Genomic DNA, 72089 nt, shown 5'->3' with positions numbered 1-72089 from the left:
GCCTTTTCCAGGGAGTCAGTTGTAAACAAACAACTTTAAACTGAATACTACATAGATTTCTTTTTCGTATCTTTTTACTATGGGTGATCAAGACTGTTAGCTCTGAAATTCCGCTTTAATGGTAATTATTCCTAGAAATGACTTTGGTCCTATGTACACTTACTTAAGAGTAAATCCATACAACACATAGAAACTTACTGCACAGTAACAATGCTTAGGATCAGGCTACATGGGATTTTAAAATTTTTGTTAGTGTTTTTATATGATGTAGGATTTAGGCAGGCGCAAGCTGTTAATGCCTGCATGTTATTCGCTGCATAAGAAAACCTGAAATCAATTTAAATGTTCATTTAATTTTGTGTATTTGAGCATTTTGACAATACTGCAGAGAAAGTATTCTGCATTTATGAAAACATTTGGGAACAGTTGTGCTTTAAATTGCTTTCTTTGTGACATTGTACAGGAAGATTGAACAGGGAGTTTCTGAAATATGTATTTGTTCGTTGTAATTGCTGCTTAAATTAAAAGAGGAGGGAGCCTGTGGCTCGAGAATGTTGGGGATTGCACAATACAAATAGTGCTTAGTCTTGTTCATATATGAAAATTCAGAGTTGCTTCCTAATCCGAGAGCATAAATTTCCCGATTTACCCTATGCTATAGATTTGAATGTGGGCTTTTTACTTTCTTGTGGTTTTTCTAAGCTATTATTTGGTGGAGTTGAGAAGAATTTTGTTGTGTTGGTTATTTTCTTCTGGAACAGGCTATAATCAATATGTCATGGGACATATAATTGATGTAACTACATTACTAATTTTGTTGTCAAAATAATTGCTCATTTAGAGTAAATTACATTTGGTGATTTTTTTTAAGGTTATTCTAGTGAAGTATAGTAAATTGCTCTTATAAATTTGACTCATTGCAACCCCAATATAAATGCTGGTGTGTGGTGGGCAGAGAGGGAGGGATGAAAATATTTGATATATGGGGGGGGCCACTAGGGGGCGCATCGGAAGATGGTTGACAATAACATCTCTCCGACCCACATGAGGTAATTTGGAGTCTATGATGGGAGTAATTATCCTCCCTACCCCCCCCCAGGATGGTGGGGGGACTGCCTTGCCTGCTGTGCCGTATACCACCCCCAAATTTGTGGGGATGGGGGCACTAGGCACAAAGCACTCCTGTGGGATTCCGGTGCTCCTGGACGCTGTCCCTGATCTGCGCCACTAGCTGCAAGAACTTCAAAAGAAACAATTTGGATGAAGAAATGCACATATTTCAAGGAAGGAGGGGGGATCTTGAAATATGGGTCCCCCCAACAAAATTTAAAATTCGGCTTTGTAATTTGGAATTTATGTGATGTGATTTAATTTGATTTGATTGGCCGGTTAATAAAAATTATTTTAATAAAAAAAAAGAAAATATTTGATATTAGTGAAAATAATAGTAGTAGTAGCAGTAGTAATAATAATAATAATAATAATAATAATAATAATAATAATAATAATAATAATAAACCATTCGTGTAAAAAGTATTGGGATGTAGCCTTGGTTGAAAGTTGGCACATACATTAAAATTGGCCAAGGATCTAGCTTTGGATCAGATACATTGATTTTGCAATGTGTGTGGATAAGAAAACAAAGGATATAATGCAGCTGTCTCAGTATGCTACTTTGTGGAAGTCATAGTTAATTTTTAGTAACATTAAGAATAATATTGACATTTGTTACCTTTCTGCTGTCTTTTTTGTAGAGAACAATTCTTGTGTGAGTCTTGCTCTGCATATTCGACTCTGTAACTGAGTTTTTTTAATGTTTTAAGATATGTTCAGAATGTTGTTTGTGTTTTAAGTTATGTTTCTACGGAATAAACACACAAATCAGTCAGGCCTGGATCCATAGCAGTAACCAGAAAGGGAATGACTGCTAGGAGGAGCTCAAAGAGAGGAAACACCATGGTGCACCTATTGAGATTATTGATTTTATGCATGTGGAAGCCACTAGATGTATTGAAATAAAAATTCTGTATTGAAATAAAAATTCTGTATTGAAATAAAAATTCTCCAGTCCAAAAACCTGGTTCAAAGGCTTTACTCACAGAACTTAACTTCAAACGACTTAGAAACAAATAAAGTTAAATTCACTTAGTTGCATTAATCTTAACACTGCTCCCAGCATAAGGCATAAAAATTTAGTTGATCACTGACACCAAACAACAACATCAATTCCCTGTCCATTCATCATGCAGAATATTACGCCAACCGTTTTCCTCAAGGCATCAGTAGATTTTGCCTCCTGCCCCCACCAGCACCACTAAAGGCCAAGTCTATAAATGAGGGTCATCTGGGTTTGTAAAATATAAACCTGGTTTTGATTAAAATAAGGCAAAGGCTAAATAGTAAGGCAGTTGCAGGTTGCAAGGTGCAGAACAGTTTTTCCAAAGCAGAAATGCTTGTAACAAATTCTTCTACTTTGAGAAACTTCAGGCACATCTCCTTGAATGGACTGTTTTTGTGTTTGCTTTATTTTCATTTTACAACCCTTGTCTCATTCAAGCTCAACATATCAAAGTCACACTTATGCCAGTAGATCCTGGCAAATCGGGAAAACCAAGAGAAAATTAGCTCCTGATCACACCATTGGCACAGTTTCATTGAACCACGAAAAGAAAATCTATGCAAATATATGGACATTTGATTATTATACGTGATGGATGCAATTCACAGAATTCAGCTTTTTTAGCACAGAATTTTGAATGCACAACCCTATGAGGCTTTCCTCTAAAAATAATTTTGTACGTACTCTTTTTTCCAACTGGAAATGAACTGGCTGTCAAACAATGCTACCTACAGTGCCAATGCTGCCGATTTTGTACAATCGTATATCAAATTTCATATCAGAAGACTGAGAGAAGAGGTCAAAAGTTGGCAGAGGTCTGTGGTAGAAGGTGTCAAACACTACATCCAGAATGGGTGTTTGTTTAATAGAGATAGAGAGAGATTTTGTTTCAAATTAGATTTGACAATTTCTGAACCTGAAGGTCATTTCCTCTGCTGTTGACAGCTTTGTGGCAGAAAAATATCCAGCAGATGCATTTATTTCTTCTCAGTGCATCACTGCAAGGGATGCAGGTACCGTTCACAACATCAAACGGCATGCAGCTATTGAAGTCACAAGCGTGAGTCAGGAATGGGCAATAGTGGTTTCAATATCCAACTGCAATGGATTCCTATGTACATTTTGAAAATGGTACAGACTTTGCATCAGCATCTATGTCAGGAATGAGCCAGCACTCAGCAAAGGTTTACAGCAGGCTTCTGAAAGCTACCAGGAGCAGAGAAGCCTAGAGGTGAAGCCAGCTGAACAGCAGCTCGCTCCATCCACCCCACCTCTAGGAATGCAGGTTGATAAGGGTTTGCCCGGGAGTGAACTGGCACACTGCCACAGTTCTCCTGAAGAGTGGGAAAGTACAGAGTGACAGCTTGTCAGGACAAGAGGAAGCTGAGGCTGAACCAATCAGCCCACAGTCTCTTAGAGAGGGAGGGTTATGAGACAGGAAGCACAGCAAGCGACGTAAACTACGTAAGTTCAATATCTTCTGTAGACACAGGAAGCAATCTTCAGAAGGGTCATCTTGATTGATGGTGTCTGAAGCTCCGTTAGAGCTTTCCGCAGTTATCTGTTGCTTTTGCAATAAATCCTCCTTTTTAATTACCTACACGTACTGTGCTACCAAGCTGAGAACCTGGACTCCTGACAATCTAAATGGAAACACTTTCTACATTCCGGATAGTTTTCTTACCAGACAAGGAATAACGCTTTTTGTGCTGTATTTATTTCACAAAAGAAGAGCTCGGTTGCATTAGACCAAAGGTCCATCCATCTAGCATCCTGTTCCCTAAAGTGGTCAATAGATACTCTAGGAAGTTCTCAAGAAGGGCAAGAAAGCAAAAGCCTTTACCCATCATCACTAATTTGCAGCTGGTATTCAGATGCAATGCTGCCCTCTGGTCCTGGAGGCAGCATATAGTCAATGACCACTGACCTCCTCCGTGAATTTGTCAAAACTCCCGTGAACTCATCTACATTTGTGGCCAGCTCCACATATTGAAGAAGCAAATTTCACAGTGTATATATGATGTATAAAGAAGTAATTATTTTGGCTGTCTTAAGTGTCCCATGATTCAGCTTCATGGGATGACTTCAGGTTCTAGTCTTCTGAAAGAGGACCTCCAACTAGATATCTTGAGAAGAGTTCACAAGCAGAATATGAAGGCAATAACCCTTGCCCATTCTTTCTCTCCTGCAACTGGTATTCAGTGGCATACTGTCTCCAGTACTGTACGTTCAACCTGTGCTTGGGCTTTACTACTTCCCAGATTTATTTTTATGCACGAAATAATGAACCATCATTACTATGTACAAGTATATTCATGATCATTTAATTATAATAATATTTCAATTGCAATCCCAATTATTTAATATGAAAATAGTAAATTTGTTTAATTAAACAAATGATCCATTATTTAATTATCTAATAAGTGTAGCATTGAATCGCATATGCTTATGTATTTTTGTTTGCCATCTTGCATTTCATTCATTTTACATTAATCAGCAATAGCAATAAAACTATAATGAATTGTGTGCATACAGAAATACTTTGTTCTTTTATTAAAACCATTTCAGTGGTAGGTCATTATTATTATTAGGTTTCCAGTATAGTGTCAGTGAAGGAACTTCTCTGACATGTGGATCTAAATGGAGAAAGTGCCCCACTTCTGCACTACCACCAAGAATGTATATTAAACACAATAACCAAGAGAGAATCACATAGGCACACTGTATTGCTACACCAGGGATAACCAAGTTCCATCAGCCACAACCAGCATTGCCAATGGTTAGGGATGCCAAGTCCAGCACCCTCTAGCCATGCTCTTCATGGTGGAATTTATTAGAGTCCGCTGAAAGAGTAGTAACTTATCAACTAGAGAAAAGCACTCCTCATTTTTTGCTAGACAGACCATGTGACATGGCACAATACATGCAAATGCCCACATTGTCGGGGCTAAAGTCAGACACAGGTCAGCAATAAAGGAAGCTGTGTAAAATAACTAAGCAAGTATTAGACATCACCCCAGAATTGGCCCTACTAAAAATCTTCCAAGACAACCCATTTACACCACAAAGCACTCATAACCCACCTACTTTTAGCAGCCAGAAACACCATAACCAGACACTGGAGAGACCTGTCAGGAGTAAGCATGGACCAATGGTACCAAATAGTATGGGAAACAGCCCGACTGGAAAAATTAACCAATAAACTGAAACTGACACGGGGACAAACAGAAGAAGACGCCTTTACCCCGGTATGGCTCCCCTTTATCACATACACAGCCCAACAAGACAATGACAAGAATCCACCAACAGCATACAAATCATTATGGCTAACCTGATCCAAAACACCCACCCACCCCACTCACACACGGAAACAAAGATCACCACAGCCAATCACAAGCAAACAACCACACCCTAGGCCAACCCCAACCTCTCTCATCACCAAAGGAACACAAATGAACAGCAGAGAACCTGCACGAGCAACGCTGACACCAAACCCTACATACATTAAGCAAAATGGAAACATAGCCACCCGACCCCCACCCACCCATCTTCCCCCTCCACCCCTTCCCCCTCCCCCAATGTCTCAACAAATGAAACTGATTTGTAAAAATGTTATATGGAAAAAATACGAGAGACATTACACATACTTCTGTAAAACAAGAAAATCTTTAATAAAAAAAGCAATAAAGGAAGCAGATATCTGTTGTCAGTGAAGTTAACTCTTTATTCAAGGAAACAAACATGCAACTTGGCCCAGTAGCGTAGCGTGGGTTGCCATCACTGGGGAAAGGTGGAGGGTGGGTGGGAGGGAGGGAGGGAAACAGACAGAGTACGCATGTGCATTCAACTGCCTAACGGCATCCACGTCACCCAGGAGATCTGAGCCACAGAGATAAGAAAAAAGGACTTGTTCCATTGACTGGAGAGGTCACTTCCTGGTTTGCATGGAGAAGCCATTTCAGTGGAGCCCAGTGACGGAAGTGCGCAGCTGTATTGAGGCAGCGCCAGGTGTTGAAATTTTGCACCCCTAATAATTTTGCTCCTGGGGCAACTACCCCTGTGGCCCCTTCCATGCTGCGCCACAGAGTCAACCTAGTGGTCTCAGCAACACTTCCCAGTAGGTCTTGCCCCTATGGAGTAGCATCTAGCACTTCCTCTCAATCTTCTCCCTCTGACCTCTCCTTGGTGTCCCACCATCCATCCCCTGGCTCTGAGCCTTCCTCCTCTAGGGTTTCCTTTGGAGGTTCCCTGGCTAGTGCCTCACACCAGTCCTCTTCATCCAGCCAGACAATGACACACATGCACTCTTGGTCCAGGCTTTCTGCATATTTGACAATGCAGTCGGACAACTTGTATTGCATCTATAAATAATACAGTAAATAATATGAATATGTAATGGGGTGTGATTCTTTGAGTATGATGCAACAGGCTTCAAACAGCATACGTACAGAATCAATAAAATTTTATTTATCGGTTTAAAGTATTTATAAGCCGCCTTTCAGGACAAAGCTCTTTCAAGGCAGCATACAAAAGGTTACTAGTGTCATATGCATTGAATGAATATCATGCTTAAAAATAATTGGTGCCCTCATTGATTTTCCCCATCCTCCTATGATCCATTGAGTGGTACCTCGGGTTACATACGCTTCAGGTTACATACGCTTCAGGTTACAGACTCCGCTAACCCAGAAATAGTGCTTCAGGTTAAGAACTTTGCTTCAGGATGAGAACAGAAATCGTGCTCTGGCGGCGCGGCGTCAGCGGGAGGCCCCATTTGCTAAAGTGGTGCTTCAGGTTAAGAACAGTTTCAGCTTAAGAACAGACCTCCGGAACGAATTAAGTACTTAACCTGAGGTACCACTGTATTGTCATTGATACCCCGTTCTGACTCCACCGCCTGCCTCAATCTGGGACACTTTTTTTTTTTGATGATGAAAATATTTTTTTAATCTGAATGGTACAAGGTACCATTCTTGACCTTCTGCTCTCCAAAGCCCTTCACATGCTTTGCAATCTAAAACCAAAGGAACAGATCACAATACATAACATTCCACTATCACAAGGTTAAGACAAATTTTATTGTGGTTGCAGCAACGGAATTACTTCTCTAGATCAACAAGATATTATTTACAGAGAAATCCACTGTTATGCTCTCTTGGGTCACTTTTGGGAAAGCTCATTAGTTAGTGGTTTCCTGTTTATTTTTCTCTTGTTCTTCATTACTTTTGCCCCTATGAGTAATGTTGTATGTTTATCAACAATAAATTTTATTTCCCTCATGTCAGCCTGGTTACAAAGCTGATACAAATCTCATAAAGCTTTCTTACCACTCAATGTACATTCATTACTCTTCCAATCTTTGTGTCACCAGCTCTCTGTTTAGCTAGTTTACAGTCAGTTCATGAAATTTATGTAAAATAGAAATAAAAAAGCAGACCAAAAACATGCAGGTATCCCAGCAGATTGATATGGCCCTTTTCTCGCTGAATAATGTTGCCTTTTAACACACCTGCTTGGAAATCCTGATGTAGGGTAGGTAAATCATCAGAATGAACCGTTTGAAAGGACCTTCATCACTTAGTGGTGTCCTTTGGGTGCTGATGGACAAACAAGCCTAGCAAACTCTGTGTTGGTCACAACAGTGAGAAGGAAACCTAATTTGCATGGAGTAGAAAGATCCAGAGAGAGAGGCAAGTTGAAGCATGGTCAAAATCTGGGCAAATAATGGATAAAGCAAAGAATCAACATTTCTGTTTTGAGACAAGGAGGAGGTTTGACCTGTACATTAGAAGTGAAGCACCTGTGGTCCTCTAGCTACTATTGAGCTACAGTTCCCATCATCCTTGAAAACTGACCAAGCTGGCTGGGGCTGATGGGAGTGGAGTCCAACAACATCTGGAAGGACATACCCATCCTATTCCAGCTGCACCTTCTGACAGAAATCAGAGCCTGTGACATTGCCCATTCTGGCCTATGAGATGTTCAGGCATCTCTTGCTGATTGGCCTTAAGTTAAAGAATTTAACTGTGTTCCTGATGATTCCAAATTGCACAGAAGTTTACACTTGGCAGAAAGAAGCAGAAAACTCAACTTGGTATTTAAAAAATTTTTTGAGAGAGAGATTATATTTAATGATCACTTATAAACAGTATCATTCAAAATAAACAAGAAAGAATTAAATCCTGAGGGAGAACTGTCTCTTAAGAGATGGTGTGACATGCTGAAAGGCATTGGGAGACGACAGCCCTATAACCATTGTTTAATGGGCTCATTTCTAATCCTATCAGCCTTTCAGTTTATTTTTGTTGATTCAGTGCATTGATAGTTCTTGTTTTCAGTAGATAATTACCTCTGGTTTATTTCTATCTCGCCCTCCCCTCTCTCTTATTGATATTTTTCACTCACAACTATTTCTGAAATACAAAGCTAGTTTTAATACTCCAAGAAAAGTACTAGCGGAGTCATAACTCACCCTTCATTAATAAACACATTATGGGCCTCTAACTCAGTTTTCTCTCCTCGTTATTAGTAATAGCTCAAGGGCAATGCAGTCAGAATGTAAGCAATCTATCTTCAGGTTCCCCCCTCCCACACCCACCGCCCTGCTTTGATGGTGATGATGAGGCACACAAAGTCCCTCGTCTCGTTTGCATGTGAAAGGAGGCTGTTGGCAGGTGGCTGGGTGAAGATCAGAAACCGCCTCTTCTCATGTCAGCAAGGGCAAACGCTTCTCGCCGACATGAATCGGCAATAAGAATCCTATTAAATGCAATTAAAGAACCCTTTAGTCTCTCTTTTCAATAACTTCCAGGACCCTCCTTTGTAAGTTACAACGTGGGCCTGATACTTCTCATTGTCTCAGTTTGTCAAACCCCATCTAGACTCTTGGCACCCTTCATTCCTTTCGGCACATCACAATGCGGGGTGGAAATCTTCAAGGAATCTTGGAGCGACACAGGCAAACACACATACTTTTGGATTTGGGCTTGTATTGATAGGGCTTGCACCTTCTTCTGTTTTGCAGAACGGAACAAAAGCATTTCAATTATGCATGGAAGCTTAAGAAAATGCCATTTGCTACAAAAGTGCTTTATATTATTAAAGCCTTGTAGAATTATTACCGTACATCGTTTTATTATGTAGCTCATTTTAAATGGGGCAGAATATTTTAATGGCCTAAGAAAAGTAATAGTTTCTAGCTTAAAACTGGAGATACATCTGTAATTTTTCCCCATTAAATATGCATGCATGATTTTCAGGCCCATTTAACTAATGTGTGTTGGAAAGTCTTTATAATAGTAAATGCAACAAACCTCAGTCAAGATAGAAATATATAAAGTGTGATTAATGGCAGCTCTGGGTTTTTTCTTTTTCTTTTCCTATTCCGCCGAAAATTTGAATTTTGAAGTATGAATCACTTTAGGTAGGTAGGCTCAATATTACCATGCAGTTTTAACAAAGCTGCATCCATTAGAGACTAGGTACAGAATTGAAAATTATGCTGGAGAATTAAACTGTCAAAACATCATAAACTGCTCACAATGTATTTACCAAAAGCGGAAAAAAGAAGAACATAACAGCTCTTTGAATTGCCTGGAAAAGCAATCAGAAATTGGATATCAGCTGCTATGAAGCTGCATTTTAATGTATGCCTTTCTCAAGTTGAAGGGATGGATTTGAGAAGCCATGTTCCCAAAAGGAAAAAGTTTTTGTCCTTTAAGAACCAGCAACACAAAATTCCTCAGGGTGCAGTCAAGCCCCATCTGCACTGTACATTCAAAGCAGTATCAAACCACTTTAAACAGGCATGGCTTCCCCCAATGAATCATGGGAACTGCAGTTTGTTCTTAGGAGACCTCTATTCCCCTCCCAGAGCCACAATTCTCAGTGTGGTTTAACAATCAATCCATTTTCCCAGGGAACTCTGAGAGCTACAGTTTTCCCTACCAAAACAGGTGTTCTGCTGTCACTACATAATCACTCCAAATGGTCCAGATGTGTTGCATATTTAGAAGCTGGGTTGCTTGAGACTCTTTTGAATTCTGCATATGATGAATCTGCATGTATATGCCACTCATTTTAGGCTATATGAAGTGGTCCGATTCTTTTCTTTCTTTCTTTCTTTCTTTCTTTCTTTCTTTCTTTCTTTCTTTCTTTCTTTCTTTCTTTCTTTCTTTCTTTAAAAAAAAACAAACCAGGTTGACATGAATCTGTTCACATTAGAAGAGCACAGTTTGTAGTAGAACAGGGATCCCTTTTGATTTTTGAATGGCTTGACAGCTTGCTATCACATTTAAAGAGTTGATATTTAAATTTTATTTCAGAAGTTCTGACATGTTGCCATCTTATTGTGCTGCTAGTAATCTGATCTTTATTTGTTGTTTATTTATTTGTTGTTTATTTTTTATTGTTTCTTCTGCCACACCACAAGAACTACGATGACTTTAGACTGGAAATAAATAATGAAATTAACGGGATAAACTCAGGACAGACCTTTTCTTACACTGTGGAAAATCATTTGTTTTATTTATGTTTTTCAAACTGGTAGTTCTTTGGAAATATTTGTTAGCTGAAATTTGTTAGGACAATCGTGAAAATAAAAAGGGCCATCACTTTGGCTGCAATCCTTAGAGGCACTTGCATTAAACCAGGAGTAGCCAACATGGAACCGTCCAAATGTTTCAGACTATAACTCCTTTCAGACCCAGCCAGCATGGCCAATGGCCTGGGATGATGGGAATTGTGGCGTACAAGTCCACCATCTTGACTACCCCTTCCTTAAACAGTCATTGTTATTTTATTACTAATGTCTCCAAGTTACGGTACTTAGGGCACAGATATTTGTTTTATTATTAATTTAGGAGTATTTTGTACCCCACCTATTAACCAAAGTTCTTGAGATGGCTTACCATGTGTTAAAAATGCAGCAAAACAAGCAACAATATTACCACAGGACAAAGGTTATATAGGTTTATCCCCAATTTATCCAGTGTCTTAGCAACAACTTTGCAGCTGAATCTTCCCACCTAGAACTGAAGTTGAAAAGGTATTAGTTTTGGGGTGGAGAGCTGGATCCAGCCATTTTATCTTGTCCTCCTCCACTACCATAGGCCATGTTTGACAGGTGGGCAATCACCTGACATCACACCTATGTCAGGTGATCAATTTCCAAAGACCAGCTACATCTTGCATACCCTGGTTCACACCAGATATGTCTTTATCTACCACACACCTGACATTATATATGACATCATAAATATGACATCTACATCACTATGTTAGTCCCTCACAGCCCAGGAATTCCTTACGTTCCTTAACATGATGGCAGCAAGTCCTGTTTTTCTGTGTAACTATAAGCTAGATGTTATATTAAAAATAATCTGTCTGACACAACATGGAGCCAAGTCACATAGCTTTGGGTAGCTACTTTTTCCTCCAAGAGAGATGACTGGAGAATTGATGGCCTCAAGAAGTACTAAGGTGTTGAGGAAGGATTCTATGCCTGAAATACATTGGGCTTTAGCAGCTTCTTTCAACAAACTGTCTCTTAGCACCTAATGAGGCAATCTCCTCTATCGTTTCCTCAACTCAGTAGCTCTGTGCCACATTTTTATTCTCACACCATTCAACAGCCTACAGTAGCTTCCTGTTTGTGGTGAATGGGTCGTCTGCCATGTTCGTCATACAGCTGCCTTCACCAATAGAGCATAGCAGCCATTATCAATCCAACACTCATCATCAATCCCAAAAGAAAGGATAGGGGTTGTTTTTGGCAGGGACACAGCAAATAACTACAATGGATCCCATTTTTTCAGCCAGCCAAGAATGGGTTAAAAAGAAGCAACTTTTCTAATGGCGGTTTCCAAATAATATTTGAGAGAATTGGGTTTTAAAAATAACAGTTCAGTTAAATTGTCATGGGAAAGTCGAGCCTCTGAAAAAGTACATTGATCAAATAATGCAACATTTCTTCCAGACAAACTTTATGACTTATTGCAATAGCAATAAATGTGTAGCAGAGTCTGTAGGAAGGATGGCTGAATAACATTGCAAGTTGGCATAGCTGGTTCTGGTGGAACAGCAAGTGTGCTGAAGAGGCCGGTTCAAAGACTGGCAGCAGTGTTATCACTGTCCGAAATGGCATTGTGACAAAGCACAGAACTGTTACCTTGCACAGAAATAGGCTGACAGGTGAAATGACAGGAAAGTGACAAGGTAAAAACAGGAAACAGCTCTCTTACACGTGCCATCATAAATGCCTTTTGGTTGCTAGACACATAGAGACAAGCCCTACATCAGGCTTCCTCAACCTCAGTCCTCCAGATGTTTTGAGACTACAATTCCCATCATCCCTGACCACTGGTCCCGATAGCTAAGGATCATGGGAATTGTATGCCAAAAAACATCTGGAGGGCAGAGTTTGAGGAAGCCTGCCCTACATGTCCAATTCACAGTATATTAAGATCCTAAAAGCAACAGACAGAAAATAAATACAGCATTGCTGGAGCTACATCAACACTCCAAACTCCTGGGCAGCCAAATGGACAGATTACTGGCCCAGCTAGTCCCTGGATTACAGTCAAAGCATGTCAGGGGGCAGACCCCTCTTCCTTTTTATTATCTGACTCAATGCTTCTCTTCCCTGGTGGGTACTTTCTGCACTGAGGCACCTCAAGCTTCAGAAACTGATTTCCTGGCACTGCCTGCATCAAAATTTGCAGCTGACATGCACAGGTCACCCTGTACAGTGCACCAGGTTGAGTTTGCTGTAAAGAAAAGCATTTCCAAATGTTAGACTCCTCTCAACTCCACTAACCAATGACTATCTTGAAAGCAGCCAAGGCACATATCCAATGGAGTCGTCCCCTTTCAAAAATGACTTCTACTTGCACAACAGAACTTCCCCTCCATCTCCATTCCCCTTGCTCCCCACTTCCTCCACAAATCTCTTTTGGAGGGTTGTGGGGAAATTCAGAATAGAATTGGAAGCAGACATCCTTGCACAGATGAGATGACTTTGTTGGATACAATACGTTTCTTGAAAATGAAGAACATGAGTTGCATTGTCGACAGTGGTACAGTTAGGTCATGTTAGAGTATGGATCTAATGGGCTTATGTGTGTGTGTCATAACTATGATTATTGCCCTTTGAAGGCATCTATTGGCCAGTTCAAATTCAAATTCTTGGTGGGCTATTTCCTCATGCACCACAGCTGGCTAGGTCCAAGGACAACAAGCAGCAGCATAGTATATGGGGGTCTGATCTTCCCTCGCGCTGGACCACAACCGTCACCCACCCAAAGAGTGTAAGCAATCTTTATGATGATACACTGACCAAAAGAGAGCCCAGAAAAAAAATATGCTGCTGGTGTTTTTGAGTCTACCAAGCACAATTTTCCTCTTTCTCTCTCTTCCTTAGATGCCTGGAACTAAAATAAATAGAGCATTTAAAATTCAAAAATAATATTTAAGTATCTGTTTTTATTGATAAATATTGAAATTAGGTTGGTGCTGGTAATTCAAAACTTGGCTCAATAGAGCTCAGAATAATTCATAACTCATGACTTAATAATTTGCAATTATGTCTTCATGGGGAAATCCCAGTGGCTTGAGCACAAAGCACAAAGGTTGGAGCGACACACCGCAAATCTGAGCTTTGAATATTCAGTTACTTTGACAATTCATGGTCCACTGTGGCTTTTCAAATAATCTGGCACAATAATTTGCACAATGTTCCACTTCCCCCAACAATTTGTAATGAATGTCAACATTTGGTACTCACCATTCTGCAATAATAACTGGGGGAGGGTGGGGGAGAATCGGATCCTCTTTGTATGGGCAAGTTCTGCTCAGTGAGATAGATGAAGTGGTGTAATGTTGAAGAAAGCCTACTTGATGTTCTTCTAATGTCAATTCCATTATGAAGCCATTTGAGGTGAGAGGCAAATGGGAAAGAGTCCTCATCAGCTAACACTGATAAAAGAAGAAGAAGAAGAAGCTGGCACAATTATTGAGCGGTATCAGTTCTGGAATACATGTCTACAAGTCTGTGTGGGACTCTGGTATATATTTCAGCTAGTTGTTGCAAGACCCCAGTGTTTTGGAACAAAAGGGAAGTAACAGATAGAGCTTTCTCCATTAATGAATCTCAACGCTCGGTAAGGTTGTTTGAAAGGCACCAGAATACTGGGAGACAGATGACAGCCATAATAATAATAATAATAATAATAATAATAATAATAATACACCATCCATCTGGCTGGGTTTCCCCAGCCATTCTGGGCAGCTTCCAGAACATATAAAAACATTATGAAATGTCAAACATAAAAAAAAACCTTCCCAACACAGGGCTGCCTTCAGATGTCTTCTAAAAGTTGTGTAGTTCTTTATCTCCTTGACATCGGATGGGAGGGCGCCCCACAGGAAGGGCTTACATAGGAACAGCAAAGGAAAAAATCTAGCAATGCACACATGGTTCTGCCCTAAGGACACATAAATCTTTGGATTGTGGCTTTTATCTGTTTGTGAATCCACAATTTCCTATTTTACAGCTGGGGAACAGAGACTGAAAAACAGTGTTGTAGGCCATGCTTTTTTTTCAGCAGGAACTCCCTGGAATTCAGTTGCGGCACCTCTCCGGTGGACACCATTGCCATTATAAGAGAACAAGAGAGGTGTTCCTGGTGAAAAAGCACCTCTTTTTCTAGCACTGGTTGTAGGCAGTAGTCTTCTGAATATCAGTTGCCCAAAACTACAGGAGAGAGGAGTGCTGTTCTGCTCAAATTCTGCTTGTAGGCTTCCTATTGGGATCTGGTTGGCCACTATGAAGAACAGGTGCTAAACTAGGATGGACCTATTGGTCTGTTCCAGCAGGCTCTTCCCATGTTCTTACACCCATCGTGTGAGGTGACACAAAATTTCCTTTTGCTTTCCAACAGATAATTCAGGCATTATTTTAGTCGTTTGTGCATGGCCACTGATCTAGTAACATATGGCAGTGAAGCCATGTGCGTATGTCTGCATTTAGCATGTTTTGTTTTTGTTTTAAAAATAATAGCCATAGGATGGAGAAAGGTGACCAGTACCAGGACTGTGATGCCCTAGGAAAGGTGGGTTAATTCTTTATGCCTGCTTTGCAGGGATTATTTTCACTGGAATCACAGCATAGGAGGAAAGTGTTCCTGTGTGCCATGGATAGTCCTAAACCTGATCATTCCCACTTCACAAACGTACACTTAACATACCAAACAGTATGAAGGAGCATCTCCACCCCCATTGTTCAGCCACGACACTGAGGTCCAGTTCCGAGGGCCTTCTGGCGGTTCCCTCACTGTGAGAAGTGAGGTTACAGGGAACCAGGCAGAGGGCCTTCTTAGTACAGTGGTACCTCGGGTTACATACGCTTCAGGTTACATACGCTTCAGGTTACAGACTCCGCTAACCCAGAAAAAGTGCTTCAGGTTAAGAACTTTGCTTCAGGATGAGAACAGAAATCGTGCTCCGGTGGTGCAGCAGCAGCAGGAGGCCCCATTAGCTAAAGTGGTGCTTCAGGTTAAGAACAGACCTCCAGAATGAATTAAGTATTTAGCCCGAGGTACCACTGTAGTGGCTCCCGCCCTGTGGAATGCCCTCCCCTCAGATGACAAGGAAATAAACAACTATCTGACTTTTAGAAGACATCTGAAGGCAGCCCTGTTTAGGGGGGAAAATAATGTTTGATGTTTTATCGTGTTTTTAATATTCTGTTGGGAGCTGCCCAGTGTGGCTTGGGAAATCCAGCCAGATGGGCAGGGTATAAATAAATGAGCCTGAGGAGTCTGGGGGTGGGGACTGGTTGAAACTATCTATCTGTCACAGGCATCCCCAAACTCAGCCCTCCATCTGTTTCAGCACTACAACTCCCATAATCTCTGACCACTGGTCCTGTTAGCTAGGAATGATGGGAGTTGTAGTCCCAAAACAGCTGGAGGGCCGAGTTTGGGGGTGCCTGCATTAAGGGTACTGAACATAACTGCAGAGCAATGGATTGAACCCACAGAAAAATGTTTCCCATGGTGCTACTGCAATTGAGGTGGTAATCCTATACACAATGATCTGGGGATAATGGTCCATGTACTCAAGGAAGCTTACTGCTGAGTAGACATCTATAGGATTGCACTGCACATCGCTACATATTTGAGAGATAAACCTGGGAAGGAACCCGAAAATATGAAGCCATCTCACATTTGCAATGCATGACAGGGCAAAATGCACCGTAATGGAAGTCAGGTGTTTAAACTAATTTCTAATTTAGCCGTAAAGGAAGCAAAGATAAATGTTAGTCTCCTGAGCAAGTTTTTGCATGTGACACTACAGGATCCGCCAGTATGAAAGGGTTTGCCATACTTTGCAGAAAAGGTTAACTTTTCAAACAGTGTTGTACCAAAATAAATGTTAATGAGTTTGTGTGTGGCAGCAGGTATGCAAGAGATGGCAAAAGGAAGCTATTGTGATAGGCAGATAATTACAATGGAAGTCATGTCTTGGGTAATGAGTAGGATTCACATCACATATCTTTCCAGTCACAGTACAATTTCTCCAGCTCTGTTTATGGTAATCTATGGGATTATTTGACAGCAAGGTGACATTTTGACTTTGGAACAAATTTCTTTCATAGACAGTGCAATTACTCACTGGTATTGTGACATTCAATTAGGCACAGAACTGCTATGCAATTTAGATATTATTATATATTTTTTTAAATGGGGAGAATATATAAATATTGGGTCTATTTTTCATTAACACACAGGGTCATTCACTTCTTAATATTCTGTCCTTCTTATGCAAAGTGCCATGATCTACCTAATGCAATCGTGCCAATATGCAAGAGAAATTAAAACCCTTGCAATTTTTTTTTAACCAACTGAACTATGGTCGGTAGTGCCCCCCAAAAGGTAAGAAAATAGTAGAGTGTGCTTCAAAGTCTTAGCCATGCTGAGAGTTAATTTCATAGTTCAGAAGTAGGATTTCTCTGTGCTTCTAAACTATGCTAAGGATTAATAAATTATGTACGACATTTCAGAGACCACACAAAGGGAACACACACGACCTGAAAATTGGCAGCCATGGCTGATGGCTCTGACCATAGTGGTATATTTTAGCTGGGGAGCTGACATATACATGCCTGAAAGGATTTGACCTGACAGGCACAAATCTTTTAAGTGGCACAGCAGGTCCGTGTCACTTGTTCTTCCTCTTTGCAAAAGTGAAAGAGGGGACTGCCAGGGGCATCTCTCGCGTGAGTGAGTGAGTGAGAGAGGCATTCCATTACAGGAGACCCTTAACAAGGCCAGTTCCTCTAGAGCAACGGTAAGTGCAATTTAGAGCAGCCTTTAGAGATGCAGCTCCATACATCACCCAGCTTACACTTTGCATAGGCTCTCTGCAGACAGCCAATTTTTGTCCCAAGATTTAGCAGACAAAATGAGTTGGTGCCATATTCCGAATGGAAATTGCTACCAGTCGCCACAGATGGCAGCGAAGAAAGATGCTGCCTCGATACCATTCCAACATCGGCACGCTGCCTCTCAACTCTGTTGGCATGATACGAACGATGGTGTCTGTCAGGAGCGAGCCGGCGCTAAATCACACCATTCAAGTTGGAGTCAGCTCTTAATTAGCAAGAGCACAATCTCCACCGACTTGGTGGAGTGTCGGCCCTAATGAGGACTGCAGCTCACCCCCAGGAGATCTTGCCCCATGGATCAGTTGCTGAGACTCAAAGTCCCCGCTTCCCCATAGCTGTCTAAATCTCCTCCTCTCCAGAACTTTTTCTAAGCAGTTGGAGACTGCGCCTGTGTGAAGCCAACCTCTCCTCTCCCCTTCTCAGGCCTCTTCTGGTTCTGGGAGACAAGGCGAGAGATGGGAGGAGAGACCCGTGCTTCTGCACCAGCCTGACTCATCTCTGCCTCTTCGTCCCACTCTCTGGCTTCAGCATCTGATTCTGGACTTCTCTCCACCACAGACTCTCCCAGCTCACTAAGCCCTGTCACCTCTTCAGCTTCCGACACCTCCTCTGCCACTATGCTGTTTTTTGCTTGTGGCAATGAAGCCTCTGACGTCAATTGGATGAGGGGCTACCATGGCACGGAACATTCCTACCTAACTGGAACAAAGTTGTGAGAAGTTTTGTTTGCATTTTCTGCAAGAGAAGCAAAAAGTGGCAGCTTAGAATGGTATCCAGAGACCCAAAAGACAATAGCAGCTGAATTGTAAGCCATGTGAGTAAAGGATCCTCCAATCTCTCCGGGGTTTAGGAAACCTGCCCAGCAGTTCCTGGCACTGGAAAGAATCGAGAAGTTTATGCTTATATCTAGCTCTCTAGATGGAGCTGCTGGCTCAAAGATTTTCAGTGCATCACTAAGCACAAGGCCGGCCAGCCCATGAGACTTGGGGTGGCAGTCGCTTTGGTTGATAAGTTGGGAACAGCTGGCAGGGGCAGCAGTTCCATGCACCCAAGGAGTGTGCCTCCTGAGCCTGGAGGAGCCTCTACCTCCTCCTCATCCTCCACTGCCTGCCAGCATGGTGTAGTGGTTAAGAGCTGTGGACTTGTAATCTGGTGAACCGGGTTCGCTTCCCCACTCCTCCACTTGCAGCTGCTGGGTGACCTTAGGCTAGTCACACTTCTCTGAAGTCTCTCAGCCCCACTCACCTCACAGAGTGATTGTTGTGGGGGAGGAAGGGAAAGGAGAATGTTAGCTGCTTTGAGACTCCTTAAAGGGAGTGAAAGGCGGGATATCAAGTCCAAACTCCTCCTCCTCCTCCTCTTCTTCTTTTTCTTCTTCTTCTTCTTCCTTTCCAGCCACAGTTTATTTCCCCCAACACCTTCATCATACTAAGGCTTCCCCAGGCCATGTCTAGTCACCTCAAGTGGTGTTGCCATTTTCTGTTTTGCCTCAGGCAGCAAAATGTCTTAGACAGGCTTATATTTATTCATATGTGAGCCCCACTTTACTGCTTAATAGGTTTTCTGAGGATTCCAGCGTTTGTCTTTTTCTCCCAGAGTGCAAAATTTGTGAGTAACTTCTTAAACTGTCTATCACTCATTGTAACAAATCCAATATCGGAATAAGTAAACAATTCTGTGGGATACAAATCACAGTGAAAATAAAATTACAGGGGTAGAAATAAAAGCCACACACTTATAAAAATAAATCCAGACTTATTACCTAATCATTGTATGTTTTTTTTTAAAAAAAATATCAGCAGGCATCCACCTGCAAAGATTTGTCCACAGAAATATGTCCAAAGTTCCAGATAATTACTTCTCCCTTAAAAATATTTATGTATGTGGTATATAATAAATAATCTGTATAAAAAAGATGGCAAAGCTTATTAATCATTTCCATATCATTCCTTCCATTGGCTCTTGATATAAATGACTAGACCGAAATCAGCTTTTGGAAAGTTGGCGTAGGTAACTTATTTATAGTCATGGTGTGGAAAAAGACAATTTTCTATCAGTATCCCATTATTTCCACTTCTGTTCAGTAATTTGTGACCTGAATGAATAAAGCCTAAGGCTTTAATAGGATGAGGATACTGAAAAGATTTATGAAGGCTGGTTGAGAATATCTCACGATTTTTCCTCCTGAGTACCAAGCTACAGTGATAATTATCTTACATTTATTTAGTAGCTTTCACACCAAGGGATCTCAAAATACTTTACAAATATAGCAAATCATATACAGAAATCTTTCCCTCCAGTGCTAGAGGTCTGCTACAACCTTTGTTGTGAAACAATATTTAACAATCCCATGCAAAACTGCGCACCTCTTCACAACTGGGAGTGAAAAACCATGACATTTTCCAAGGAGAAGGAAGCGAGAGCTCAGCTACAAAAAGCCCAGACGTTATTTCCTAAATAACATAACTCAAAGAGCACACAAAGCTTTCTTTTTTAGGGGGGCACTCTTATTTTTCATGAAATGAAGAAAATCGCTTGTGGAATAATTTTCTCTCAAATCATCTGGTACGGGTGGCTACTCCTTTAATGGCTGAAGGCTACATTCATTGTTGACCAACTCTGAGGGGGCTGCATGGGGGTTTATAGGGGGTGAATCCTATACAGTGTGGCATAAGGTGCTTGCCCTCTGCCTGTCTCAATGATAAGCTTATCCCTTATAGGATAGAACAACGACCCCAGGTTCCAACCTCCCTAGATGGTCCAAAAAGATCCCATGGTGGACAGGGGTGCCAACTTGAATAAAATATTGCCCCGCCCCCCACATAATCGACCACATGTCGCAGCACACACACACCATTCAAATGGGAATGCCCATCAACTGGGAGGAGGGCTCGAATATTTTATTGTGAGGGCCCCCGCAGCCCCTTGGAGTTGACTCCTATGATGGTGGATGGTATCAGAAGCTATTAGGAATTTATGCTCCAAATGAAGGAAAATCGGAATTCTATAAGAAGTTGCATGAGACCATGCTGGACTATCTGGACTACAACAACATCATTATGATGGGAGATATGAATGGAGTTGTATCAACCAATATGGATAAGTCACAGAGCCAAAAAATTTCCAAAGATGGGAGACTACCAAAGACCTTCTTTGAAATGACAGACAATATGGACTGGATTGACATTTGGAGAGTGAGAAACCCCTTGGGAAGGGAAGGAACATTTTTCTCTGAAGCCCAACTGACTTGGACAAGAATCGACCAGATATGGATAATTAGAGGTCTGGCACCTAAGATCAGAAAGGTGGAAATCTGCCCAAAGACATGCTCCGACCATAACGCACTGAGAATGGACATGACATTGATTCCAACCGGTTCCTTCAGATGGAAGATGAATGATGGCCTGTTTAGAGATCAGGAGATCACTAAGAAGGCCCAAAAAGCCCTAAAGGATTATTTTGAGATCAATATGAACACTACAGTGGAAAAAAGAAATATCTGGGACGCAAGTAAGGCCGTGATGAGGGGGTTCCTGATACAACAGAACACAGTAAAGAAAAGGAAACAAAACGAAAGGAAAGATAAAATTTTGGAAAAAATCAAGGAGTTGGAGAAGAAGTTAAGACTTAATCCGAAGTCCCAGCCGATTCTGAGAGAAATCAAACTTTACCAAGCACAGTATTGTAAACTGATAAATCAGGAAATAGAATGGAAAATCAAACTAATGAAACAAAAAACTTTTGAGTCGGCTAATAAATGTGGAAAACTGCTAGCTTGGCAGTTGAAGAGGAGACAAAAGTTAAACACAGTGACAAACTTAGAGATTGAAGGAAGATGTATCCAGAACCCCGGAGAGATTAGAAAGTGTTTCCAGAGATATTTCAAAAAATTATACACTCAAGGGCCACAAGATGAAGCAGCGATTAAACAATTTCTAAAGATAAATGGACTGGCAAAGTTGTCAGAAGAAAATAGATCAATTCTAAATGGCAAAATAACACGACAAGAGATTGAGCAGGCCATCCAAAATATGAAACAGGGCAAATCACCAGGACCAGATGGGCTGACCTCCAAGTATTATAAGACATTGAAAGACTATTTGATACAACCACTGATGGAGGTCAGCAATGAAATTTTAGAGGGGAAGAAGGCGCCAGAATCGTGGAAAGAAGCCTTCATCACATTGATACCAAAATCGGAAACTGAAAAGACACAGCTTAAGAACTACCGTCCCATCTCCCTTTTAAATGTGGATTATAAAATATTCGCAGACGTTTTGGCAAGTAGATTCAAGAGGGTTTTAAACAAAGTAATCCATAAAGACCAGGCAGGCTTTCTCCCAGGTAGACATATGTCTGCCAATACAAGGAACATTATAGATATATTGGAGCTTTTACAAACAGACATAAATACTAAAGCTGTTTTAATTTTTATAGACGCGGAGAAGGCCTTTGATAACATATCCTGGAAGTTTATGAAAGGGAATCTAAAAGAAATGGGAGTGGGCCGGGGGTTTGAGAATGGGATTGATGCAATATATTCAGAACAAAAGGCTAAACTGATAGTTAACAATGTGGTTACAGAAGAGTTTAAAATTGAAAAAGGAACACGACAAGGCTGTCCGATTTCCCCGTTACTATTTATCTCGGTCCTGGAGGTGCTCTTGAACACGATTAGAGGGGACAGGTTGGTGGAAGGGATACAGGTCGGAGCGAAACAATACAAACTTAAAGCGTTTGCAGATGACTTAGTTCTGACATTACAGGAGCCAGAATCTAGTACGAAAAGAGTACTACAACTAATCCAGGATTTTGGTCGGGTGGCGGGATTTAAACTAAATAAGCAAAAAACCAAGGTGTTGGGAAAAAACTTGACAGATATTGAGTCGGAACGGTTTCAGAGAGAGACAGAGTTAACTGTGGTTAAGAAAGTTAAATACCTAGGGGTAAACATAACAGCAAAGAATTTGAGTCTGTTTAAAGATAATTATGAAAAATGTTGGTCTGAAATTAAGAGAGACTTGGATAGCTGGTCAAAACTGAAACTTTCATTGTTAGGTCGAATAGCTGCTATTAAGATGAATGTATTGCCAAAAATGTTATTTTTGTTTCAGACATTGCAGATTGTAGATAAAACGGAGTGCTTCCGGAAGTGGCAGAAAGATATCTCTAAATTTGTCTGGCAGGGCAAAAAGCCCAGAATTAAGTTTAAGATATTAACGGACGCAAAAGAAAGAGGGGGCTTTGCCCTGCCAGACTTAAAGTTGTACTATGAAGCCGCAGCTTTCTGCTGGCTAAAAGACTGGCTACTTCTGGAGGACACGGATGTGTTGGATTTGGAAGGTTTTAACAATGCATTTGGATGGCATGCATATTTATGGTATGACAAGGTTAAGATCAACAAGGTCTTTAAGAACCATATTGTCAGAAAAGCAATATTTAATGTCTGGACAAGATACAAAGACTTATTAGAAAACAAAACACCGAGGTGGCTGTCACCTTTGGAGGCCAAGGCCCGAAAAAGACCCAATATGGAGGCCAATTGGCCAAAATATTGGGAAATACTAGAAAGGGATGGAGACAATTGGAAACTGCAGAGTTTAGAGAAAATGAAAGATAAAGTGCGAGACTGGTTACACTATGCTCAGATTAAGGAAGTGTTTAAGATTGATAAAAAGTTAGGATTCCAGGTGGAGAAATCGAAACTGGAGACAGAACTGCTAGAACCTAAGACTAAGGTACTTTCAAAAATGTATAACTTGCTGCTGAAATGGAACACACAAGACGAATTGGTTAAATCGGCTATGATAAAGTGGGCCCAGGATATTGGGCACAACATTATGTTTGAGGACTGGGAAAGGTTATGGACTACCGGGCTGAACTTCACAGCATGTAATGCTCTGAAGGAAAATGTAATGAAAATGATATATAGATGGTACATGACCCCAGTGAAATTGGCTAAAATATACCATTCGTCTGATAACAAATGTTGGAAATGTAAGGAAAATGAAGGAACATTCTTTCACCTCTGGTGGACCTGCCCTAAAGTGAAGGCCTTTTGGGAAATGATATATAATGAGTTAAAAAAGGTATTTAAGTATACCTTCACCAAGAAACCAGAGGCCTTCCTTCTGGGCATGGTCGGCCAGAACGTGTTAAAGAAGGATAGAACATTTTTTATGTACGCTACAACGGCGGCAAGGATACTTATTGCTAAGAGCTGGAAAACACAAGATCTACCAACACTGGAAGAATGGCAGATGCAGCTGATGGACTATATGCAACTGGCTGAGATGACTGGCAGAATCCGCGACCTGGGAGAGGAGAGGGTTGAAGAAGACTGGAAGAAATTTAAGATTTATTTACAAAAGTATTGTAATTTGGTTGAATCCTAACAAGGAAGCCAGAGCAGAAATAACTGTCTACCATTAAATTATAATTTTTTATTTGAGTTTAACCTAAACATTGCACTTAAGAGTATAAACAAGATGATAATTTGCTTGGAAAAATTCGTTTTTAATGATGAGAGTGGAAGCGGGAGACGTGAGGGAGTCCGCAATAGAATGAAAAGATGTTATGAAACCTATTTTGTTTGTTAAATATGTATCTGTAAAAAATCTTAATAAAAATTTTTATAAAAAAAAAAAGATGGTATCAGAAGCTGCTGAGATATCAGCAGAACCAGGAAACTGCTTTCACCTCTGTTTCTAGCCCGCCAGAGATCATCAGGCAGTTTGACCAAGGCAGTTTTGTGTCCCATGATAGGACACAGAAGAAATATGTGCGGAATTTGTCGCTGTTATCTCTGCCGACCTCATGGGCTGTCGCTTGTTTGTGTTATGTAATCTCCTTGTAGTTGCAGGACATTGTTTTCAGCCAGAACTCACCAGAACTCAGTTCTGGCACCTCTCAGGTGGGTGCCATTGTCATTATAGGAGAACAAGGGAGGTTTTCACGGTGAGTTCCGGCACCTTTTCTTCTAGGAAAAAAATAGCAAATTTTGGATAGTGTGAATTCATTTGCCATGGCCTCAAACACATGAAATGTATTGCAGGCATCACCAAAGTGTGAGAAAAGACCACCATACAATTCATGACAGTGCACAATTTAGTGCCAGCCTCCTATAGAGCTTTATTATCAAGTCTCTTGGAGTATTTTATTCCCATCAGCACCTGTCTTAGACTGACCAAGCTTTTAAATCTCTCTCTCTCAAAGTGGCTAGCAGTTCCCTCCACAAAGTATATTCTTATCTTCTCGCCTACCCACAACATATGGTGGAAACTGCAGCTTGGCAGACTCAAGCAGCAGAAGCAGTCTCCTGTATATATGTTAAATTATGGGAGTTATACAATTCACATATTTATAAATGTATTTTAAAAAGGTAAAGGTAAAGGACCAATGACTGTTAAGTTGTGGGTAAACATATCAGACGACACAGCAATTCTTCAAACAGCTCTTGTTTATTCTCAGGCCAGAACAGAACTGAACTGAAGGGTTCAGCCATCCTGCTTATATAGAGCTCCACTGCAATACAACAGTAATCACTTTCTGTAACTATCCAATCACTGAACGTCACTGTAAATCCCTTATTTGCATATGTGGACCTGAGTGAAAACTATCTACAGTATTCCCCCTGCTGGCCTAGGGTGAGAACATCAGTACATAACAATGACAATTAAGTCCAGTCGCAGACAACTCTGGGGCTGCGGCGCTCATCTTGCTTTACAGGCTGAGGAAACCAGCGTTTGTCTGCAGACAGTTTTTCTAGGGCATGTGGCCAGCATGACTAAGCAGCTTCTGGCAAAACCAGAGCAGCACATGGAAATGCCATTTACCTTCCCATCAGAGCGGTACCTATTTATTTACTTGCACTTTTGGCGTTCTTTCAAACTGCTTGGTTGGCAGGAGCAGGGACCGAGCAACAGGAGCTCATCCCATCGCGGAGATTCGAACCGCCGACCTTCTGATCGGCAAGCCCAAGAGGCTCAGTGATTTAGACCACAGCGCCACCCACGCCCAAATATATCTTAGGGGCCTACAATTTTCTGAGTGCCTGGAGTCTGCAAGGCTACCTGATTTATGTTCCAGTAGCCAAAAAAGAAAGAAAGATGTTGTACAGGTACCATATCAAAGCACATGCTTTTCTCAACATACAGCTGGAAACATGTAATGCACCACTACTTGGGTTGGAAAAAGTGGGCTGTGAAGTGACCACAATATATTCAGTATCTCCCATACCAATTCTATAAAAGAATGCCAAGATGCAAACCAGAAGAGATTAAGACCAGAGCACACTTTATATGGACTAAGTCCCATTGAATTCAGTAAATGTGTTTTGGATCATGTAGCATGCCCCACTGATTTAAGTTTCAAAACTTTGAACAGGTGCTTACATTGTCTTCAAGAGTATCCAGCTTGAAAGGTATTGTGTTTATTCTCTTCAGTCTGGTGGTCCTCACAGCAACCCCAGAATGCAGCCGCTATAAATTCCCCGTTTACAAATGGGGAACTGGGCTGGAGGATCACATCCAATATCAGGAGACCTATTTGATGCCAAAGTTTTCAGCCTGCATGACTTTCTCCATCACAGCAGGTTCCTAATCAAAACATCCTCACTGCAACTGCAACAGCAGCCAGCCAAATGTATTCCGCTTGCATTCTCCAGATCATTATTATGAGGAAGTAAATATTTCATTTTTGAACTCTCTGGGAGCTGAACAATGCAGTGGAAGTGTGTTTAATTTCTAATCTATTTTAACATTAGAGTTATGTAAATTTGATTAAAATGCAGATTTAAATAAAAATGGAAATGCATGCTGAAGTCGCTTCAGGCTTGCTTTGTTTTCGCCGCAGAGCTGTTTCCAATGGTGCCGCAGCTCCCTCTGCTGTACGGATGGCAGGAATTCAGGTTGTTCTTGGGCTTTTCACCTGTTAGCAATGGTGTGGGAGAGAAGCCGTTTAATGTTATGTGTTAAAATAATGCAATGACTCTATGAGCTGAGAAGCACTACAAGAAGTTGCTGGTTGCTGTCCTCTTGCCTTTTCAAGTTAAAGCAAAAAGGCCATCGGGACAATCAGGCTTCTTCTCTGTGACTGAAATAACAACAAGCCACTTGAAATACCAAAACATCATCATTTTTAGGGGATCTGGGTTCCTATGTGTTTTCAGGACTCCTGCCTTCCCTAGAGCTGACAGGTCTGCATGGCTACATTTCCCACTTTCAGCAAAGCCTGAGGAATTAAGAGCTTGTTGCCTTTTCTAAAGAAACTTCCTTGTATCCAAAGAACCTCTAGTGCAAGAATTGGGGACTTGTGGTTCTCCAAGCATTCCTGGACTACAACTCCCATCATCTCTGACCACTGGGCATTCTGATGGGAGTCATAGTCCATCAACAACTGGAGAGTCACAGGTTTTGTATCCCTGCTCTAGCACAACCATGTTGCCACGAACACGAAAGGATCACTGTCTCCCCCAGTTCCTCCCTATCTGCCATGCTGAATCATGCCCTCTACCTCCCACGTCACATTTCCTTTGACCATCAGAAATGGTAGGTGCAAGGACTGCAGCAGGAAGGAGGCAGAAATGTACCTTTCTGTAACTGGAGTTTGTCTAATAAATCCACTTTCTGCACTCACAGCCAAATTCTACATCACCAAACCAACAATACAGCATGGTTCTATATATTGTTTTCGTCCTAACCTTTTCCATAATTTTTTCTGTATACACCTGTCAAACCATTTTTGCTTTTCAACTTTTTTCATAATTCTTCTTCTAAGTGAGTCTGTAATTCATTCAGCCTAGCATGTCTGCTGATCTGGAATGATTTTTGATAGCACTTTCTTTTGCATTTTGGGTCTTAAAAGAATATTTCCTTCCTTCCTTCCATAATACTTCCAAGAGCCAGATATTTTCCACCACTAATTCTGATAAAGCCTCTAGAATGGATTAATTATGGCAATATTCTTTGACTTGCTTCCTTGATCCTTTACTTCAACCTTTAGGCTAAAATCACATAGCCACTTACTGAAGTGCAACCCCTCTGGAACTCAGTGGGACTTGGTTCTCGGCAAACAAGTATAAGATTGCATAGTCAACGTTTTTAAACATCTTGTGGGTATTTTCTTTGTCATTCTGCATTTCTGGCTTTCTGTTTTACATATTTACTTGCATTGGGTTCCTCACCTTCACTGGATTGAGTTTAAACTTTTTAAATTCACTTTTGACCCTTCATTGCCTTGGTCTCTGCTATCTTTTGTCCGTGCTTTCTTTTGATGCTGCAGTTGACTTTGTGGAATAAGAATGTGATCCTATGCCTGTTTATTCAAAAGCGAATCCCACTGTGTCAAGTGGGATTTTCCCCTATGTGTGTTTAAGACTGCATCTTTCTTGGAAGTAAGCCTCATGGAGCATAGCAGGACTGATTTCTAAATAAACATATATAGGACTGGACTGCAGACAGTGCCCTTCTCGTGCACTGTTTCTCAGCATCATTTTGTTGACATAGGAAACTGCCTTACAACACAGACCTCTGTGAGAACAGGATGCTGGACTATATGGGCCATTGGTCTGATCCAGCAGTACTTGTCTTATGGTCCCCTTATGTAGACTATTGGTCCATTTAGCTCAGGGCTGTCTCAACTGACTGGCATTAGGTGTCCAGGGTTTCAGACAGGGGCTGTGTCAGGCTTTGGGAAAGCGGCTTCCTCCCTCTCTTTGGCCGTGGATGAGCGAAACAAAGCAAAAATAGTCTCTTACCATTTAAAGATTTTAATGGTCACAGCTAAAGAACAAGGAGTCCATCTCGGAGTAAAGGTGCTCCCAGTTAAGGTTTCCACCCACTTCCCCCTTAGTCACTTCTGCGTCTTGCAACTGTATCTCGCAACCACCGTGGTTTTTGTGTAGCCACCTTATCTGCTCTATATGACCTTGGAGTCATATCTCACTGTCTGTTAGCTCTCTCTCTTCCAGTTCTTCTACACCTTGCCCCCAGTTCTTCCCAACTTTTGTCTTCAGAACTATGCCCCTCTGCAAACCACTGTTCCAAATCTATACTGCTCCACTGCTCCTGGGCAGCTTCAGGATCCTGGTCAGGAGCAGGGGCAGGCTCCCACCATTCCTCATTAGAGCAGTACTCCTCAGCCTGGTCTTTGACAGGTTGACTCTTTCCTCCCTCTACCAGGAGATGCTGGAGACTGTGGAGCTCACTCAGTGAACTGTGGACCTGTTTATTATGCTTCGAATGCTCTCCCACCATCAAACTAGCTGGTTTTCTTCCTGTCTGTAGGACATCTACCTCTCATAATATTAGAGCTCAAGACCATCCAATGAAGCTGACGAAAGGGAAGCCTGTTTGCATATTAAAATCAGTGTGCAATTCCACAAACATAGTATCATCGTTATTAGCGACAAAGCTGTAACACAATTGAGGGGTAGATGAAGGGCAAGATATTAAGACGTGTGACTTTTTTGTGTCTTCTGAAAATGCAGTGTCATGCAAAACATAATCTAAACTGGGGCCCTGGAAAAGAAGCAAAGAGCAAAGGAATATTAACAAGCAAGATTATGCTATTGCAAGGCTAAGCTGAGCCCCAGGGAATTTAGACAATGCAGAAGGTCGGCTAGATTACATCAAAGGAGGGGACTTTTAGAATTTAGTGTGCAATTTTCTCCATAGGTGTATAAAGTATTTTTCTAACTGCTTTTGTTCCGATATTCAGTCACTTTGCAGCCAGCAGCTATGCAACAGTAGGTTGCTGATAAAATTACCTCTTGAAAACAAGATTAGAAATTCTCCACATGAAATATAGGAAGGGAAGATGTGAAGCAGCACTTGGCTAGATAACTAAGGCTGCCGCAACCTTATGCACACTTTCCTGAGAGTAATATCCATTGAACGCAGTGGGGCTTACTTTGGGGCAAAAATGCAGAGGCTTCACACCAAAAGATACATGATTCCTAAAAGGTACTATCGGCCCCCCAAATCCAAAGTGCTGATTCACATCACATTTTTAAAAGGCAAAGCCAACCTCAATTGACTCTTTAGATCCATTTTATTGCAGACTGTATCAATGAGTTTGGGACTTGATCCGTGTTCTGACACCCATCCCGACTGTGATTCTATTACATTACTATTTTTAGAAGAATTTGCTACATGAGCCATGTCATTCCCCCCCCTTGTGCCCTCCTCAAAGTACACCCCCCCCATACACACTCCAAAACAATAGCAATGCAGTTATCATAGATCTGTTCATTAGCTGGAATTCTTTTTCTCTAAATCAATAATAGCATTACGGTGAAGAAATTGAAGAAGTGCAGCAACATCAAGCAATTACATTCCACCTACCTAAATTACCCCTGCAATGATAATTGACACAGTTTCTTACACTCTGCTTCAGCATTAGACTTTTGTGAGCACAGATCAACATTAACCTTCCCTTCTGCACACAGAGTAGTTATTCGGTTTTGTGAACCAGTAAATCATGATGATCGGGGTAAATTTATGTGGCTGTTCAAGGGCCCTCAAAATCCTAATTTAAGCATAGTAAAATGCAAGCTTTTTAAAAATTAAGTGTTTTTTTTAGAAACTAAGTGGGGTTTTTTAAGAAACTTGGGGGTTTCTTTGGGGGGGGGTTACATTCAAGATCTACATACCCTCCAACATTTCTCCCATGAAAATAGGGACATCCTATTCTGCATCAGGAAGCTTCTCCCGTGTTTGATCCCGCCACACACATAAAAGTCATATACATATAAGCATCTGTCCCCTTGGGACAGTTACAACCTCTCACTCTAACCTACCTCATAGGATTGTTGCAAAGAAAAATGTGCGAGGGAAGGGATCATGTACAACACCTTCCACAGATAAATGGAATGAAATAAAATCTTAGCTGTAAGCTGCCTTGAGTCCCTGTCAGGGAAAAAGGCAGGATATAACAACAATAACAGAAACTCTGAGAATGATCAGAAACATAAGGTAAAGGGGACCCCTGACCATTAGGTCCAGTCGCGGACGACTCTGGGGTTGCGGCGCTCATCTCGCTTTACTGGCCGAGGGAGCCGGTTATACAGCTTCCGGGTCATGTGGCCAGCATGACTAAGCCGCTTCTGGAGAACCAGAGCAGCGCACGGAAACGCCGTTTACCTTCCCACCGGCGGTACCTATTTATCTACTTACACTTTGACGTGCTTTCGAACTGCTAAACTGGGAGGAGCAGGGACCGAGCAATGGGAGCTCACCCAGTCGTGGGGATTCGAACCGCCAACCTTCTGATCTGCAAGTCCTAGGCTCAGTGGTTTAACCCACAGTGCCACCCGCGTCCGATCAGAAACATACCAGAAAGTAAATTCTATTAAACTCAGTGGGACTTAGTTCTGGCTAAAGGATTGCTTAGGAAAGCAGTGTAAGGCTGCACAGTCTTCACCCAGTTATCAGGGAGTAAGATCCATTGAATTCACTGGGACTTTCCTCTCAGTAGACAGTGTAAGGCTCCATTTCATAGCTGTCAACTTTTTCCTTTTCTTGCGAGGAATCCTATTTGGAATAAGGGAATTTCCCTTTAAAAAAGGGGAAAGTTGACAGCCATGCTCCATTTAGGATAAAGGAATAAACACTCCACACATTTCCTTAAAACTGGCTGGCTGCTGAAGCATTGCTATTAAAGTATTTAAAGTAGATTGGTGACATTTTCCTTCAAAATTATAGGAAGGGCTTTGTATGCCAGCCTCACCATTTCTTTAATTTAGTGCAGGAATTTAATTTTTTGCACCTACACACACACCCGACTTTTAATTGTTCTCTGAGATGTGGAGGGGAAGAAAAAGGAAAACGGGGACATTCTGGGATCAAATCAGAAACTGGGATGGCTTCTGTATTTCCAGGACTGTCCCTAGAAAATAGGGACACTTGGAGGGTGTCTAACTACAATTTGTTAGGGAGTATGTTTGAGCACAGGTGGTCTATAGCTAGGAAGACCTTACTGCAAGGCACTGCCAACCTTATTATGATGTTTGAATAGATGTAAAGCCTGCAAGGCAAAATGCAGTTCTGGGTCCTTCACTATTGTGGAGCATAGAATGTCCCCCACCTGAATAAAAAAGTGGGCATCTCTGGCCTAAGGGACTTGGTGGAATAGTAAAAATGAAAGGATTTAGCTGAGTGATAAGAATCAAGCAAGGACTAACAAGGTACGCAAATGTTTAACTATCACTGGCAAAGTTGCTCTGATCCTAAGGTCTCGGGCTGGCAAAATGAGGCAAAATGAGGAAGAGGTTGACATCCTAACTTGAAATGGCCTCAGGCCTCTTGTAGAATTTCAATATTGCATCCCCTGCAATGCTTCCATTTATTATACCCTGGGAATCCCTAGAAGCCAAACTCCTCTAATAATTATGTTTGAGGTCTTCTCCTGCAAATATAAATAGCCATGAGTAATGGCAGTGTATGATTTTCTCAGAAGGATTCCATAAATTCTATAATCATTTCACACTGTATGCTCAGTGCAGGCTTCTTAGGGGTGCTAGACAATCTGTAATTTAGACTGCAATTTCTTCTCTGCTTAAACCTCTTAGCATTACACTATGCTCAGTGATGACAATGTATAAATAAACAATCCTCCCATTTTAGTCGGCCCTGCATTTAATATGGAACGACTATGGAGGGCTGCAAGCCCTTGCAGCTGAAAGGGGAAGCTTCAGTTTCTCTGCGAAACCTCTGACACCATCTCAGGACATCTGTGCAAAGATTGCTGTGTATATCAGATGGACTTTCATGAGCATTCACCTCCAAGCTGCAATATTAACTGTGAACTACATGCCGGCTTTCTATAAGGTTCTCTCTTGCAGCACAGCCCTCCAATCTGCAACAAGGATATTACCATAAACAACACTACACTTTAATGTATCCTGCTCTCTCAGACTAACCTGCAATGTGGGTATCATTGCAGGCTTGCTTTCCTCTAATCAATGAACCTACAGAAGGATTTGATTTTCTTGAACAACACTGCAGGGTGGAGCCTGACACTGTGTGAATATTCAGTGTGAACACTCATAAATCATTCTTTCATGGCCTTTTCCAACCTAAATAAGAACAAAGTTAGAAAAAGCAAGGCCTCTTTCCTTTGCTGCTACCTTTCAGGTTTTTAAGCGAATATAGTGTCCATTCACAGCTATATTAAAATTTTGACTTTCTCCATTAGTTTCTATGGGCAGCTCTCACTTCTGTCCCTGGGAACATTTTAGGTAGGAAACAGGAAATGATCACCCTGGCCAATTAGGCGGTTCCATATGTTTCTCTCCTTCCCTCTCCAGCCTTGCCTTCCATTCCCCTTCCCACCTGCTTGCCAGTGTTTTAGTTCATCTCTCAATATTCCATGCCACTTAATTTATTTAAGGGTTATTTGGCACCCTGCTCCATGCTGCTTTTGAAAACATAGGGTCCCCCCCCCCACAAGACTGTTGGTACCTCCCCATAATTTGGCTATGTAATGGTGGGCACTCTCCTCTGAACTTCCATAATACAGTGGTGCCTCTGGTTACGTACTTAATTTCTTCCAGAGGTCCGTTCTTAACCTGAAACTGTTCTTAACCTGAAGCACCACTTTAGCTAATGGGGCCTCCTGCTGCTGCCATGCCGCCGCTGCACGATTTCTGTTCTCATCCTGAAGCAAAGTTCTTAACCCAAGGTACTATTTCTGGGTTAGCGGAGTCTGTAACCTGAAGCGTATGTAACCTAAAGCATATGTAATCCAAGGTACCACTGTAAAATGTAAGAATACATTGGGTGGGTGGGTGGGTGTTTATAGGTGAAGATATAATTTCATGTCAACTGAACATTCTCCATCCTCATAGTCCTGGTTTTGGCGATTCCCCCACCATCCCAATACACTATTATGGTGTGTACGCCCCCCCCAACTTTTTACATTTCATTGTTTTCCAAAGCTTGCTGATACCTGACTTTTTGTGCTGCTTTGGCTACATAAGCAACAGCTGTCACCTATGAGCAGTAGAAATAGAGGGACGCCAAACCATTAACGAAACAGAATTTATTAAACCAAGGATGAGAACCAAAGCATTTGCAAAATTAATTTCCAGTAGAATACCCACATAAATGTTTATGTGTACATTGGGGGGGACGGGACTGCTAGACCCAATTTGCACGCCAAACAAAACACAGAACAGGAATTCAACAACATGAATATTCTTTGTTGTTCGTGGACTTCCAGTTATCCTCACAATTAATCTTTTGAAAATTGTCCCAAAAATGTTGTAGCTAGAAATGAACAGTTTTTGGCTATATATTTGCATAGTACCGGTCACGGTTTTGGAAATCTCTATGTGCATATTTGGCATCTGATCTGCTGTGAGGCACTCTGTCAAACGGCTCGTGATCATTGAAACACGATTCAAAAACTTCATCCACAGCTTTCTCGGCCACCTCTTTGCTGATGTTCCGAACAGCCAAGATGGAGCGAACAGCTCTGTCTTTTACGCAGGTCTGAGGAAGGTAAGAAAACCAAGGTCAGGACACAGACTGTGAAGTCTAGACAAGTGATACACTTCGTAAAACTGATTATTACCAATGATAAGCCACAGAAAGTGTTTTGAAAGGTATTGCTAACTAAAACAAAACAAACAACTGTCAATCTCCCATATTCTCCACAAACCTGGGAAGACACCAAAATGCTCAACTCAAAAGCCAGTGTCACATTGTTTATGGTGGATGACTATTAGCAATGTCACTCCTTGAAGAATAGCAGCAGATTCTAATACTTTGTTATACCTAACAGAACTCCTGTAACTTGAATCTCAGATATCTGAATTTCCAAATTAAACAGGACCTCCTCTGCAAATGGAGACACTGTGGAAGCCTGGCTCTCCTCTTCATTTACAGGTCATGATCAACTTACCTGCTGATGCTGCTTCAATCCAAATTTAAACCGGGTCATTTCATTTAGGAGGGAGCAATCACCACTAAGATTAGCAGCTCGAATCTATGTAGGGAAACACACCAAAACTAAATAAAGTACTCAGAGAACTGCAACAATTCCTAACATGGCTCCCAACAGTTCTCTGGCTAAGATGGCACTAGCTATATGCCAGTCTAGACAACAGGCCGTAAGAACATATGTGACACAAAGTAAGACTTTGAAAAAGTACTGTTTGTTTACTTATAAGATTTCTGACCTTGTGACAAGTCTGGTTTCCTTTTTCTCCTGTTCCCTGCTACTTCACACTAAGTAAAATTTTAAAGGCAGGCTGGTTGTTTGAATTTTCTCATTCATAGTTTTTAAAGCTGCAACAACTAAAATAGGAATACTGACAAAGGCTTTTCAATCATGTCAGATACTGATCATTGATTAGAATCTTACATTTATATTGCTTTATTATGTTTTAGCATTGTACACTAGTTATTCTAATTTTAAATGGCACATAAATCCTCCTTTTTAGAGTGTTAGTTGGAGTAACTTCTTACTAGCACTTACACAAAAACCCACTGGGTCAATCAATTTCTGAAATAGTGAAATTACAAAATTGTTATACAGACGTACCTCGGAAGTCAAATGGAATCCGTACCGTAAGCCCGTTCAACTTCCAAAACGTTTGGAAACCAAGGTGCGGCTTCCAATTGGCTGCAGGAAGCTCCTGCAGCCAATCAGAACCCGCGGAACCTGCGCCAGATGTTCAGGTTCCAAAGAAAGTTCACAAACCAGAACACTCACTTCCAGGTTTGCGGCATTTGGGAGCCAAAACGTGTGACTCGCAAGGCGTTCGACTTCTGAAATACAACTGATCCACCACGTACGTCTATGGAATTTCTAGATGTGACCAGCATGAACAATCCCCATCTTGCCACTTTTGACAAAAACAAACTTGGAATGAAGGGGAGGGGGGAAGCCAAGGAAAAAACTAAGAAGAATTGCACTGATAAGAGTATGTTTTCTTAGATGTTAAATATGTTCTTAGCAACACTATTAATTTACAACTTACCTCTGAGCAAGCTAAATGCCTGATATTATTGAACCAGTCCACATGTGCACGGCAGTGATCAAAAGCATGGATAAGCTCATGTGCAACCACTCTGTTCATATGAGACTGCTGATGAATATTGTTTTGGCACAGAACAATCTACAAAGGAAATAATAAGGGGGACATTCAGAAGATAATTTAATTTACAAGTCACAGGCTTTATTCTATTTTAAATCAAGCCTCAAAAAAATCCTTTGGTATTTCTCTGGTGGTTGATGGGAAGAGAGTGAAATCTCCTTTCTCACTTCCCTCCCCAAATATATTTACTATTATATAATGCAAATGGGGAAGGGATAGTGCAGATTCATCCACAGTTATCACACTGCTGTATCAAGGGAGACGTACAACATAGCTTCTGTTTTTCCACCTTTGCTTATAGCAGGAATGGGAAACATGGAGCCTGTGGGCCTTATTTGGCCCAAGACATGTTTCTAGTTGGCCTCTAAAGCTTTTCCTCAAGCCACTTGCCCTACAACTGATTTCATATATGACATCAAGTAAGAACACAGCTACAAAGGAACAATTGGGAGCCAAAAATGAGCTTTCATTCGCTACTTTGCAGGTGGGAAATCACTAACAGCACTGATTAGATGACCGGCACTAACAGCAAGCACCAGATGGGCACCAGAGTTCTCCATCAAGAACTTACCCATGCAGCCAAGAGGGCTCGCTATCAGTGCTTATCAGCAAGCCCCTTTGAAGGTGTGCTTTCACTGACAGTGCACCCTCCCAGGGGCTCACTGCTCACTCCTGCTTCATGCATTTGAAGACTCATTATGAGCCCACACAAATGCATTTTGAGCCCACTCAAGCCACTAATCAGCTGTCAAGATTAAGTCCCAACTGTGGCCCAACAGTCTTCCCTTTTTGTAGAAGGCCTGTAGTTTACCAGGTGAGTCTGCTGCCTAGAACAAAATAAGCCCTTCCACTCCAACAGGAATAACTTCTCTGGGAGCAGTGAGTGGGCCTGTGGATTTGTATTTCCAATTAAGAAGAGGTCTTACTGCTCAAATACTATTTAATTAAATACTCCATTTGAACTGCATCCTTCTGGCTTGTGCAATCATTTTACTAAATTACTATAATACTATGGGGGAGAGGGGAGTAAGCATTGATTCCGAGAACTATGAAGTCAAAATGTTCAACAGTAAACATCTCATAATTTTCTGCAACTATTTTGTTTTGCTAACATGTCAAAGCATCAAGTTATCTGATGTTTCCAATGCTGCAACAGATTGCTCCGTACCTACCTGTGATGTTGAAGAATCGAATCCTCCACTGACACACCCATCACACTCTTCACATGAGAAGTGTCGATCTTTGAAAACAGTGCTAAAAGGCCCAAATACAGGTCAGCTTTTTAGTATTAAAGTCACCTTCAAGTAGGAACACAAATGCAGTAAACATGCAACAAGCTTGGGTCAAAAAAAAGATCTTACCAGCCAGTATTCTTCATAGCATCAAGTAGCAGTTTAGCATATGGACCTAGATCAAGCAATGCAGTCATTTATTCTTAAGCACAAAACTTGGGCAGACAAAATGAGCTACTGGTCACATGCTTTAGACCACAAACGGGCAGCCTGTAGCCCACATGTGGCCCTTGCAGGCCTTCAGTGTGGCCCATGTGGGTGCCCAGCTTTGTAAGATCAGAACTACAGCTGGGTGCATGTCTAAAACTTTAGAATAAGGACAATGGGAAACAGACAATATGAATGGACTCTCTGCACCCTCACTACAGCAGAAATACTGTTATTGATGAACTGTGGTGGAAAGAATGTGGCTCCCTTTAATAACTGGATTGAAGATATGAACAAACTCACTACACATGAACAAGCTGTATACAAATGTAGACTTGCCATGGGCAAATTTGACGGTATTTGGAATAATTCTTTTTATAAATACCGTATTAGATTAAGGTCTGGTTAACTGCAATAACAAGGTACCCCCTCCTTTTTTGTAATGCACACAATATATATTTTTCTGCTTTGTTTTCTACATGGATTCTATTTCTTGTTTCTTCTTTTTTGTGTCTTACTCCATGCACTTGTACTTTGGTATTTACTAGTAAATAATGATAGATAGATAGATAGATAGATAGATAGATAGATAGATAGATAGTAGATAGATGCGTGCGCACACACACACATTTGTACCTTGGTTGTTGAACACCTTGGTATTCATACGTTTTGGCTCTCAAATACCACAAACCCAGAAGTGAATATTCCAGTTTGTGAACGTTCTTTGGAACCCCAACGTCTGATGCTGCTTCCGCGGCTTCCGACTGAGTGCAGGAAGCTCCTGCAGCCAATTGGAAGCCGTACCTTGGTTTTTGAACATTTTCAGAAGTCAATGAACGTCTGGAATGGATTTTGTTCAAGAACCAAGGTACGACTGTATGTGTGTGTACACACACACATACACACTATTGGTTTACAGCAATAAACTGCCTATTATCCATAGGTAATCGACTGTTTATTACTGCAAACCAGTTTCTGGACTTCTTGAAAAGAACAAGCTGGAAGGCTGCCAGTGGTTGATCCACAGGCAATGGTCTTCTTGCTACTACTTCAGACATGGAAGGTGTCTGTCCTGGCAACAAAACAGGGTCCGATGGCTCACTTAGGCTGCCAACCTAACCCCGCTTACCTGGGAGTAAGCCCCCCTGCATTCCTTGGGCTGAATAGGCATGGATAGGCTTGCACAGACCTCTCTTGGGAAAGAGACAAGGAGAAATCTGGGGAATTGTGGTTGTGCTATCAGCCAGCTCTCAGGTCTGCGGCTGCTGTTGCTGAGTGCCAGGTCAGCTCAGAGCAAGACCTTGCTCATCCATGATCTGATTGTGGATTGCCAATCTGCCCTTCTTGGGCAAGATCCATGAGCATGTGGTCACGGGCCAGATCCAGACACCCCTGCAGGAAACTGATTTTCTAGGTCCGGAGCAGCACACGGAAATGCCATTTATCTTCCCGCCAGAGCGGTACCTATTTATCTACTTGCACTGGCGTGCTTTCAAACTGCTAGGTTGGCAGGAGCAGGGACCGAGGAACGGGAGCTCACCCCATCGCGGGGATTCGAACCGCCAACCTTCTGATCGGCAAGCCCTAGGCTTTGCAGTTTAACCCACAGTGCCCTTGGCTGCCCTGTAGAGGCCCCTAAAGCTTCGGTAAGAGCCTCGCCTGCGGTGCAACCCAGCATAGGTGCAAGTAATTGACGGGTGTTTAGGGGAGAGGCAGAGAGAGAGAGGTGGTTGGGAAGGAGCCGCAGGTCCCTTGGGAGTGGAGGGCAAGTGGCTCGCCCGTCACTGCGCGACCAGAGAGGGGACGCGGCCTCCAGGCACTTACTGCTTTCCAGGGCGATCTGCAGCATCACCTGGCATTTGTGGTTCCTGGTGAAGACGGCCTTATAGAGCATGGACTGCTTCTTTTTCCCGGCTCCGCGGCTCCTCTCGGGAAACAGGCCGTACCCGAAGTCGTCGTCCCGCTCTCCGCCGGAGCCGCGGCTCTCCGGATCCTGCGGCTGCTCCGGAGGAGGCATCTCGGAGGAGCCTCCTTCAGCCATTCAAGCGAGTCGGAAACAGCATGGCTCGGGAAGCCTCACCGGCCACCGTAGGTCACTCACCGTAGTGATAGGGGAAAGCCTCTCGAGGTCGCTCCGCCCCGCCTCTTTGGTACCAACGAGATGTGGAGAAGGAAAGAGAGAACAGCCTCCGGCTGCTTCTTTTGAACCAATCACCGAACGAAGCGAGGAGAGGGCGGAAAGGCGGAAATGAAGAGGGGAGGGGAATCAGACGGTATCCATGGCACTAGAGGCAGCAGGCAAACTAAACTGCGCAGGCGCCAGATAAGGCCGAGGGTCCTTTCTATGGTTACTGCAGAACTACTTTTTTTCGCAAGGGGAGTTTTACATCACTGCTCTGTGGCGCGCGGGATTCTGGGAAAGGAGCGCGGCGCTCGGCCCGCGGAGTGACGGCTAGGGAGCGCGAAAAGGCGGGACCAAACTCCGCGCAGGTGAGGAGGCTGCGGGCGCCGTCGATTGACAGGTGGGGCGGCTGCCTGAGGGAGGGAGTCTCGGGGCCGGCCGGCGGCGAGGGTGGCGGGTACTCTGGCCCGGGGAAGGCTCCCCTTTGGCAGTCTGAGGCCCGAGGCCTTCGAGAGCCCCCTTGAAACCGGGGCGGGGGGAGACACACCAAACACGTTCTCACGTTCACTGTTCGGTTTGACTCGGAGGTAATTTCCCAGGGAGGTTTCTGTCAGACTCCCGTCGTCTTACGCGTAGCTGTCGTATCTTTACTTCGCCTTGAATTTAGTGAGGGGAACATCGCCTCCAAGTCTCTCCAAGCGCTGTTGCTGAAGAACGAACTGTTACGTGTCTCTGAACACGTGTCTGTTCTATTCCTGTATACAGCAGGAGGGGTGGGGGTGGAGTGGTCTGACCTCTGCAGTTTGAAAAAGAAAAGTTTGGTCCAAGTTGGGCACTGTTTTGCCAGAGGAGCTTATCAAAAAAGAATACCATGCATGCATTAAAGCCAGGGGGTGTATACATTAAAACTTCCTGCCCACTCCAAAAGGCCATATAGGTCGTTAAAAGCTAAAGTTGCCTGCTTTAAAAACTGTGTTTTTGGCTGGCACCTGAAGATACATAGCAATGGCACCGGGTGAGCCTCTGCAGAGAAAGCAATCCCTTGCCACCATGCGATGATTCATTTTGTTATTTATTTATTTATTGAAACATTTCTGCCCCATCCTTCATTGAAATGATAAAAGGTAAAGGGATCCCTGACCATTAGGTCTAGTTGTGACCGACTCTGCGGTTGCGGCGCTCATCTCACTCTATAGGCTGAGGGAGCCGGCGTTTGTCCGCAGACAGTTTTTCCGGGTCATGTGGCCAGCATGACTAAGCCACTTCTGGCAAACCAGAGCAGCGCACAGAAACGCCATTTACCTTCCCGCCGGAGCGGTACCTATTTATCTACTTGCACTTTGACGTGCTTTCGAAATGCTAGGTTGGCAGGAGCAGGGACCGAACAACGGGAGCTCACCCCATCGCTGGGATTCGAACCGCCAACCTTCTGATCAGCAAGTCCTAGGCTCTGTGGTTCAACCCGCAGCGCCACCCACGTCCCTCGTTGAAATGATACATCACTATAAACTCTGGCCAAAACAACTATGAGCAAAAAAAGTAAATAAATGGAACCTGTGGGTATAGGGTATACTATAGGGCAGTATACAAATGATGATGGTGATTGTAATATTATTATTATTATTATTATTATTATTATTATTATTATTATTAATAATAGGGACAATAAAGTCACAGCAATAATTATGGATCAAAATCTGGCCAGATGGTTGACATCCCTTGGTAGCATAGGTTGGTTTTTAATTGGCACTGAAAATTCATTGGTGTTGGTATTTTAAGGGGCTTCTGGCAGTTTTCACCATTTGTAGCTTAAGAAAGAAGAAAAGTATGTGGAGTACTCAACAAATGCAAGGTGCAATGCAATAGAGGGGTGGGTTTAGTACATGCTGGTTTTATTGTGAAAATAAGACACACCCCAACTTTGCATGTTAGTGGACTGGGCATATGTTTAATGGTCTAATTTCCTGTGCCTCTGTATAATTCAGTCTAGTTTCATTATTTTTTTAGTAAGGGGCTTTTAGAATGATAGTAGCCTGCTTTTCCCCACTAAATTTATTGTATCATAAGATGATGTTGCTTATTTCAGTACTCAAGCACTTTTCTCTTTTTTTCTTTCCTTAATCTAGTATCTGCAAATGTTTGTTAGTAGCCTGACATTTCCCAAAACCTTTTAATTACCAGATGACTTCACCAAATAAAGCAATAGAGTTACAGATGCAAATAAGACAAAATGCAGAAGAGTTGCAAGATTTTGTGAAAGAATTAGAAAATTGGGAAAAGGATATTAAAGAAAAGGATTGCAATTTACGGCAACAGAGTGGAGTTCCAGTCAAGGTAAATTCAGTTATCTGATACTAGGATTGACAGGGATGCTTACAAGTAGAAATATGTCCTTTTTAAATTTCAAGTGAAACTACAAATAAATCACTTGTGTTACTGATGTAGTTTTTGCTATTTTGTGCTTAGCATGTTTGTTTGGCGGGAAGTCATATACTTAGGTTGCCTCTTTTACAAAGCAAAAGGAGACTCTTTGTAAACTCTGAAACATTTAGGTCATAACTATCAACAAACAATGATGCATAGTGCCATTCTTTTCAAGATAGAATCGTATGTAATATTGCAATTGTTTCCCCAGCTTAAGCAGCTCCCTTGCCATTCACAGCTACTTTCTCTGAGAGAAGAGATCCCTTTGGGAGCAGGGGAAGAATGGAACTACACACAGCATAGAGATTGTTTAAGTGGCTTGCATACCTGGATGAGTCTTCCTTTAGTGCATTTGGGAATATACATCCTCATCAATGGCCAATAAATCTGCTTGTGTACTATGGGAACTAGAAAAGGGCAAATCAATTTATTTATTTATTAAGTTTTCTGATACTGAATAGCAACCTTTCCTGATATTTAGGATTTACCACCAATTCGAAATGAAGCTTATAAGAAAAAGAAGAAAAACAAAGTTAAAGCCATCTCTAAGAAAACTACTGAAGAAAATAAAAAGAATAAGATAAAATCTTACGATTATGAGGCATGGGGGAAGCTTGATGTGGTAAGCTGAATCTAGTTATTAAAATGCTAGGGAAAATGCAGAGTTTTGTTTTGTGGGATTTAAGTATGTAACATTAAAGCATGCTATGAAATTTTAAAAATACAATTACAAATTCAAACATCATTTTTTTAAAATTTACACCTTTCTCTTACTTAGGAAGAGCCCAGGGCAATGTACAGCAACCATGTGAACAAAATAATGATAAAAGAACCATAAAACATATATACAATTTTTAAAAAACTTGTAGCAAATTATTTAAAACGGAAATACATGTGTTGCTCAATAGAACACCTCTTATTTGTAAAACTGGAAAGGCCAAGGCAAAGGTAACTGTTTTCATTTGGTATCTGAAGGCCATCAATGGGAAACATTTGAAAAATCATTCCAGATTCAGGGACCTACCATAGCGAATGCCCTTCTGCACATCTCTTCATCCTAAATATTGTTGGGGACCTCAAGCAGAGCCCCAAGATCTGTAATCCATCACTACTTTGAATCACGTCTGGTATTATACAAGTGTCCAGTGCAGAGCTTTTAGGATAGGTGATCCCATCTTACTGCCTCAGTCAATAATCTGGCAATAATATCCATCACTAGCTGTAGCTTCTGGACCCTTTTCAAGGGTAGCCCCATAACAAGTGCATTGCAGTAATCCAAATGGGAGGTCACTAGAGCATGGGTTACCGTGACTAGCCAGCACTGAAACAAAACTCAAATACTTCCGAAGGTTCAACTAAAGAATATTACAGTTTATTGGTGAAACATATTGTCTGTATGTTTTATTAGACTGTAGTCTAATTAATGAGATAATTAAGATGGACATAGATTAATTAACATTTCTGATCTGTGCTTATCCAATTAAAACGAATAGATGTTGCACAGGAGCACCGTTGTCCAGATTACATTCTTGTACCCTAGCCTAAGATTTTAGCTAAAGTAAATTTCACCAAAGGCAGATTTAGTCACAAGAAAATGTATTTCTGGGTTGTCTTAGGGCATTCTATATACTGTAGAAAAATGTTGTAGATTTCTAGTTGTGACGCTACAGACTTCAGGAAGGGTGGGAGTGCCGGGGGGGGTCTGCTTTCCTGTAAAGCATTTATTTCACATTTAGTGAGCACATTGTGGAGAGGTTAAAGTATGTTTTTAATATGGGGAAGTAATCCAAAATATGACATCACTCCTTTTCCCGCACTCTGAAGTGGTACAGACCAAAATTCTACCACCTCATTTAGTGTATGTATAAACAGGCTCTCAATTATACAACAGTCAGTAGAACTAAATTAGCTTAAGTATTCAGGCTTAATTTGAAGGAATGGGTTTCCACTTTTTCCCTTTTCCAAGGGAGCATTTCTAAAATGCTGTAACTTGCGCTCTTGAGCCAAAACCCAGCTGTATAAACAAGTGCTCAAAGCTCTCTCCCTTATCAGTCCATGAAGGCTGGTAATGACGGATGACTTTGTCCACTCCAAAGTGGAATTTCAAAAAAATACTTCCCAGAAATTCATTTCTAACATTCCTTCTGAAATGGCTTTGGGCAGAAAAGTTTTGGGCAGAAAAGTAAAACTTTTACTTTCAGAAGCAGTTACTCCATTTTGTGATATTACTTTAGCTCTGATAACGGAAATCTTTATTTTAAAAGTGAAAAGACAGTTTGCTTTAGCTGGTTGGATAGGAGTTGGGTGAAATATGTGGATGAATGTTAGTGATATAACTAATATTTAATAAGACATTCACTGTTTTTTAGTACTTTGTTTATTCACCCTTTAATTTTTTTAATTTGTAATTTTCTTCAAATGTGTGTCATTTCAGGATAAGATACTTGAAGAACTTGATAAGGAAGATAGCACCCATGATTCAGTGTCTCTAGAATCAGATTCTGAAGAAGATGGAATACACATAGACACAGAAAAGGCTCTTGCTGAGAAAGAAAAGGTTATTTTGGTCTTTCAGAATGAGGGACACTTTTGTTTTCTCCTAACACCCTTTAGGATGCACCTTCAGATTAAACCTTGAAACCAAGAGATTAACTCCAGACATTTTTGGATATTTTACCATGACTCATTCCTTATCTAATTATTTTAAGACGTGTTATGGGCAGCATGGTGATTTGATCTTTTGTTTGTTATATTGATGATCTTCTTGAGATAGGCAGTTCGGAATTGTGGTATTTACTTACTCTAAATCAGTGTTTTTCAACCTTTTTTGGGCAAAGGCACACTTGTTTCATGAAAAAAATCACGAGGCACACCACCATTAGAAAATGTTAAAAAATTTAACTCTGTGCCTATATTGACGGTATATAAAGTAATTCTCTTGAATAGGAATCAAATAAACACAAAGAAAGTATTTTATAATTACTTTATTATGGAATAGTAAGTAAACAGAAATATGAAGAATTATAAAATACTTTATTTTTAAATCTTTCAAATTTTTCAATTTTCCCCATGGCACACCAGGCAACATCTCGCGGCACACTAGTGTGCCGCGGAACAGTGGTTGAAAAACGCTGCTCTAAATCATGTTCCATTTTCTGTAAAAACAACAAGAAGGAAACCCAACCTAGTAAAAGCTATAGATGTTTTGGAAAATTGGTGACAGTCACACTCTTCCATCCTGCTCAACTCTTTTTTTATATATATATATAAATTTTTATTAAGGTTTTTTAATACAAATGCATATTTAACAAACCACATTATTTTTATAACATCTTTTCATTACTACTGTGGACTCCCTCACGCCTCCCACTTCCACTTGTATCGTTATAAAATTGTTTCCAAGCAAATTATCATTTTGTTTACAATCTTAAATCCAAAAGTTTAGGTTTAACTCAAATATTGTTTGATGGTAGACAGTTATTTCTACTCTGACATCCTTGTTAACATTCAGCCAAATTACAATACTTTTGTAAGTAAATCTTAAATTTCTTCCAATCTTCTTCAACCTTCTCCTCTCCCAGGTCTCGAATTCTGCCAGTCATCTCAGCTAGTTGCATATAGTCCATCAGCTGCATCTGCCATTCTTCCAGTGTGGGTAGATCTTGAGTTTTCCAGTTCTTAGCGATCAGTATCCTTGCTGCCATTGTTGCATACATAAAAAATGTTCTGTCCTTCTTTAACACATTCTGGCCGACAATGCCCAGAAGGAAGGCCTCTGGTTTCTTGGTAAAGGTATACTTAAACACCTTTTTCAGCTCATTATATATCATTTCCCAGAAGGCCTTCACTCTGTGGCAAGTCCACCAGAGGTGAAAGAATGTTCCTTCATTTTCCTTACATTTCCAACATTTATTATCAGACGAATGGTATATTTTAGCCAGTTTAACTGGGGCCATGTACCATCTGTATATCATTTTCATTACATTTTCCTTCAGAGCATTACATGCAGTGAAGTTCAGCCCGGTGGTCCACAACCTTTCCCAATCCTCAAACATGATGTTATGCCCAATATCCTGAGCCCACTTTATCATAGCCGATTTAACCATTTCGTCTTGTGTGTTCCATTTCAACAGCAAGTTATACATTTTTGAAAGTACTTTGTTCTTAGGTTCTAACAATTCTGTTTCCAATTTTGATTTCTCCACCTGGAATCCTAACTTTTTGTCATTCTTAAACACTTCTTTAATCTGAGCATAGTGTAACCAGTCTCGCACTTTATCTTTCATTTTCTCTAAACTCTGCAATTTCCAATTGTCTCCGTCTCTTTCCAATATTTCCCAATATTTTGGCCAATTGGCCTCCATATTGGGTCTTTTTCGGGCTGTCCAGGGGTGACAGCCACCTCGGAGTTTTATTTTTCAGTAAGTCTTTGTATTTTGTCCAGACGTTAAACACTGCTTTCCTGACAATATGGTTCTTAAAGGCCTTGTTAATCTTAACCTTATCATCCTGCTCAACTCTTATCTCCCAGTGCAGGTTGTGTGATTGAAAGTGAGGTCTGAAAACTGCTAGAATTTATGGTTACTGAAGTCATTTATAAACAGAAGTGTGAATTGGGGCTAGAGAGATTATGAATATGTGCCATTTTCCCAAAATTTTATTACATTATTTATTTGCATTTATATTCCTTTCCTCATTTTATCTTCAAAATAAGCCATTGTGTAGGTTAGGATGCAAGTGAGTCTTGCTGAGGTCTTTTTCAAGGGTTCCATCTGAATAGGGTTGAACGTGGGTCACAAAATCCTGAAAGCTGGCAAACACAATTCCCAAGATGCAAGAAAAGTAACATTTTAGGGAGGGGAATCAGTTTGAAGTATATTCACATCACTGATCACTATATTTTGTTTAACAGGGTAATAATTATTTTAAGCAAGGAAATTATGATGCTGCAATTGAATGTTACACAAAAGGAATGAATGCAGATCCTTACAATCCTGTTTTGCCCACAAACAGATCATCTGCTTTTTTTCGACTGAAAAAGTAAGGCTTGTTTTGGATACTTTGGTATTTCAGGATTTCCTTAAGCATTCAGCTCTCCCTCTCTTCTTTTTCAGTAGCCTTGTTTTGGTTTTAAACCTGTCAATGCTCAACCATTTCAGTTTGCCATTTGATAGATTAATTAACAAAGAACATGGGAAATTAGTGCCTTATCAGAAGCTGGTGTTGATGCTCAGCATCCTGAAAGTGCAGAGGCAAACATTTCTGAAGTGGTCCCATTTTATGAGCATTGACTCCTTGAAGGGGGTGGTAGGAAACATCGAAGTCGCATGCTGTAGCTGCCCTGTCAGACACTGGGGGACAGAATATACTGAAGGGTATAATATAGCTGACAGTCTTGCCCAATTCAGCACCAGTGTAACTTTAGAAATGTTCATACCCACATTTCTGTGAATTGCGTGGGTTTCTGTTTGCATGCTTTTAAGGAACATGCATTTGGGATGACAAACCTACAATATTGTTGCAGGTATTCTGTGGCTGAATCTGATTGTAACTTAGCACTTGCCCTAAACAAAAATTATACAAAGGCTTATGCCAGAAGAGGAGCCGCTCGCTTTGCTTTGCAAAATTTTGACGGTGCTAAAGAAGGTATGTTGGATTTTCTGTTTCTGTATGTTTAATACTCATTCGTTTTGGCTGTCAAAGACATTGCTCAGCCACAGCTCTTTTCATCCCAGGCCATTAACCATGCTTGCTGGGGCTCATGGGAGTTGTAGTTCAGCAACATATGCAGGGCCAAAGGTTCCCCACATGCCTGTTCTAGATAAATAACTTTCTGATTTATGGATTGACTTAGTGGTTTGGCCATATACCCATTTCAGCATTAAATCTTCAATTTGCCCCGTCTCTGAAGCATGCATGGAAGAGTTCAGCCCATTAATTAATGTATACAACATCCTGAGAAACTTCTCAATTGAACAAGATTCTGGGAAACACCCATATATTATTAATTTTAAGTAAAATATGCTGTATCTCAAATGTCACTGGACATTATTGGTTGTACAATCTTTGAAGAGACTTCTTATATTTGTTCCCCTTTAGTAAGTGTCTGTAAAAAAAATTACATTGGAGAAATGACTTTTTTTAAAAAAAGGTCATTTTGCAGATTTTCATTGAACTTTACTCCACCTGCAGTTAATTTTGGTTAAATATTTTCTTATTTACATGTCCCTAATTCTGGAAAAGTAACAATATTGTCTTAGATTCATGTTTGCTGAAGTTGAAAATCGCCCAGGGTGAAACATAATTATAAACTGTTGCAGAATAACAGTGTTCTGAAATGTGATGAGATCTGTTTTCCGTCTTCCCTCAAAATGAAGTCTAGAGACTGTGATACCTATTGATGAAATATAAATGTGTTTGGTGTTATCTTCTAGTTTATGTAGCTGGGTAATAATGCTATTAAACTTTTGGGAGGTTACTTTGAGAACAATTTACTTACTTGTTTTGCTTTTTAAGTGAGGTATGTCAGTGCATTTCCTATACAAGAAGCACTGCTGATACCATTAGCAAGCTGTAGCTTACATTTTCCCTAAAGGTTCATGCTTTTCACTCTATTAATGTATATTTTCATGTCCTGCTGTCAGATTACGAAAAGGTTTTGGAGTTGGATGCAGACAACTTTGAAGCAAAAACTGAACTTAGGAAAATCGAACAGGTAAATAATTTAAATTTGCCCAATGAACATGATTTTATTTTTTGCTATGTAGTATAAATGTTTTGCATGTCTTGCGTCTTATATTAGGCTCTCCTGTCGAAAGAAGGCTTCCAAACTGAAGAATCAGATGTCTTTACCAACACTGAAATAACAGAACAGAAACAAACTGAGGAGGAGCAGCTAAAGCAAAAGGCTATGGCAGAAAAAGATTTGGTAAATAGAACATATAATGTTTAAGATAGTTGTGGGAGTTGTGGTGGAATTTTATAGTGGTTCAGAATTCATTGCATTGTGGAAGTCTTTTTCACAATTCTGCACCATGTAGAACTGGAACCCATGTCTGTGACAAATGGAATAAGTGTCTAGTGTCTAGTTAGTTGCGTGGTTTCTTTAAAGCAACCAAGTGTTAAAACACTAGCTTTACGTTATTCTGATGTAGTCCCAGCCCTGGCCCAGCTGCTATATGATTGTATTGTGTTGCCATATGCCAGACATTCTGAAATGCTGCATTGCTGTCTGAAAAAGCATACCCTGCCATTACTTCTATTCCCTTCTTTCACATGCAGGAGTGCGTGAGATATTGAATAAAGTCTTAATTTTTGAAGTGCTGCTCACTTGTATGAAGATGCAATTGCTGATGTATGCACTGTTTCTCTTCCCCAAATATCACAGGGAAATGGCTATTTCAAAGAAGGGAAATATGAAATAGCAATAGAATGCTACACACGTGGAATAGCAGCAGATGGCACCAATGCGCTTCTTCCAGCCAACAGAGCTATGGCCTACCTGAAAATTCAAAAGTGTGTGCTCTTGAACTTGCAATTCCGCATCATCTGCGTATTTTCTTAGCATTTAAATCAATTCTGTCTTTTGAAATCTTTTTTGAAATACATATTCATAAGCAAAGCTTTTTACTAATTGCACTCTCATCAGTATCTGTTAAAAAACAATCTCAATTAATTTTCATATAACACACCAATAAACAGTACAACACAACATTTTGTTCCCACAAGAACATTTTGTTCCCATAGTGGAGATTATGTCATAGCTTGGGTTGGTCTAATGTTGTTTTGCACTTCACCGAACTGATCTGAAAATGTTTTTTTGTGTGAAATTAAAACTTGTGTACATAAGCAAGTAGCTAATGTAAGCACTACTTTCAAATATTACAAGAATGACTTAATGGAGGAATTCAGAGCTATGATCTCCTCACCCATTCTCATTGCATTTTATTCATCAAGTTTTAATATTCAACCAGTGAAGTAGAATAAAGTATTCCTTTAGAGCAGAGCTTTCCAAACTGTGTCACTACACATTAGTGTGTCATCTGCAGTGTGTAGGTGTGTCAAGTGAACGCTCCCCTCACTCCTCCCGGGGCTGGAAAGAGGTTAGTTTAACCTCCGGTTTGCTAGTAAAATTGAGTTACTCTGTCACGAAATGATGCATGTCTAAAAAGTGTGTCGTCAACATGAAAAGTTTGGAAAGCTCTGCTCAGGTTCAGATTGGTACTGTAGCTGTTACATTGTCAAGACCAGAGAGCAACTCTGCTATAAGTTGATACTCTTCGTAACATATTCAACTAAATGTTTTTGAACTTTCCAAATAACGGTCACATAAAGTTTAAATTTAGGCAACATATTGGTTTTTAATCCAAGCACTTCTTTAATGTAATCGCATTGAGAAAGGTCTGTTCAGCTCTAGAGATAGAATTACACAGCTTCTAGTAGCATATAATTCTCATATTTGCTCATATGTGACATAGATATGCAAACTTTGGTCAGAATTTGTTGGAATGACTGTAGACTGTAAGAAACAATATCTGATGGGATCTGCACTACTAAGTAATCCTTATAATTTTTTTCTCTTGATGATGAGATATGAAGAGGCAGAGGAAGATTGTACTCAAGCTGTATTACTAGATTCCAACTACTCAAAAGCTTATGCCAGAAGAGGGACTGCGAGAGCTGCACTGGGAAAACTAAAAGAAGCTATGCAAGGTGGGATTTTTAATGGATGTGTGCTTGATGTTATCTTTTAATGAAGTTTTTGCCCAGTCATAATTTCTCAGTGCAACAGCCACAGTCCACCAACAGCAATCCGGTATGATAGCAGCAAAGCTTGGGCAGAAAGTAACTGGGTTTTTTAAACACCTAGATTTTCTGAGCTGCCATGTTTGCCTGATATAGTTGGGCCACTGTAAGGGGGAACATGTATGTGCTCCTACCCACTTAACCTTTGCCCAGGGAATAGCACTGAAATTTAATTTTATTTCCATAAGGAGACTCTCACATTGAAGGTGATGTGGCAGAATCAGGACCCTGTCTAAATTGCTAATTGAGAATCTAATCAATTTGGTATTTGAAATTGGGCCTTGCATCCTGCTTCATTGGAGGCTAGGCTGGTACTGCTGATTCAAAAGAAGTAAAGCTATTTTGCACTGAAAGAGAGCATGAAAATTGCTTAGTTCCCATTTCCTTGCTATTGCAAAATTTCATTCACAGTAGCTTACATTTTAATAAATAATGACCATTAGTTACTGTTATTGCATTTCAGTAGTTCATTAATAATTAGATACTTGAGCATGCCATAGTCATGGAAATCACATTTATTATAGTGGGGAAAGTCTTCTTTGGGAGACCAGTTGGATTCAGTGGGACTTCCAAATGGTTAACGTTTGATAATGGATCATGTCTTAACAATTGCAGATAAATACGTGTAAATTAAGTGTTAAAACTAATTATCGTTACATTGCATTAAATTGGTGTTTCTTGATGTAAATTCATCAGATTTTGAAACTGTTTTGAACCTGGAACCTGGAAATAAGCAAGCAGTCAATGAACTAATGAAACTTAAGAATGTAAGTGTGTTGTACTTCAGTATCTCCCTAGTTACTTCCTTAAATTACTTTGAGTATTTTTCTGAGTTATAAATCATTCTGATTTTCATGGATGGTTATTTACTAATCTTTTAAAGGAATCAATTGCAAAAGGGCTGTGGACGGGCACGGAATGTCCTGGACTATCACAAAAGGATACAGAAGCACAAAATCTAGTGAAACCCATTGATAAACCCTTGCATCTTAGATCAAAAGTAAGTACAAATGATGAGGGTATCAGGTGTTTTTATCCCAAGGATAAGGTTAGTGAGAGCAGGGCAAACTTGTGTGGGCTTGAAGTGTTGTAAAGAAGAGGATCAGTTTGTTCAGGAAGGGAAGTTACAGGCAGGATGTTTGCTGGTATGAAATCAAGAGAAATTTCCACAAAGGGCAGAGGTGTGGGAAGAGAAAAGTGCATCCTAAGTAGTTTACATGGATCTGAATGGAGAGCCATATCTCTGTCTAGTATCATAAGAGAGGAAGATACAAAGAGGATTAAAAAAAAAAGTTTAGAAGGTGTGGTCTTATAAATAGTGCCATACACATTTGGGGTGAGATCAATTGATAGGAGGCAGATTCCATTGCTGTGTGTGTGTGCTAAAAGGGTGAGTGTGTCTTCCTGTGGTTGCCTACAAAAGTTTTATGCCACAACCTCTTAATATTGGGATTTTCATATTTGCTATGACAGGCACAGGTAAGCTTTGAGAATGCACCCAGTTGTTCACAGGTATGTTAAAACCGCTGTAACTAACTCCCTGCATGGTTCTGTTCTGTTTAGAAACCCTTGAGAAGAGTAACCATTGAAGAAGTGGATGGTGAGATTCTGACCACAAATTTGCTGGCTACCTCCAATCCGCAACCTAATCAGTCTGTTTCTGCAAGTGTAGAAGCAACAAATACCTCAGCATCTGCACAGAATCCAAGCAAAGATGAATTTTCTTCTTCAGCTGATACTCCCAAAGCAAAGCTGTTGAAAATAGAAGAAATCGGAGATTCTGTAACCATAGAGTAAGTACTGGTTTTAGTATTAAATAAGAACTAGTGGTTTGTTTTGCTCCAAACAAACATGTTCACAATAAACTATTAACTAGTAGCTTACTATGAGTTGTGAATTGACCCATATGGTAATGGGGGTAGGAGGCCTTATGAATGGAATAAACAAATGGGAACTTTGGTAATGATTTTAATCAGATCTTTTAGTTCCATATAAGTTAGGATAATTTTAGCTCAAGACAGTTGATGCTAAAAATCATGGTGGCTTAACAGCATGTATGTCCTTTTGAATGAATCTTAAAAGTAAAACTACAAGGCTATTTTTTCAGGTCTAATACATGTTATGTAAGTACACAAATGGAAGAGTTTATAACTTTCCCCTCATATATTTTAGGAAACACTATACTGTATTTAGTGGTGTCCAAACTTTTTTTCAAAGAGGGGCAGATTTGATGAAGTGGGGGCCGACCAAAGTTGTTGGCCTTTTTTTAGGATTGCAGTTGTTGAGCTTCTATTAAGATTTAAGTTGTTGCAGTTTTTTAGGATTTTAGGGAGTAAACTGCGTGGGCCTGATTAGGCCCCCAAAACAGACTTTGGACATGTCTGCTGTATGTGGTATACAGTGAACATTTTATTCTTGTAGCAAAGTTCCAACCCTTGAATATAAACCAAATGGAATGACATATAAATTACAGGAGAGCAAATGGCTACACTGTAATCAGTGTTGAGAGGGCTTGGACATTTGACATTTTTTTCTTTCACGTTATGAAATTATAGGGAAAGGCTTTACTTTTCTAGTTGTGAAAATTCCCTTTTGACGTTTATAATTTTCAGAGCACTATGGGCTTAAAGAATTGTTGTGTCTTACCACTTTTTCCCTCAACAAATTAAATGTACCGTTAAATATTTGGTGCATCAGCATTTAGTATTAAGTAAATCTCTTGTTCTGAACTTTTATATTCATAACCAACTTTGTTGCACAATAGTTGAGGCATTTTTACCCTTTAAACATTGCAAGTAAATCTAAATATGTCAGATCAAGTGTAAGTAGTACTGTTGATGCATATAGTCTTAATCATGTGTTCCAATATTGTTGCTATTGTTTGCAAGATTAGGCTTTGAAAATGTACGTTGCACAAGATTGTGCAGTTTTCTACACAATCTACTTAGTGGTGATTAGTGTTGGAACAGAATTCATTCTGACAACATCCAATGAAGTGGATGCACATATATTGATTATATGCAAGCTTTTTGCATGATTGATATAGACTGAATCTTACATTATGTCTTATCCTGACCCTGTCCTTTACTAGAACAGATTCTGATCTGTTAAGGGGAGTCTCTACCACCATTCTGGATTTTTTGTTTTCTTTTAACTACTTCAACAGAGTCCTGTACTCTAAATCAGGGAGTCATAAATGGGTTGGGACCAAGTATCAGAATTAGTGCCTTCTCCATAGCTTAGACTCTCAGATCAACAGCTGAGAGAGGCCCTTCTTACTCTTCCCTCTTTGTCAAAGTTGAAAAAAATGACAGCCAGAGAGAGGGCCTTCTCAGTTTTGACACACCGTTTTTGACATACCTTCTGTAAGGAGGCTCACTTGGTGCTGATGTTATCTTTTAGGTGTCAGGTGCAAGAAATTTTTTCTGTTCACTGGCATTTAAGTTTTAGGAATTTTAAATGTTTTGCTGATAGTTCTGTTTTGTCTGCCAATTGTTGTTAACATGTGTCTTATTGATGGGACCCTTTAATTGTGTGAATCACTCTGGAACCAATTTTGAAGATTGGTTTGAATAAATATAACTGTGTTTTGTAAAACCTGTCTCCAAATAGAGGCTAGGTAATCATCCACTTCATGTCTGCCTTAAATGTTTTAGACCCGTCAGCAAAAGCACCGTGAAAGAGAAACCATCATCTACATCTCAGTCTTGTGCTATGAAAAAACAAACTAAGACAGAAAAACAAACACTTTCCCCCACATTTACATCCCCTGTGCCTCCAGTTCCTGTGAATTCTTTTCAGCTGGAATCAGATTTCAGAAAATTAAAAGGTTACCCAGATCAATTATACGCGTACTTGAAGGTAAGCTTCTTCATGGCTAAGTATGGCTTCTACCAAGTTGTGTAACTTTACAGTGCAGTCTATCTTAACACCTTCCTTTAGGGTAAAGCAATTTCCAACTTGTGATTTATTTAGTTTATTTCATTACATATTTGTTGTTGTTGTCCATGAATAGTACCTTTAGGGTAAATTTTTCCTATTGAAGCTTCAGAGACGTGTTGAGCAGCCTCACTGTCTCAGTCAGTTCATGCAAAGAGGTTGCAGCTGTCTCCAAAGCCAATTCCATTGTGTCCCGTGTGGGGCGTCCCATACAGGGTTTTTTGGGGATAATAGCAAGAGGACGGGGAGCTCCAGTGCTGGCTGTGCAGCCCCATGTTTATTTAGGGATTTGGAGTGGCCTTCCTCTCCTTCACCAGCAGCCCTAAAACCATCATAGGTGCTTCATTTGAGTGCTAACACTGCACTTGGCTTCAGGACTCAACCTTCCACTGTAAGTATTAGAGCCAAGCATGTTCCCTTTCCCTGTGAGTCTCTGTAGCCCTTGTGCTACAGCCCTTGAAGCTCCTGCAGTTCCTTAAAATGGATTTGGGTAGTATTTAGTTGGACACCCATCTTCCACTTAGCGATCTTGGACTGAAAGGAAGCAGGAAGTCACCTGCCTCCTTTCGTTCAACCAAACTCAGCCCCTGCTCTGCTCTCTTCTGCTGATATTTGCTGGCAATGTGCAGGTCTGGGTAATATCTCTCTCTATGTCTCTGTCTCTCTCTCTCTCTCTCTCTCTCTCTCTCTCTCTCTCTCTCTGTGTGTGTGTCTATATAATCAGAGGTACTTTTGGAGGGGAAAGACGAAATTCCCCCAAGTTACATAAGAAATCCTATCTGTAGGATTGCATGCATCAGCTGTAATATTGAAAGTGCTTATTAAACTGCATATACTTGTAGAGCTATCTGTGGTATAGGAGTCTTAAAACCCTTAACCTTCAGAGAACTCTTTCCACATCAGCAGGACAGTAGAAGATCCTCTGACCATATGTTGATTACCTTGAATCCTGTTCTTCCTCCAAGGACCTTAGATTCTTTTCTCCCCACCCCCTGATTTCCATTATAACCCTTTGAAGTAGGTAAAGCTGAGAGAGAGCATCTGGCCCAGGATGCTTGCTGCCGAGCTAAGCAGCAGACTGTGAATCCTAGGTCTCCCCTGTCACAGTCTCTGTACACTGTCACAGGATCTTACAGCATGTTCTAGGCCACACATTCTATTCATACTGGCCCTGGGAGCCTCACTGTCACTTCATATGAACTGAGAGACCTTGAGAACAAATCCAACATTCCCTGATGCTGCCCAGTATGGGGAGAGGGGCAGTCAGTATTAAAAGGAGCAAGCTGTACATCAAGGAGGCGTGTTCCACCATTACTATCACTCTCATTGGAGAACCATGGTAAACTCCCAAGGAAATCCATTGTTCCCTAGAACAGTTTGAAAACTGCTGGTATAATAAAACGTTTTAATTGATTTGATTTCTTTCCAATCAAGCTTTTGTTTCTATAGGCACTGTGCAAGAAAATGAATTCTGATAGTGTGTAATGCCTGCTTTGTTTTTGTTTTTTTCTCAAAGCAAATTGATCCTTCACTTTATCCTAATCTGTTCCAAAAATCCTTGGATCCAGATGTATTTAGCCAAATTTTGAAAATTCTACAGGATTTTTATACTGGGTAAGTTTTTAAGTTCATGGATTTTTAGATGGTAAATTGAACAGCTGGACTCATTTCCTGGCTGAAAAGCAATTTTCCTGTTTTCCAGAGCATATTTCTGGCTGCTTGTTGTTCTGCCTGATACTAGCAATATGCCAGTACTTGGAATTAGTGTCGCTTGAATAATCTGTAACAGAAATGATATTTTACAAAGCAGTTTTGGGGAAAGTAAGAAAAAAATAAGCAGCAAAGTGTTGCTTAGAGCTGGAACGCCTTTCAGAATATTTGGATGAAAATCCATAGTTGACTCACAATACAATGGGCAATAAAAATATGGGCACCTTAACAATTGTTCCTTCGCTTATTCTGACATCATACCATGCCTCTGAAGAGTGGCACAAAGTCTAACATGAGACTCTCCCATCTATCCATCCATCCATGTAACTTGAGTGCAGAAGAAGTATCTCATTGTTGACTTTGGAGGCACAGCACAATGCCAAAAAGTCAGCACCTTCTGCCCAGGTTCCAGGTTAATGGAAAATGCAGTGCCCAGCTTTGCACTGTGCTCTTAAGACACTCAGAATGTCTCTGAAGCATAGTGTGAAGATCAAAACAAGATTATACAAATCCTCTGTATGTGCTAGAGATAATGACTGTACCAAGGCTCCTTAAAATTTGTGGAACTTTGTCACCATGCTTGCTCAGTTTTTCTTAGGCAGCTGCTTAAGGTGGGTCGTTTCAGGTGAAATCAATATTCTAGAATATCTTGACCTGCCTCAAAATATCATTTTAACGGTGATGCCAAGAACTGAACTTTGAGTCATATAGAACCAAAGCATGTCCCTTACTACTGAGCAGTACAGACTTAGTTGTTTTGATGTGCTTATGAGAAAGCACAGCATGTGTATTACTATTAGTATTATTAGTAAGACCCTGTATTAATGCTGCACACACAGAAAGGAGGAGTTGAAGGAGTGCTGGCAAGATAAGATCAAGTTCCTCAGAAACAAGGAAATGAGGACTAGATGACTATCAATTTAATGTAATGTTGGTAGGAGGCAAATACACAAAATAAATCCATTATCTTGAAAACAGTCTGGAACGATGTTCACATGGGAAACTTTTCTTATGCAAAAATGATTGCTGCTATGCTACTTTGAACAAAATGAAATACCACAGTTGCACCTTAAACGAGAGCAGTTTCAGGATATTTTATACAAAATATTCTTATTCTGGATGCCCATAGGAACATAAGTTCATCAAGTTGCTTTTCTGGATATGTCAAAATTATCAGATTATTGGCAATCGTATCTGATTTATAGCTTGTTGTAGTGTTTGGTTATATAAATTGGATTTAATACTTGACTAATTTTATCCATGCATTTTGTTTTTCACTTTTTACTTGAGTTTGATAATGCCATATACATGTCATGAAATTATCCAATCAAAAGAAGTTGTTTATAGGTGTATGTTAATGTTTCCCTCTCACACAGGAAAGAAGAACCTTCACTCATCTTAGAAATTCTGCAGAAGCTGTCTGAATCAAAAAGATTTGATATGGCAGTAATGTTTATGTCTGATTCAGAGAAAAAAGGTAAATAAAATGCAACCATGGGTCACTAATAGAATCTAGTAGTTGGTAGGTTTAGAGATAGGCATGCTAATTGCACAGTTTGGTTGCTGCAACAAAATCCTGAAAGTGTTGTTTCACTTTTTTTTTAAAGAGATTCTATCCAGCATCATTGTTTGAGAAAATAATTTTCATCACCTGCTCCCCCCCACCCCAGCAAAACCTAAAACCAAAATTAGGTAGCTTGGGCTTCTGGTGCTGCTGTTGGGTTAGTATAAAATGGAAATGGAAAGTGACTGGATCTCTCTCTCTCTCTCTCTCTGAGGAATCTTAAAGCTCCTGCTAATATTTAACAACTCAATATAAATAAAATATTGCAAATTGGGTCCCAAAGTACAATGTTGCAGTTCTTTCTTTTGGAGCTTAAAAAACAATTGTTGCATCAGAGGCAGGAGTTCTTGCTCCAACCTGTTTCTTACTTCATGTGCAAAATTTATTTTCTCTTAAGTTTAGAACATTTTAGAAGTGCAACCAGCCTTTATGCAAGTCTGTGGAATACAAGTGCTGAATTGGTCTCAGAGGTGGTCAGAGTGAGACAATTGGAAGTAGTTTTAGCTTTTTCTGCAATCTAAAAGATATGAGGGGGCAGTATTAGGTATTAGAAATCCAAATCAGTCACCTCTCACCTGCAGTATTAACAGTGAATTCTGCTGCAGGGCCCCCATAGCAGTGAACTACATGATTGTTATAGTCTACTCTCTCAGGCCACTTGGCAACATGGCGAATAAAAGCAGTAGTTTACCGTCATACCTTCAAAAACTAAATTGCAGCTTCTGATTGGCTGGAAGCTCCTGCAGCGGAAGCCCTGTCAGACATTTGGGTTCCAAAAGAACGTTCCCAAACCAGAACAATCACTTCGGGTTTGCAGCATTCGGAAGCCAAAACGTCCGAGTTCCAGGGCATTTGTGATCAAAGGTACAACTGTATACTGTAGCATTGTTTGTTTGCTACTCTTAGCTTTCGCCCAGCTTGCAGTAATACCTGTGGACAACACTGTAAACTACTCAGAGAAATGGATTAAAAAGTAACAAAGCAGCACAGAACCTGATTTTCTCCTCTCTGCATCTCTGCCTTTGTTAGCCTGCCCTGCAGCTGATAAAGAACCTTTTGAAGCCTCCCAGACTGTGAAAGCCCTGCGCTTCTCTTCACCAGCCACTTGCCAGGCAGTCTCATGCAGAGAATATATATATGAGCTGATTAAAAGGCTTAAGAAATGCACTAATCTCTCTTTTCTTATAGCTGCACATTCGTTATTTGGTCATTTGGAACAGTCAGGATTGAAAGAGTCTTCCGTTAAACTGCTCAAGACAAGATACGGTATTTAAGGCAAATACCTTTTTGTGTCTGCATAGAAGTACAGCTGATTCTGCACCGTTTTGGAAAGACACTTGCCTTGAGATGATCAGTGAGACTCCATCTAGGAGGATTCAAAGTACCTTCCACTTGCGCATGAGGATTGTTTGGTCTCTCCATGCCACATCACATGTTTCTTTGGAAAGTCTCTGCACTTTCAATAGTAGTTTCCTGGATAGGGAAGAGAGAGGAAAGGCTGGTTTTACATTTACTGCTCCATGCACCGTACTTTGGAGCCAAGCCTGTGAAAAAGAAGCATTTATGTGGAAAAGGTAAATGTGTGTCTTCCAGTCTAGCAGGGTACCTCATAAGATTTAGCACGGCGGAACCTATTTTGAACTGGGCTTTCCCCCCCTCTTTATTCATATTGTAGAATCAAAGCTGACAATGAGTTGTTAAAATATTTTATAAATTTTGCATTGTACGTATTAATTTGCTGTTTTAAAATATTTCTGTATTTCTGTTCTTATCAATAAACAGATGTTTAATTCCAGGATTCTGAAACTGTTGTGTATGATTACTAATTTCAATGTTGATACCTCTTGTCAGATTTTTCAGGTGCAGATGAGTGAAAATCTGATTATTTTCAACCAATTGCCACCTTGCCTCACTTTCTCCCCATTTCAGTTACTAACAAAGAACATTTTTTTCCTAAGGATTTATCAATCATTGTCAGTATCTTCTTTCTGATTTCTTTCTGATACTATATATATATATATATATATATGCAGGTTTTGGTGTCCTCGGGTGTCTTCCCGTGTAAAAGTTGGGGTGTCTAGGCGACGTTTCGACGAGGTCTCACTCGTCATCTTCAGGCTGGTGCTTTCGGCTTCTTGTTACTGGAACAGAGCAGGATCTCAGTGTTTGAGTTCCTATAAATACTGTTGAGGGGGTGTGGTGTATAGCCTCCAATGTTCTGGGCAGAGAGGAAGTTCCCAGGCTAGTGTGCCTTTTCTTCTTTTGTTCCTTAATTACTTGAGGGATATCTTGAGTGATTTCTTGAGTGATATCCTGAGTACCACTTAGGTGGGTCATTAGGTGTGGATTAGTTGCTAAAGTCTTTGTGTCTTGACCTCTTGAACTTTGTGAAGAGTTTTTCTGAGAAGATGGCTGTACTGCACTTAGTTGTGCTCTGGCTTGGCTTCGTGTATAGGGGCGAGCTGTGGTTTTGTGGCCTGTGTCAGCCAGATCTGTGTAGGGATTGCAGGGGGGTGCAGCATCCGGAGGTGCCACCATGGTTTGGCTACTGGATGGTGTCTGTAATTTATCTGTGGAGAGGGTCTGGGTTTGGGTCTGGTGTGGTTGATTGGTGATAGCGTTCTGTGTGCCTCTGGATCTGGTGTCAGTTTTTGTGGGGAGGGCTAATTTCCAGATGTCTGGCAAGCGGGATGTGTCGTCACGCTTGTTCATGTTGTGAGGGTGTTTCTCTATCTCGATGGCTTCCATGATTATTCTCTTGTGGTGATGTTCCATGTTAAAGAGCAATTTGGAATCTGCAAAATTAATTTCGTGTCCTGTTTCTTTCATGTGTTGGAAAAGAGAGGAAGTTTTTTCTTCTTTTTTGACGGCATTCTTGTGTTCTGCGATACGTGCATTTATTCGTCTGTTTGTTTGTCCAATGTACGTGGCTGGGCAGACTTTGCAGGGTATTTCATAGACCCCTTGGTTTTCTAACTGGATTTTATCCTTGGGGTTTCTGAGGATATTGGCTATTTTTTGGTTGGTGCAAAAGGCTGTTTTGATATTGTGTTTATGGAGGATTTTGCTAATTTTATCTGTAGTGCCCTTGATATAAGGAAGGAGGGCCATGCCATTGTTTTCTTCTGTGTCTTGGTTTTTGGGGGGTGTTTCTTTTTGGATTAGCTTCGTAACCCTGTTTTGCTGGTATCCATTGGCAATTAACACATTTGAGAGATTCTGTAACTCAGTTGTCAAGTGGTCTTTGTCAGCCAGGCGTTTGGTTCTGGAGATGAGAGTCTTGGCTACGGAGTTTATTTGTGCAGGGTGGTGGTGTGATTGTGCATGTAAGTAGCGGTTGGTGTGTGTTTTTTTCCGGTAGATAGTGTGTCCTAGGGAGCCATCAGGTTTTTTGTAGATTAGGACGTCAAGGAAGGGAAGTTGGTTGTTGGCTTCTATTTCCATAGTGAATTGTATTTTGGGGTGTAGGCTGTTGAGATGTGTGAGGAAGCTATCCAGTTTTTCCTTCCCGTGTGGCCAAATTACAAAGGTGTCGTCAACATATCTGAGCCAAAGTTTGGGTTTGTGTTCTGACTTGTCTAAAGCATATATATATATATATATATATATATATATATATATATATATATATATATATCATGGGTTAATCACCCTTTTCCCTCTTCAAACACCCACCCTTACTAAGAGGTTAAAACTGGTTATTTTGCATTTTACTGGTGTTAATTACTGGAATCAAATGAAGGATGTATATTTCTGTATATTCTTCAACAACATTAGGTGTATTCGTGGTCCTAGATAGTTTTCAATTAAACATTTTGACAAAAGCATTATATAAACACACTATTTTTTTCTTGACACATTTGTTTTATGACATCTGCTCATTTAAAAAATAATTACCAAGGTCTTGCTACATTGATTTCTAACCTATCCACTTGAATCAGGTTCAAATCTAAAAATAAAGCACATTACATATTGTAGCCTGAATGAATTGTAACAAAGTTCAAAGCCTTTTAAAAACACATTTGGCCACCTAAAGTCAGCCAAAAGGAGCAGGTTCTGGAAAAAAGCCCTGCTGCTACTCAGGCTGAGAGTCCATTTACTTCAGCATCCTCATCATTTCCCCCACATCTCCAGGTGTGCATCTAGGAGACCAAGATTTGGGGCATTAAAACAGTAGACCTTTCCTGCTGTTTAATTGCACAATGGGCAGTTTCTGTGCCTGTTAACGGCTTGCATTGCCCCTAACATATGCATTATTCTTCAGACAACAACTGGATGGAAATTGGTCCCTGTGAAACTAAATGTTTGGCTTCCTGGTTATTCAAAATTCTAAACCTGCAGCAGTTAACCAAGTAAATAGTGACAGCCGATTTAAAAAAAAAATCACAGAATACAGGTTTTATAGGTAGAACAAATGAATTTGTTTTATTGCCATTTTGTAGACATTGCACGCTGTACCTTATCCTCTAGTACAGTAATTTTCAGACTATTCAGCATGTGTATCAAATGCTACAATGAGCATCAGTTAAACTAATGCTGAAAAATGAGCACTTAAGACCAAATCAGTGGGAATTTTTCAATAAAACTATCTCTTCAATTGAGCAAAAGAGGCTTGATATTCAAAATCACAGCTGTTCATTTCATTTAAATGTTGGCTGGCTGTAAATATGAATTCATATTTGAAAATGCCAGCCCTATAATTTAGTAAATGCTTAAGTAGACAACCTATCCCTGGAATAGAGAACAGGACATTACTTGTCCCTTGGTTCATAGGGACACTAGTTCTATTTGAACTGTTCCAAGAGATGTCATGAGAGAACCAAATTCTGATTTGCATAGACTGTATTTTTTTTCTTTGGTGACAAACAATAATGAGAGTTTGGTTTGACTGTCTTCCAAAACCATTGTGAGTTATCCAGGTCCAATAAAAACAGCAAGAATGTTTGTAATTAAACTAAATTGCCTTGGCATATTATAATCTTGAGGTCTGGTTTTTAAAGACAATTTATGCTTGTTATCTTCTGCAGAACCCCATCACTGAATTGATCTTGAATGTAACAAAACAAAAAGAAACACCAACTCTGTTCTTTCTTGATGAGACAAAAGACTCATACTTCCTCTGACCATGGAAGCAGAGCAGAGCCATCACGATTAGTTTGGGAACTACTGCTTAGAACTCAGAGTCTAAAAATACCTTAGTTCACTACTGACACTCTTCTCTCCCACCTCCAGTTTATTCATTAAACGTGTACCCTGCCTTACCCCACAAAATGCCAAATGTAGTTGTGATCTTCACAAACAGACTTGTGCATGCACACAGATCAGACACAGGCAATATCAGCACACAGAAGCAGCTACCTGAATTGATGTGTGCATAGCTGTCAACCGTCCCTTATTTGGCGGGAAATTCCCACTGCTGTCCCTTATTGATGATGTCCCTTAAATTTCCCAGGTTTCAAAGGAAGCAGCTCCTCTCCCTCCCTCCCTGCCAGCCAGGGAGGAGGGAGGCTCCAACTGTGTTGCTTGGCTGCGTTGCTCACCCAATAAGGTGTCTAAGAATGACTGGGGGGTGGAGCTTGCATGCCTTGTGTCGATCAAATTGGCCGCGTTGTCTGGGGACTCGCCTTTGCTCAGCGCTTCCCAGCGGAGAGGTGACGGTGGTTTCCCTTGCTGCATCCCCTTTGCCCGGTTGCTGTGCTGTGGGGAACCACCGCTTGAAGCTGCGTTTGGCTGCTGGCTGGGCTTTCTGCCTTTGGCTCGGAGGGGCTCAGAAGTTGAACATACCTGTGCTTGGAAAATCCCTTATTTTGGCTGCTGATCCCTTATATTCGAGGCTGCTGGTCCCTTATTTTCAAATCTGTAAGTTGACAGCTATGGGTGTGTGTGAATGCTGATTTTGTGTAATTCAAAGTGTTATGAACTTCACACGTGTTTCCACGGCATCCTTTACGATGTGTGATGAATGGAACAATTCATACATCAAAAATGTAGGTTGTGCCATAGATTAATCAAAAATACCTGCTGTCTTATTTTTAGTCTCTTTCCTAAAAATCCATAATGAGCTTTCCTTTGCTCTCTCATAGCATGCTGCTAACTGGAATACCAGTTAATGGGGAGTGAGCATCTTCAATATAACTTTTTTAAATGAAACATGGGTTTTTCCCCTTGGTGATTGAAGCAAATTTATCCACACTCACTGCTATGCCTTTAAAAGAAACCAAAACAAAAAAAACCCTGTCTAATTCAAAATCACAGTCTCTTCTCTAAGTGCTGCTGGTCTTCTAAAAAGCCCAATTTAAAGGTACAATGAAGTTTCAGGATTTTAAAAGTTGCTATAAGCTCCTTTCACCCGCTTTGCCTCTTAGAACTTGGCAGTGCAGCTCTCTCTGTGGCTGGTGTCCTAGATTGATAAACTGAGGATAGTACCCTATTTAAACTATGTAATTTCTATTTTTACTCCAGCGTTTGGCACTTTTTAGCTGTTGCCAGCTTCAACTCTAGTTGAAGAGAGAGTTGTGTGGAAAGAGAGCAGGACAGAGAAGTGAAGAGCAGGGGGAGAAATGGGCATTTAGAAGTTTTTTAAAGAAGATGACCCCCTCGCCTGATCGTCGCTTATGCATGCAGGGGCCTGGAACGTAACCTCCATGTAAGTGGGGAGACACGTGTATTGTGCTCTTGATTAAAGACACACAAGCATATCTGATCATTCCATTGCTACCCTACAGCCTTCCTTTCAGTCTCCTTCCCAGTCCTCTCTGCAGCCCACTGTCATGTGAGGTTTTAATCCCAGTCAAACTGACAGCTTCTCTTTGCCTGTCTAAGCATGTAATTACTCAACTTCAGCAAGAAGCTGGGTGACAAACTGCTTCAGTTCCACAACCAAGGGGATATTCTGAGCTATGGATTCATAGCTCAATATGTCATTCTGCTTGTACAGATCTCTCCCCCCCCCCCCGCTCCGCCTTATGATGTGTGTATTCTTTTGGGACAATGCATGGCTGGCCACCCTAACATTTTGACCTGGGCTCCAATCTTCAGTCCAATTTGAAATATATCTGCAATTGGTCCTGGGACATCACAGAGACTGCCTGGAGCTCTCTGATCCATGACAGTGACCAAGACCTAGAGGCTGACTGAGATGCTTTTGTCCTGTTTAGTACCAATAACAAAAGCGGTAATAGGCATAGTTCCCAACACGGGTTTATATCCAGGGTTTATATCCCAAATTCACCATGTCCATGGCTACAGCCTGCACCCAAAAAATCACGCACCCACTGTTGCCTGGGGCCACAGTGGCACAAAAATGTGCTTACAAAGCACGGATCCACATGGATCCTCAGGATTTTTGCATTGGTTCACCTCAAATTCACCATCAGATCGCATATCATGTCCATGGCTACAGCCTGCACCAAAAAAATCACGCACCCATTGTTGCTTGGGGCTGCAATGACTCAAAAACGTGGTTACAAAGCACGGATCCACATGGATCCTCAGGATTTTTCCATTGGGCTACCCTAAACTCACTCTCAAATCACATGTCTGTGGCCACAGCATGAACCACAAAAAATCATACATCCACTGTTTTGTTCAGAATATTTTTTTTCTTGTTTTCCTCCTCTAAAAACTAGGTGCGTCTTATGGTCATGGAGTGAAAAATACGGTAGATGCTAAAATTACTCCACCCCAGACTTACTCACAGGGAGTCAGTTATTTGTATAGGGAATCCAAGAATAATGATTTTCTTCATGGGAATGAGTATTAAGTGGCTTTACAAATATGGAGCAAAATTGCTTTCAATTTGGAAGCATTCTAATTTCTTCAAGGTGGTTGGAAGTTTCTTTTTCTGGCTTCCAAGCAGCTTATAAGTAAAAAAAAAATTCATTGCACAGCTAACAATTCTTAGAGCCTTCTGTTATTCTGAGTAACTAAATTGGTGGGCTGTATTTCTCCACATGTTCTGACACTTCTCTTAGCAATTTTATTTTGTAATTCTGCTGCTGCTGAAAGATAAAGGGGGAAAACTTAGTGAAACAGATATTCTGTGTAGAGCTGAAGTTATTATTACATGCTTGTGGAAGCACAAGTTTGTGCCACAATTAGGAAATGTGGTGACACTGTTTCAATGGTACTGTCACTTTGGGACTCTTAACTACAAGGTATATTACAAAAGTACTATTTGGAAGATGAAATGGCCAATTTAGATTCAGCACTGGAAAAATATCACAGGCAAAAAAGAAAAAAGGGGGGCAGGGGAGACAATATCTATAATATACCTATCTTTGGGAAGATCATTCTTTCCTTATGAGAACTTGGGGAGGTTTGCAGGCTAAGGTTTGAGGTCATGGACCATTTTAAAAGCCATAAAAAAACAGACAGACAAAAGAATCCATGAATGCATGTGTGAGTTCTCACAGACTCTTGAATTCATCACCATTATCCTTTTCTCTGAGCCAAACCCTGAGATGTAGGGACCAGAGGAGAGAATGGTGAGAGTCACATCTATGAGGCCTCAAAATACTAGATAAATAATAAAATTATTATTATTTTGGGAAGCTTTTAATATTTGATGCTTTACAATGTTTTTATATGTGCTTGAAGCTGCCCAAATGGGAAAGATATAAATAATAAAAAATTATATTATTATTGTTGTAGCTGTTTAGTCGTTTAGTTGTGTCCGACTCTTTGTGACCCCATGGACCAGAGCACGCCAGGCTTCTTCTTCTTCTTCTTCTTCTTCTTCTTCTTCTTCTTCTTCTTATTATTATTATTATTATTATTATTGGTAAAGGGACCCCTGACCATTAGGTCCAGTCGTGGCCGACTCTGGGTTTGCGGCGCTCATCTCGCTTTATTGGCTGAGGGAGCTGGCGTACAGTTTCCAGGTCATGTGGCCAGCAAGCCGCTTCTGGCAAACCAGAACAGCACACGGAAATGCCGTTTACCTTCCCACCGGAGCGGTACCTATTTATCTACTTGCACTTTGAACGTGCTTTCGAACTGCTAGATGGGCAGGAGCAGGGACTGAGCAAAGGGAGCTCACCCCGTCGCGGGGATTCGAAATGCCAACCTTCTGATCGGCAAGCCCTAGGCTCTGTGGTTTAACCCACAGTGCCACCCGCGTCGCTATTATTATTATTATTATTATTATTATTATTATTATTATTATTATTGCTGTTCTGCTCCCTCCCCCAAGAAACCTTAAACTTCCTGGGAAAGCGACATCATTTTTACTGTCTCTTTTGCAAGGAGTGTGAGAATTGGGGGAGGGATTTGAGGGGTTGGCATATGTGCTTCCATTTGCCTTATTAATGCAAAGGGGTGCCTGAGGACGTTTTTCCTCTTCGAAACAGGTTTAAAACACCCTATTTGTGCTCAGTGCAGCATATGGTTCTTTGAAGAAAGGACTTCAGGCCAGTTACATGTCTTTCTACAGTTTGAAATTCTAAACCCCCTGTTTTTCTTATCTGTGCTTCACCCCTTCTGCCAGTGTGGTGTAGTGGTTAAGAGCGCTAGACTCGTAATCTGGTGAACCGGGTTCGCGTCTCTGCTCCTCCACATGCAGCTGCTGGGTGACCTTGGGCCAGTCACACTTCTTTGAAATCTCTCAGCCCCACTCACCTCACAGAGTGTTTGTTGTGGGGGATGAAGGGAAAGGAGCATGTTAGCCGCTTTGAGACTCCTTCGGGTAGTGATAAAGCGGGATATCAAATCCAAACTCCTCCTCCTCTCAAATGATTGAAATAAAGACAATTGGAATTAATTCCCATGATTAATTTCAACCCCTTGATTACAATGGGTCTCCAATGAGTAAATGTTAGTTGACCACAGCGCTAGGTCTTTAAATGAATAATTGCTTACTTGTCACCCAGTAAAAAGGGAGAGGTCAATGACCTAACAGAAGATAGGGGGATGTATTTTCTGAAGTGTGGATCAATGAGTGGTCAATGCTAAAACATTTCCATCTAGAAGTATTTTAAATCTGTTTCTCTTTAATGTCCCACAAGATTTGGCCATTTTTTTGTGGGCAATAAGGTTACTGGAATGGAAAAGGGGCTCCATCTTCAAATATCCCTCTCAGAGGTTTATGGTAATTATCAAAACTCTGAATGAGTCACACACATTGTGAACATTATGAAATCCAATTATGATTAAAGTCCCCTTTTCTATCCAGTTAAATATACAGCAATTTGATTTTTTTGTGGGATTTTTTTTAAAAAATTAAGACAAAGTAGATCTTTTTTTCTAAAATGGCTTCCTGACCTGTTCCCCATGAACATCTCACCATTATTACCCCACACTCAGCAGTCCTTATCCCATTTATCCTCATTATAAAAGGTCTTTGAGATAAGTCAATATTATTCCTGTTCTAAGAAAGGGCTGAAACTGACAATTCCTTGTCCACGGTAGAAATAAAGTCCTAGCTTTGTCTGACATTTCGTCCTCTGGGCCCTGTTTATTCTGCCTTCCTTATTTATTGTCCTTCCATAGTTCGACTCAGTCAACGACCACTGAATGGGGGTTTAAAAACAGACCAAGGAGACTTGAAAATTGGCATTGTAGCATCTTATCAGATACCCCACCACTTCAAAAATGTCAGGCTGCTAGAATGACAACTGTGACATGCCAGTAAGCCACTGTTCTAAATCTGATAAACAGGCATTGTTATAGGTTGCCTGTAGTTACCGAGAGGGAGAATAGCTATTTGTCAATCGTTATATTTTATCTGGGTATTTTTCTTTTCTCTTGCGTTCATAAACAGTCCTCGAAAGGTGGAATATATTATAGATATTAAATAAAGAAATAACGGCAACCATAAGACCTTCTGACCTTATGCCTTCTGCAAGGAAAGCGAACATCTGAGATGTGAAGCAAAAGCAGGTTGCTGCAAATTATATACTGAATCAATATTTTTATCGTGCTTGTGACATTCCTTGAATTAAGCGATCTTTTTTTATATATTATTCCCACCAATAGAGCTGGTCTGATCTTTCCTAGTTTAATGACTCAAAAAATAAACAAGGAATGCATGAAGCAGTCTGGAAGTGTTATTATTCTTTAATTCCCTCATTTCCACACCACTTGATGGGGGCAGGGAGAAATGTTGGTGTGGTGTCAGGCAGATACCCCTTTGTTTTCATTAAATTATATCTTGTAAGATAGCAGACCTTTTCCCATTCATGTACTCCAATCTTTTGCTCCAGTGTTGGGTTTTATTTTCTCTCACCCCCCTATCATATATAATTTCAATTGCTGTGGGCAATATTGTTTGGATTTTCTTCCAGTTTAATTCTAAAATCAGGATGCTTCATTTTTCTCACTTTGCTTGGCTTTAGCAAGACCCACAAGACAGTGAATGATGGAAACTGATAAACCATTTACCTGAAATTCGGTTTATAACTGAAGTAAGCAAAGAATCATCATCAGGTTTAGTTTTTGTGTACCTGGTATCCCGCATGAGTAGAGCCACAAGGCAATGGAGGCTCAGTGCCAGAGTTTTCGTTAAGTTGTGGGTGGGTGAACATATCATACGGCACAGCGATTCTTCAAACAAGTCTTGTTTATTCACAGGCCAGAACAGAACTGGGCTGAAGGGTTCAGCCAACCTGCTTATATAGAGCTCCACTAGAACGCAACAGTAACAACTTTCTGTAACTATCCAATCACTGAATGTCACTTTCAATTCTTTATTTGCATGTGTGGACCTGAGTGAAAACTATCTACAGTATCCCCCTGCTGGCCCAGGGTGAGAACTTCAGTACATAACAGTTTTCCTTCTTCCAGGTTGAAGAGCCCCATCTTCTCCCCACTTCCCTCTGCAGCACATGGAGAAACTGCCTTCCTTCTTAGCTTTTGGACCCACTATCAGATAAAGCTTTATCCCAGCAACAACATATAGCCATTTTGCCTACTTGGTAAATGAAATAAATCTCCAAAGCAAAGTACTTCTTTGAGCGAAGGTTATCCTTTCCATGCAACAAATGAGTATCAGCTAATTTATGTATTTCTTATGCTATAAGCCCATTATCTAGAATGGCCCCAGAAGTTATAGGAGCTGGCTGAAAGGTGCAGAGTCTACTCTCCAACTGGAGTCAATTTTAACATGTTTTAAGGCAGCATTTTGTTGTTCAGGGCCTTTGCTCCTCTCGCTAATTCTTTGTACGTGCTGCTCCTTTAATTCCACTTCTAGCACATACACCAATACTTTCAGATGTATTCATTATGCCAATTAATTAGACTTGGAAGCAGTAATAGGTTTTTTAATGAGTACACACACGCACAAACCAAGTGGATTTTCCTAGGCTCACCTCCATAAAAATATGCAAAGAGCTGCTCTGTTTAAGAAGGCGTGTAGTTGATAGTGTGTTAGCCAAGGTATTTGGGTGTCCCCTAGTTTGTCACATATTTCTTGTGTTAGTATGGGTTTGTTGTTTTTGTAGAAGTCTTTTAGACAGTGTAGGCCTTTAGCTTGCCAGGCTTTTATCTGGAGGTTTTGTGCTGCGTGTTGGAATAGTGGGTGATAGGGCAGGGGGGTTAGTGGGGATGGGGATAGTTTGCCTACTTTTCCTTTCCATGCTTTAAGCATGGACCGTGTGAACTTGTTCAGTGTTGCAGGGATTTTCTTTAGTTTGTTTTAGAGAAATGGGTATGCTGTTGTGGGGATTTTTACCTATACTACTCAGTACACATGACTACGATTATAATTAGCTGACTGTCAGAAGGAAGCATCACAGAAAAGTCAAAAAATGATAATGCCAAAATTTTCTTACTCCTCTGATTCTGTGTTAGTAAAATAGCAATTTATTACTTTACTCTCTTGTGAGGGGAAGGGAGTCTGCAGCCTTCCAGGTGTTCCAGTCAACCTTCTATGTACATAACACACCAGCAAATACAAGCTTTAGACAGCTCTAAACAATTCAGCATGTGCTGATTCACTATCTGGATGCTTTTGAGGTGGAACGTACAACCTTTACAGCACTTTAGCCAGCTGCTCATATTTATTCTAGACAAAGCAAATAACCTCTGTTACTGGCATCTGTGCGTTCAGGAACAAAACAACCTACAATGGACCCTCAGTGCAGCCTTTTTGGGAGGAAACAAATGCAAACAATTTGTAATCATTATTTAATAATGATATAGGCCTATAATTTTTTTTACCAATGTTACATCTGAATCTTGTTTCGGTATCAAAGTTATGTAGGCCTCTTTCCATGTTTCTGGAACTTCACCTGTTTTTTAAGACCTCATTCACTCATAACCTCAGTATTCAACGTGTTTCCCCCCACATTGTGTCACAAGGGTGGGGAACCTCCTGTCCATGGTTCACATTTAACCCACAAGGCCATTATGGCCATATCCCACCCACCTACCCTATACCCTTGTAGATGTATGTCATCTGTCAGGCAGGTAAGACCTGTGAAAGGTATGTGTTGCAGTATCACCTATCAGCTGATCAACTGCACCTGCAGAACCATGTGTGAAGGGCTTTGCAAGACCCAGAGCACTTTGAAAGGCACTTGTGGATTGTTTTTGTTTTGTTTTGTTTTGTGAAAGTTTTCCAGTCAACCTTCTGTATATAGAACACATCTGCAAATACAAGCTTTAGACAGCTCTAAACAATTCAGTGTTGTGCTGATTCACTATCTGTATGCTTTTGAGGTGGAACGTCCAACCTTTATTTGCCTCAAGTGATTGACAGGTGGGCACCCCCACCCACCTGTCGGATTTGGCCTGTGGGAAGAACAGTATCTGGAGCTCGCTAACCAGATCCAATTTCCCACCCCCTCCCTATCAGGTTCTAAGTTTTGACTTCAATATCTGATATTGTATATCTTCCACTCAGTGTCTGAAACTCCCATTGTTCTAAGAGACCCTCTTAAGAATATTAGGGGGGTGGGCAGGAGAAGGACTGGATCATGTGAAAAATGAACATAATATTTTAGCTGCTGTTCATTCATTTTCAGCTTTGTATTCTTGTTATAAATATAAGCCTGCCTAGACATTCCACTGTTGCCCCCATAACCTAGGTTTAAGGTGCCATTTAGCTCCTAGCTTTTATATCTCAGTTTCTAACACTGCTTCCACTGCAGGGCTGTTTTTCAGGGGGAACTCACAGGAACTCAGTCCCGGCCCCTGTCAGGTGGATGCCATTGCCATTCTAAGAGAATGATGGAGGTGTTCACGGTGAGTTCTGGCACCTCTTTTTCTAGAAAAATAGCACTGCCTTTCAGACGGAAGAGAGGAATCCATTTCTGTTTTCTATGTCATTGACCGACTGAAGATAGCACAATAAGGGTTTTAAGGAAAAATAGATGGAACTGAAAGAGTTCGTGTGCTTGAATTTTTGTAAACTCTTAAGAGCAGTTCTGTCTTGTGGAATTTCCTTCCTGACTGGTTCTGAAGGTAAGTCTGGATTTGCATC

At 40.7% G+C, this 72089-nt stretch overlaps 2 protein-coding genes across 5 annotated transcripts; one reads left to right on the top strand and one right to left on the bottom strand.

Annotated features, from left to right (window-relative positions):
* Positions 1 to 33590: 33590 nt before the first annotated feature.
* On the bottom strand, positions 33591 to 39212 carry ATP23 (ATP23 metallopeptidase and ATP synthase assembly factor homolog). Of its 2 annotated transcripts, XM_081928110.1 has the most exons (6): positions 38931 to 39212; positions 37029 to 37074; positions 36840 to 36921; positions 35551 to 35688; positions 34470 to 34553; positions 33591 to 34057 (listed from the first exon to the last, which is right to left on the bottom strand). In XM_081928110.1, the coding sequence occupies exons 1-6, from the start codon at positions 39145 to 39147 to the stop codon at positions 33854 to 33856; spliced, it is 771 nt and encodes a 256-aa protein (XP_081784236.1). In that variant the 5' UTR covers positions 39148 to 39212; the 3' UTR covers positions 33591 to 33853. The 2 variants fall into 2 exon arrangements, with proteins under 2 accessions (XP_081784236.1, XP_081784237.1); XM_081928111.1 differs by lacking the exon at positions 37029 to 37074 and having other exon boundaries at positions 38931 to 39112.
* A 267-nt stretch (positions 39213 to 39479) lies between these two features.
* On the top strand, positions 39480 to 59465 carry RPAP3 (RNA polymerase II associated protein 3). Of its 3 annotated transcripts, none has more exons than XM_081928033.1 (17): positions 39480 to 39596; positions 41410 to 41562; positions 42134 to 42274; positions 44087 to 44209; positions 46565 to 46692; positions 47177 to 47298; positions 48297 to 48367; positions 48455 to 48580; positions 49040 to 49167; positions 50243 to 50364; positions 51154 to 51224; positions 51341 to 51457; positions 52021 to 52250; positions 54114 to 54318; positions 55913 to 56010; positions 57483 to 57583; positions 58859 to 59465. In XM_081928033.1, exons 2-17 carry the CDS (start codon positions 41410 to 41412, stop codon positions 58942 to 58944), a joined length of 2022 nt encoding a protein of 673 aa, XP_081784159.1. In that variant the 5' UTR covers positions 39480 to 39596; the 3' UTR covers positions 58945 to 59465. The 3 variants fall into 3 exon arrangements, with proteins under 3 accessions (XP_081784159.1, XP_081784158.1, XP_081784160.1); XM_081928032.1 differs by having other exon boundaries at positions 39579 to 39596; positions 41355 to 41562; XM_081928034.1 differs by lacking the exon at positions 39480 to 39596 and adding an exon at positions 39745 to 39815.
* Positions 59466 to 72089: the final 12624 nt, after the last annotated feature.

Source organism: Podarcis melisellensis, assembly GCF_964234715.1.
Source record: "Podarcis melisellensis genome assembly, chromosome: 10".
NCBI classification, from domain to species: domain Eukaryota; kingdom Metazoa; phylum Chordata; class Lepidosauria; order Squamata; family Lacertidae; genus Podarcis; species Podarcis melisellensis.
The sequence above is the reverse complement of the archived record's forward strand: the minus strand, read 5'-3'. Positions and strand labels throughout refer to the sequence as shown.

Excerpts from the sequence above, each read along its gene's own strand:
- RPAP3 (XM_081928033.1), top strand. The coding sequence starts at position 41,410 with ATGACTTCACCAAATAAAGCAATAGAGTTACAGATGCAAATAAGACAA. Across the intron at positions 48,368-48,454 it reads AACTTAGGAAAATCGAACAG|GCTCTCCTGTCGAAAGAAGG; the intron begins GTAAATAATTTA and ends GTCTTATATTAG. Across the intron at positions 51,225-51,340 it reads AACTAATGAAACTTAAGAAT|GAATCAATTGCAAAAGGGCT; the intron begins GTAAGTGTGTTG and ends AATCTTTTAAAG.
- ATP23 (XM_081928110.1), bottom strand. The coding sequence starts at position 39,147 with ATGGCTGAAGGAGGCTCCTCCGAGATGCCTCCTCCGGAGCAGCCGCAG. Across the intron at positions 37,075-38,930 it reads GCAGATCGCCCTGGAAAGCA|GTCCATATGCTAAACTGCTA; the intron begins GTAAGTGCCTGG and ends TGCTTGATCTAG. Across the intron at positions 34,554-35,550 it reads GGCATTTAGCTTGCTCAGAG|ATTCGAGCTGCTAATCTTAG; the intron begins GTAAGTTGTAAA and ends TTCCCTACATAG.